The sequence below is a fragment of the Rhinolophus ferrumequinum genome, chromosome 7 (assembly GCF_004115265.2).
Source record: "Rhinolophus ferrumequinum isolate MPI-CBG mRhiFer1 chromosome 7, mRhiFer1_v1.p, whole genome shotgun sequence".
NCBI lineage: Eukaryota > Metazoa > Chordata > Mammalia > Chiroptera > Rhinolophidae > Rhinolophus > Rhinolophus ferrumequinum.
The window spans coordinates 88,105,007-88,165,954 of record NC_046290.1 but is presented as its reverse complement, the minus strand read 5'-3'; the positions used below and the strand labels follow the sequence as shown (position 1 = coordinate 88,165,954).

The 60,948-nt window shown below is 39.7% G+C and overlaps 1 protein-coding gene across 2 annotated transcripts; it reads right to left on the bottom strand.

Annotated features, from left to right (window-relative positions):
* Positions 1 to 202: 202 nt before the first annotated feature.
* Positions 203 to 10,412, bottom strand: CTXN3 (cortexin 3). 2 transcript variants are annotated; one of them, XM_033110662.1, is made up of 4 exons: positions 10,335 to 10,412; positions 8,785 to 9,141; positions 4,836 to 4,927; positions 203 to 1,373 (listed from the first exon to the last, which is right to left on the bottom strand). In XM_033110662.1, the coding sequence occupies exon 4, from the start codon at positions 1,272 to 1,274 to the stop codon at positions 1,029 to 1,031; it is 246 nt and encodes an 81-aa protein (XP_032966553.1). In that variant the 5' UTR covers positions 1,275 to 1,373; positions 4,836 to 4,927; positions 8,785 to 9,141; positions 10,335 to 10,412; the 3' UTR covers positions 203 to 1,028. The 2 variants fall into 2 exon arrangements, with proteins under 2 accessions (XP_032966553.1, XP_032966554.1); XM_033110663.1 differs by lacking the exons at positions 8,785 to 9,141; positions 10,335 to 10,412 and adding an exon at positions 7,444 to 7,578.
* Positions 10,413 to 60,948: the final 50,536 nt, after the last annotated feature.

The following is a 60,948-nucleotide window of genomic DNA, read 5'->3' as shown; positions in this document are numbered from 1 at the left end:
GAAATGGGAGAGGAATGAATTAGATGACCTTTCATGGTCTTTGCTCTTTTTCTCTCTCTCTCTGAACACTTTGAACACTAAGCACTCGATATAACACACTGCCTCCAGTGCATTTAGTCTCGGAGAAATAAGAGAGGAGATACTTCTGTTTCTTGAAAAGTTTTATTTGGTTTCTATATTAAGTCATAAACACACAGTTCCCTAAAGACTGTAAAAGTCTTCTCTAAACAATTAAATTTTTATTTAAAAAAAAAACAAACAAAAACAACTTGAAGCTGCGCTGGCAACCTGTCATTTCAATCGTTTGTGTAAAGAAAGCAAATTCAGGCTATGTATAAGTACCTCTACACATGTTATTAATATGAATACATATTATGTACTTGGGCTGGCTAAAAATTTTGAAACCTCCATAAGCCTTTGAATTCAATGTTATTGAAAAAGAAAATATCATCCTCCCCTGTATTTTCTCAGGGTGGAACTCTCTTTTCTAAGTCCTCCCATGACCTCCCAATGCTCCTTACTTTAGGTGAAAACAGGTACCTGCTTTGGGTCCACTCAGCATAGGCTTCCTCACTCTCTGCCTGGGACCCAAGTTCCCATGAAAATAAAACAAAAAGAACAGGATTAGAGCAAGGAAGCCTCTTCTTGGCCCTGTCACCAGCTTCAGATCAGATCCTTTTTAGTCTTTGTTGTCCGGTCAGGTCAGATAGCGCTTCATTTTATGGCAAAGTTTATGTTTCCTGTCAGTATTGATGCTCTCGGTTTCACCATCACACACAGTCAACGATATTCATTCACAGAGTAAACAGAGAAATTTAAACCTTCCTATTTTTGGTTAGTAATATAAATCTCCGTTTCCAATATCCTCAAGTGTTTTTAACAACAGCATGTTTACTGAATAATAGATAGTGGCCTTAGGAGAAGACATTGTTGAAACTTGATTTGTTGTGAATATTGACTAAGGAGAATCCTAGCCGACACAGGAAGCACTTCACCTCCTCAGGAGGGCATCCCGCTGGGGCTACATGCTAAGCAAGGGCATGGTCAAACTGCCCTTTCTCCAGGCCTTCGAGTCCGTCTGCCCAGGTTGAGGTTGGCATACTCCGATACGGGTCCAGAAGAATCCGGAAGCACCTGACGATGAGGATGCCCAAGAAAATAAACAACAAAATCACAAAAACGAATGTGGTTTTCTGCTCCAAAGACATGCTAGAATCTGAAAACGTGTTCCCAAGGGGCACTAGGGGTGAAGGGGCGGGCTGGCCTCCATCCATCGTCCAGGGAAGCCAGAACACGGGATCCCCCAGTATCCTTTTCTTCCATTATCAGTTTGCTGACCTCATGGTGGCTGCACCTTGGAAAGGCTGAGTTATCTGCCGAAAGAAGAAGGAAAGGAAATAACTAACAAAGAGCAACTTTATTTCTAGGTTCACAGTCATGTTTTTCAGAGAGAAGAATGAATCTCTAAACTTTTTCACCAGAGATGCCTAATTCTGTATAATTATGGGGAAGAATGTTGTACTCTTGCATGAAATTACCAGACGGTGCTCAGAGCAATCACCTGGGGCCAGGAGGGAAGGGCAGAGAAGGAAACCAGACTACAGAAAATGAGAAACGTTCAAGGTAATGTTGACCTCAGGGTGTGTTTACCAACTTGACATCCAAACCCAGCTTCCCCTGCCAAGTCTCTTCTAGATTTCTTCCAATAACCTTATTCTCACATCATTCCTATAATGATACCATTGATTGAACACCAGCTATGTGTCAGAACTGTGGCTAAACACAATATACATTAGCCACCATATTACAAGTTCCATGAAAGCAGACACCTCTATAGCCCCAGTTGGAGGAAACTGAAGCTAGAAAAGGTGCTTACTATAGAAACTTTCAGGGAGGATAGAGTTCTGGGCTCTAGCCCCTGGCCTCCATTTCACTGCTAAATGAGTATGGGACCATGAAGAAGTCGCTGAACTGTAAAAATGGAAGGAGAAATGCCTGCATATCTCACATTGCTATAACGAGAATGAATGCCTGTGAAAACTCTGAAAAGTTTACAAAGCAAAACAAAGTCTTGCTTCACTTCAGACATGACTAAGGGAGTTGTGATGCTTCTCCCTTGCTTTCTCTTGCCTGAGCCAAGAGAGAAGGAGGTGTTTCAGACCATCAAACTCCTGCTGCTTTTTCTTTTTTCTGCAGGAAATAAAGACCAGCTTCACTACTTGAAGCACCTAGATAACTAAGCTAGGGAAAAGGAATTGATTGACTGCATTTTTTACAAACCGTACAGTGGCTCCCTACTGTTTAGGACCATTTGGTGGAGAGAAAGAGAAGGAAAAAGATTACTTATTACTATTTCCATTTTACTGGTGGAAAAAATGAAGGCAAATGGACACTGTTGTTTGTCTTTGAAGGCAAACTGAAGTATATATAAAGGCATCCGAAGCTTCAGATAGTGAACTAGACCTATTTAAATGGAATTTTGTAAAGAAGAGCATCTATATTACACATTAATATATCGGAAAATCATACAACATTTATTTATGAGTCTAAAAGAAATAACATAGCAGAGTAGTCAGGTATGGAAATTAACATGGATGAAAAAAATTATGATCTATGAAAGTGAGCAACCAAATAAAAATAGAAATGATGACCTAAGGCATTAACACAATATTTCTTCCATTGACTTATAATTATTGCATTGAAGTATAGCATTAGTAATCATAAGACAGTTTGCAAGTATGGTGACACTTCAAAGTTTATAAAATCACAGTTTTAAAAACAGTTTATAAACAGAATGACAAGCAGCATCTGGGAAGACAGAGTTACCAGTTTGAGGGGAAAGAATATTTTGCAGTTTTATCCATGACTGAATGTTTTTAAAGGCCGGAATAGTTGCAATGGAGTCATTTATGATTCATTTTTATTTTGAAGTAAGATGGGCATAAAATTTGACTGTATTAAAAAAGAAAAAAAAACTAAAAAACAAGCCCCTTGGGAATATATATGTTCATGGTTTGGCTTTGGTTTCGGTTTGCTTGGGTGGTAAGTCTAGATAGGTGACTGGTGCTGAGGGGAGGAGGCAGGAAAAGGGTGACCAGAGCTCCCAATGCAGCTCTCATTATTGCTTCCTACTAGGGCCATCTGTGCCCACCCAAAATATGCAAACTGGACTTAATCATACGAAAAATGAAATTCTCCAAGGGCCGGGTCAAAAGAAAGCTGTGTGGCGATAGAGGAATGGATGCTTTAGCCATCCCTGTGGTGTTTCCTCTTGTCTCTTCATGTCCTACTGAGGATCCCCACGTCAGTCTCTGCCCTCCCGCTGGTTTACTTGAATCCCATTCTACGTCCATTTTCCCTCCAGCCCACCAGAAGCCAGAGTCCTTTTCTTTTTATGTTCTCAACGTAGCTGAAACAGGTATGCATTTTCAGAAAGTTATTTAAGAAAATGCTACAGAACCCAAAAAGGAAGTGTGGAGATGATTAACTGTGTAAATGTACAACGTAAAGATTTATGCATTTTGGAGTTCAGTGAAAACAGTGAAGAACTGGATATAGGACACTGAGGCTGTGACAATTACTCTCTAACTGCAAGCTGGCTGACTAGTATAGCAATACCTTCTTCAGTCCCGCCTTTCACAGCTATAGTCTACGCTTGGAAAGAGCCATGGGGACACCCAGAAGCAGCCCACCCCAGCTTTGTCCTCTGTACAAGGCAAATGCCAGGTCCTTTTCTCCTAGCTCATCACCTCATACTTCCTAGGCTTCTCCCATAACTCAGGTTTTAGAGCTGGAACACCACTGCTGGGGGACTTCAGTCCCCCAGGGCACCCATTCCCTGGGGCACCCATTCCAAGAAGCCCCAGCAAATAACCTAGTCATCTGGTTCAGATTACAATGATTAAAAAATCAGTTTTAATTTGCAGTTTTACCACTCTATGCTGATTAAATGGCAGGTGCAAGAATATGGATAACTTTCTTTGCAGCCTGATTACGTGTTTTGAAAACTCTACGGCTCTGTATAAGTTGTAAGCCTCTCCCCTCCCAGCATACTGTGGTACCCAAGTTCCTATTAAAATAACTTAATTTGGTCAAATCATTAAAAACTATTAAATTGCAATATTTTACCAAGGAAAGTGATACATGAACACATTAGTAGGGATTTATCTATGAAAACTATTCCTCCTTGAAGAAGGGGGAAATACGGTAGATAGAAAGGGGGTTGAAGAAAGATCTCGCTGGGAGTGGCAGAAGCTAGGGAGAACTTGAGTGGAGCAGACATGGGATGCTATGAGCAGATGACCCAGCAGGAGAGTCTTGAGAAGGGATGGGGGATGTTCAGTAGCGATGATAAGCTCAGGAGGTGGTTATAAATGGACATAGAGACACAGAGATCCAAAAGGAAACGCCAACTCTTGCACAGTTTCTTCTAGGACTGTTTTCTTGTTTTTGTTTTTAAACCTGCAATCAGCTAATCAATACTTTATAAATTTGGAAAGCTCAACAGCATGTTGAAGTTCAAGGAAACAGCAGATATAATAAGTTGCAGAAAAAGAACTAAATGTAATCACTGAACTACCACAGTACAAAAATATTCAAAAACATGTACATTTTAAAAATGTCTGTCTTAGAGTAAAATGTCCCTTTTTGGTATAAAAGAAGATTCTTAGAAAATGTTCACAATTGCAGTTAGCAGGATAATGAAATATTTCTTTTAGATGAGTAGTGAAATCTGGGCAAGGAAATTATTTTAGGTTTTGACACAACCATCATCATAAGTGTTAATAACAACAAAAGCAGTTATTTCAAGTATAAGAAGGACCACAGTTACTCACGGCAGTTTTTAATCCTGACAGGCTTTCCCCATCACGCAGCACAGCTGTGTCTTCCCCTTGCCAGGTCCGTTTGTGTGTGCTCAGGAAACAGTCTAATTTTAATACCGGACCAAGGAAACTTTAATTAAAAGATGCCATTAAAAAAAATCCTATAATACATCTCTTTTCTCGAGTCAGGCTCCCTGGACTCTGATAGTCACAAAATGTAAAACACCCTGAATTACTTATGAAGCAATATGGGAACAGTCCATTTTAGCCACAGTCATTCTCACTATTAGGCCCTCTAGAGTAATTTGCAAAGAGGCCCTCTCTTTCTTTCCCCCTACTTCCTACAGATTGCATCAACATTCATCTTTCTAAGCTCAGATTTTACCACGCCTCCCTCGGAAAACCTTTGTACTCTAATGTCCCGGACCCTAACCCACCCATTAACCCCTTTAGGGACCTGATACCCCTGTTTTCTAGACCACAAATTAGGTCATAGTCTGACCATGGACTTTTTCTTAGACGTTGATTTATTTTCATAATAAGTTTTAAAAGGGGCAAACATTAAATCATATTTGGCTTCAAGGAAAATGACCAACGTCTTGATAGGAACATGCTGACCTGCAACTGAGTCTGCGGACACCTGAGGAGGAGTCCTCACTGGGCCGGCTCGGCAGCTCCCCGCAACACCTGCTGTTCTGTGAGCACCGCCAGGTTTCCCACCTCCACGCTTAGCTCACGATGCGTCCTACTCACCCTGTTCCCACCTGTAGATTTCTCTTCTTCCCTCAGGATCCTCACCAAATACCCCCTCCTCAGTGGGACCTACATCTGTCCCTTCACCAAAGGGAATGGGTGCTTCTCACTCTGTCTCCAGGAGCATTTCACCTGTAATTCTGTGGCAGCACTGACTACAGCGTAAGTCTCCATGGGGTCCTTCTTTGTCCCCTTGTTAAATAACAAGCTCCTTGTGAAATGCCTTGGTGTTCTAGGATCATTGCCCCTTTCAGTAGAGGTTGAAACAAACCTCTAGCCCCAGGGAACTGAATTCAAACTTCAGGGTGCCAGCTAATAGAGACAGAGGCTAAAAAAAAGCACATGTCATCCAGCTGAACTGGCATGTCAGGCCATTGTATTTGAAATAAATCTTGTTTCAAAGAATCAAACATAGTCTGAGTCACAAAGATACTTTAATAGTCACAGATTTCATTATTTAAAAAGCAGTTATTTGGCTCTTTAATTTTTCCTTGGCCTCAATGCTGATGGGTAGGGTCTGAAATAGAAGTTTCCCCTCTATTTAAGGGGGTCAACCCTTTCTTACCTAATCTGCTTAATTTTTTTTTTTTTTTTGGTGGAGAAGGGCATGCATTTAAAAATACCCTAAATCCAAATGTCTTACATGGAAATTATAAATGTCAACATGTACCCTTCTCAAGCTTGTATCCTTCCTTTAGACATTGCATTTCATTAGTGTCTCATTCTACACAGTAAGAAAAAATATTTTATCTGAAGACAATATATCTTAAAGCAATGACATGTCTCTTTTCTCATTTTCTTGAGTTCGGAGCAATTGGCGCGGCACACAGCTTTTTGATTCTGCCATCTCACTTTTGTGGTCATCACCTCTAGTGCCCACCCTCCTGCCATGGTAATAGCTGCCTGCATTAGAGACAGTACACATACAAGGCCTGCGTGCTCCATAGTGAGCGGTCAACAGAGAGATGATGATGATTATTTTCTCTTACACCATGTTTATGCAAAATAAGACTTCTTTCTAATTTCTGTTAGGCAAACAAGCGCAACGAAGAAATGGTGATTACAAGTAAACTGCCCAAAATTGAAAAAAAAAAAAAAAAAAGTCAGTTACCGAAAGTGCATTCCCCTGAGGGTGCTGAGTCGCAAGTTTCTCTCTGGCATGTGGTATTGAGTAGACCACCGTCACCCCGCTGCTGCTAACAGCATGCAGGGTACACTTAAGCAATGCTGTCTGTATTTTAAGTACTCCTAAACCACATAATTGCCGGACCTCATCTTTAAAACTTCTAGGCCAGAAACCTAGTTCTGTGACTTGACATGTTTTCAAAGGTAGGTAAAAAGACAGCACACCCATTGAGCGTGAACACTCACAGGCTTGTCCAGTTTTTATTTGCATGTGACGGACAAGACACTTTGTCCTACAAAAAACATCCTGTGTACCTTATTTATATTTATCCAGCAGACTAGTGAGTCCAATCCAGAGACTGTAACAGAAAAGGAATTGGCTAGGTAAGCACGACTGGATTTGCAACAACTGGCAGAGACAAACTCACTCAAAGTGCAGCATTGCTCTGCCATAGTTCTGAAGCTGACTGTTGAAATGTTAACGTAGCTTTCATGTGTATCCCGAGACTGAAGCTAAATAGAATTATTCTCTGCTTTCTGAATGAGCTGAAGGAAGCCTCCGTGCATTGCTGTTTGTATAACTGGAGTCTCTGGAGGTCCACTCTCCCCACCCATCCCCCCAGACATGTAAACATCTCAGTCAACCCTATTATACACCTCCCGTCCCCCAACTGTGTACCCTCCACAAAAGCCATCTCATCAGCTAAGTAATCAAGTCACTCCATAAGCAAAAGTTATTTACCTAGGAATCTTGTAGAAATTCTGTGAATGAGCCCCGTGAACAGTAACTGGCATTCCAGGATGTACACACAAAGATGGAAAAGGTTTCCTATAAATTCTAAGAATCCATGACCGACTAGGTGACCAGCTAAGAACTTCAGGTAAAGATGTCCTAGTTCTTCCTCGGTACTTCATGCATTTTAACCATTGTTCTCCCCCTTTTTTTTGGCAGGGGCGGGGGAGTACACTAACATAAATACACGGCAATTTCCATAGTTTTCTTTTCCAAACACAGCCCTCCTGTTCCAACACAATAGCCCTGATGCTTTAGAATTCACAGGACTGCTAAGAGTATTATTTTATACACTCAAACGATAGACCCGAGGTTACTACAAAGCCCATAAAACAATGATTTTAAGGAGGACATGTGAACGTGGTCAACTACAAATGTCAACAGGCAGTTTCAAAACTGTTGCCAGCCCACACTGCTGCACTGGGAGGTCAGTTCCCTCTGGCCGTCTCTGCAAAGTCAGCTTGCAGACAGTCTGCTTGGTTTTAGGGGTGGACCCTGCCATTCCCGTTCTCCCATGCTTGTTAGCTCTTAGTCAGCCGGAGGCCCTTCTCTTCAGGCTGAGCCCTAACCTCAGTTTTACTTCTTTCTTATTTTCCTCTTCTTCCTAACATCTGCTTGAAGAGTTTTAAACGGACTGGCTGCAGCCTAGCTGAGAAAAATACCACCTAGTCTCAGTCAGTAACTGGGCATATCAAAGGGCACCATTAACAAACTGCAACTTTCCATTTCAAACAACAAACATTACTAGTCTACCTACTTTTGTTTCTCTCTTTTTGTGTGTGTTTCCTAGTGCAAAAGAGTGCTTGCTGATACTTCAAAAGGCTAAGGCTGCATCCTGCGCATCACCCACGGACACCAGGGATAGTCAGAGCTAGCATTATGAGTTGTTAAGTTGTGATCCTTTGTAAACAAATTAAAACATCCCTATTACATTTTGGAAGGCTGGATGTTATAGGTGAATGGAAAAAAATACTGCATGGTCAAACAGCTGTCAAGAATAATTTACTGCAGCTTAGCAAAGAAATAAAAGCCTGTTTTATACCACTCTTTCATCCAGTATCAGTAGATTATAAACTTAAGCAAGCTTTAAAAATAAAGGCATCATTACATTTCATCCCCCTCCATTAACTTTACCTAGCAACTGTTTAATTAGACTTTATCTGACAGCTACATCTAAATTCAGAACTTGGACCCAAAAGGCATCTATGCGATTACTGCTCATGCATAAATTGTAAAGTTAGAGAAAAGCATTCAATTAGCCTGTCGTAGACAACAGTTTTGGTCAAGTACCTGGATCTGGCTGAACCAACACTTCATCCACTTCCTGGTGGAACAGTTACAGGTAGTTACAAGCTTCTTTCGTTTCCATTCTTCCCGACCAGGCTGTGTTACAGCAGTACACCGTGGTGGCTAGCTGCAAGCAGCTAATGGCACACCCCAGATCTGAAGCTGTTGTTTCAGGCTCAGAAACTTCCCATTAAAACCCTCGAGTTAAAGGAGCATCGTCTTTCTGTGTGAGGCATCATTAGTGGCCAATACAGCTGCTTCTTTGAGGCAAGGCATGATTTCAGTTCTGCCTCAGCAACTCTTCAGAGGATTCTGCTTCAGTGAGTAGAGGCAGTATCCTAGCAGTGTGTCTGAAATCATCTTCAAGAAAGCATTAACATTCAAAAGGAGTACAGGGAAAAACATCACAGGGCATTCCCATACCTTTTCAAAACCAAAGCCATAAATCCACCAGTGTTCTGCTCTTGCCTATTGATTGTTGACACGGTCTATCTTTGGGCACGTCAATTAGCAGGTTGCAGCCACCAGCATCCATACTGATTATGGTTTGTGACCTTCAGGCCAACTTAGTTAACGGGAAGACTTGTAGGGAAGGGCATCAACTTAGCATTTGGGAGATGAAAAAAAAAAAAAAAAAAAACTAGACTCCTTCTCCTGAAGAAAATGAAATTGACCTTTCAGAAAAGCAGCAATTATGGGAGGCGAAGAGAAAGAAAATAATTAAAAAAGAACAAAATCATATTTTCACCACCTGTTTGGTAATTTGCTAGGCGTATGTTGCCTGTCCTGCGTCTCCTTTGGCCAGCCTGCAAAATTGTTACATTGGCAGGTGCCGCCACCCCACACACACCATTTGAGACCCCTTGATCAGTAAACATAGACCTTTGTTAAGAGAAAGTTGTTCTAATTCTATAGATAGTCATTACACAGCACAATACTTAAACTATTTTCCTAGGAGGGAGTGCCCAAGTAAATTTGGAAAATATTTTAGGATAAAATTTATCTTTTTTAAAAAAAGTGGTTCTCTGGAAAGAATTCAGCCTAATCCTTAAGATGGAACATCCTTGTTTTTTGGCAACTCACCACTCTCTTTGTTGAAGTGGAAGCATAGTTAGCAACAACACCCACCCACCAAATGATGGGGTGCATGATATTTAAAGCTAACTCTGACTGTTCCTGTCAGCTATGCTGTCTCTTCAGCTCTTGTGAGAACCCGGCCGTTACCCAGTAGCTCTAGGGAACCAGAACACAGCTCATTTTCTAAGAGGAAAACCTCCTGTGCTAGCAGCAGAAAACAATCCTGGATAGGCCTCAGACCCAAGAAAATTCAAATGCAAAATGTTAGGCTTCCATGTCGGGATCAAATGCTTGACATCAGACCCTAACCCAGCAAAAACAGGAAGGTTTTCTCTCCATATGTTTTCTGGATTTTTAACCAAATTTCCTTTCCAATTCATTTTACTTACTGTATTTTCACACAGACACACACACACTCACTCACAAAACAATGGGACAAATAAAATCCAACAGAGCAGTCTCGGTTCAATACTAACTGGTATCCTTGATGCTTTTCAGCCGACGGTGCTAGTAGACAGAGTGCCCTGTCTCCGAAATGCCAAGAGTGTGGTTCAGGGAGAATTCTGACCCCCCGCCCTCCCTCATATCCTTATCATGCCATGTGGTAAGAAAGTACTCTAGTGAGAAACAACTGACCCCGCCCAGGAGGCCTCCTCAGATATTGTTTTAGCCTATAGCCTCTGAGAGGTGGAAGGGAACATGAGAGGCCATGGTTGTCGCTAGTTGCACGGCTGGCTGAAACCAGCGCAGAGATGAGTGCCTGGCCTATTTTTAAAACTCTCCAGAGAAGTAGGTTCCACAGCCCCCTCTGACAATCTCTGTTTAAACTAACTCCTCCCTTGCTTACTTAGTCTAAATAAGCATTTTTTTTTCTTTTCCTTCTACCTTCACTGCAAAAAGTCAATCATTAACCACCACAAAATCTTGTTAGAATGCCCTTCCCTCAAGGAAGCTGAACTAAGTAAACCAAATCACATTGGATGGAGATCTGCTGCTACCGAGATCTTGCAGCCAAGTTTGGATATTTCTTTTTATAAGATAATTATAACTGGAATTATTGGAGTCAGCCCTTCCCCCAGGCGGCTCCATTATGTAAATCATTGTGAATTCTAAAACAATGAGTAAGGATTTACCCAAGTATAGTTCTTTGACTATTTCAGAGTAGGCCCTATTTCTTTCGTATGTAATAAATCTTTAGAGCTCTTCTCTGAATTCTTCCCCAAATTTCTACTTTCTGGTCCAGCTTTAAGTAGGGAGCCGAGAATGCCACACAGAGCTATATGAAACTCAGATAAATGTGGAATTGTGATGAAATAAGATGATTTCACAGGTATATCTGCTCTGCTTCCTTTATCCATTCTGATCCCAGGGTTATTGCTGGGTGTTAATTCAGCCTTTCTTTTTAACCACACAACATCATGATTTAATATTGTTAGGAATCTATTTTAGGACCTTTCCTACATTCTAATTGCAAGTCTCCCCTTTTATGTTCTTTATGTTACAATTCTTTCCTAAATGTCCTATGCTGCACTGTTTCGTAAAGAAATAGACAATGAGTATGAAAAAGGCTTCATGAGTCATCAAGATTTACACCCGTCCAAAGCTGTGTTCTTATTATCATCGTGTTCGTTTCCGATTCTGCCTAATTCGCAAGATATAATTGAATCGATTCTTGGTATAATCTTCAAACTATAAACATAATTTTCTTTTCCTTTGCATCCCTAGATTCTTTGTAAAAATCTTTCCTCCCTTACTTTGTGTAGTCTTTTTCTTTCATGTACTCAAGAAACATGTATTAAGTTCATTCGTCAAGAGTCAGATATCTTCTGTATTAGGTGTTGCAAAGAATAAAAAATGTGAGTCCTAGCTCCCTGCTAAGTTGTTCAGGTTGTGTACTGCACCACTCTAGGAGGCTCCCCGGTAAAGGCCCAGAGGAGCTCAACTTCTAGCAATGGCTGCTAGACTTCTTGACTAGCCCACATCTGCTATTTCCTACATCCTTACGTCCCCTTTACTGCTCACCCAGTAGACATCAGAATTATGTCTCCAGCTCTCTAGACGACCTGACTTCACAAGGTCATCTGTGGCTTCTACTTGTCCCAAGCTAGAAAAGAAAAATCCCTTCAGCATTTGTCTTTCTGGCTCTTTGTGGCAACATTGGACATGTCTGACCACACTCTTCAAGGAAAGTCCAGATAAAAGAACACACAGGGTAAGGTGGAATGGCAGGAACTGATATCTCAGCCCTTAGACCCCTCTCCCTTGCTGCCCTCTTGGTGCTTTCTCCCTTTATAATCTCTCGTTTGCCATCCGAGGCTAAAGCCACGTGTAACTCATGTAATTACCAACAAATGTGAAATTAAGAGTGGCAAAACAGGCAGGCTAGAATATACCTTAACGACTCCACCACTTTTAATTCATAAAAAAGAAGTGGAAGTCAGTTTTTGTGTGTGTTTTTTTTCTGTCTACTTAATTTAAAAAATATCACGTAATATAAAGTGTTTTGTGTTTTTTTTAAATCAAGATTAGCTTGATTTCCAATATCCTTGATTTGCCAGGGCTAAGTATGTTTATCCACCCAGCTATCTTCACAGGTCAGTGAACCTGTAGGGAAAAAAACGTGTAAGGGTACAGTGGGGAAGGTTTAATAATATTCACACCAGACCTGTAAATTAGGATCTATATTGGAGCATTATTAAAAGCAAGCTGGTTAAAGTCCAGCTGAAAATTAGCAGCCTCCTGGTTTAATTCTTTTTCTTGAATGCATTTCTGTACACAACACATCTGTGATATGTTGAATGCTCAATTAGTAGCTGATAAATCTGGAACAGAGACATATTTGAAATGAAAATGAGGAACAAACAATGTTGCAACTCAGTAAAAATGTATTTGAAAAAAAGAAAACACTGATAGAATGTTATACTTGTGAGGATTACAAATCGCCCTTCAAAATTAACAAGTTTGTTCTTTCCTTCCTTTGTTAAGTCAGAAATAATAAAGCCTGTGGGAAGGAAATGCATCATGCTCATGAAAAAGCTGATGTCCCATCCTAAGAAGGAGCAACTTCACAAATTGTCCTGCAATAGTCCTATTTAGAAACAATATTTACAAAATTTTAGTTATTACTTCTAATTATGGTTTGAAATTTTTTAATAAGAACATCACTATGGATTAGTTACTGTTCAAAGGAAATTCATACTGAGGAGTTAACATCCTGGTAAGTTAATTCTTTTAAAATGATTTGTACAACAACAACAACAACAATTTTTAATGACTTTGAAATACTTAATGCCTTTAAAATACCATATTAAGTACCAGTTAGTTTTATACAAATCATCCCTCCAATTTTTTATGCTATCATTTTGGCACTATTCTTTTTTTTTTTAATAATTAAAAAAAATTTTTTATTAGGGAATATTGGGGAACAGTGTGTTTCCAGGGCCCATCAGCTCCAAGTCAAGTCATTGTCCTTCAATGTAGTTGTGGAGGGCACAGCTCAGCTCCAACTCCAGTTCCAGTTTTCAATCATAGTTGCAGGGGGCACAGCCCACCATCCCATGTGGGAATTGAACCGGCAACCCTGTTGTTCAGAGCTGGCACTCTAACTGAGCTATTCGGCCACCTAGTACTATTCTTACTTGCTGTTCAACAGCTGCATTTTAGAAGGGAAACTGTCCTGCATGGACAGTTAGAAGATTAAGCAGCTTAGAACATTAAGATGATTTAGAAAATAACACAGAATGTACCCGAGAATTACTGACCTATTAGCCCGACGTTTATATCTGACAAAATTCTAAAACTTAAAATCTTGCCACTGAAAAATCAGTTTGGAAACACCAAGAGGAGAAAAATAATCATATGAAGTAGTTTTAAAATCCTTTTTTAAAAATAATTATGAAAACCAACCTCAATTTCTGATATTTAAACTGATGGAAATGGTGGAAAGGAGGCTGAGGCAATGGTAATAAACGGAAGTTACAATAATACATGGTCATTGAATGTAAGTTCCGGCTGACTCGATGCTACATCTCATAGATGATACTATCAAGTTGCTGCTTTAAAGAGTATTTAACTTTACAAATATCTCAGTGTTTCAAAGGGACCAACCGAAAGTTCCAGGTACATAGCATATTGAAAAGGCAGATAGATATTAAGGGTACATCGTTCTCTTCCAATTCTACGTTCCAAACTGGTAAGAAGCCAACCATCTATAATTTTGCCTGTACATAATATATGTTACATATTTATATGTAGTAAGTGTGAGAATATTATAAAATCATCTGTATTTCTGTTACATATAATATTAAATTACCTCAGGAGCCTGTTAAGCATGCAGGTTTGAGGGGCCCAGGCCCAACTCATTTAATTCAATAAGGCCAAGAACCGGGACTTTGAATAAGAAACCTACATGATTAGTGATACAGGGCATGTCAGGTCTCCACTTTGAAAATGATATAGGTAAATGTTTTTTTTTCTCCTTGACTGTTTGGCCATATCAGGTATTTTAACGCTGTGAGGGAAGAAACTTAAGCTTAAAATTTGGGGTATCACAGACCTCTTGGAAGAACTGATTAAATCCGTGGACCCCTCATTAGAAAAGCCATGTACTCTGCTTTAAAAACCTCTGTCTGAAATTCCCATTCAAAATACGTGCATCTCCTCTTCCTCTCTTTCTTTTCCCCCTTCTTACCACCCATTAAAGTGATAGTAAATAATGACCAGAATAAACACCCGGAATGATAAAGACAACAGGATTGAACAAGAGGCAGACAGAAGCGTGTTCTAATTCTGGGAGAGGAAAGAGGATGGAGGCATGCTGAACGGTGAAGCAGAGCTTAGAAAACCTGCAGAGGGGGCGGCAGCTACGAAGGGGTGACAGCTAGCAAGGGGGTGCCTGCTCGGCAGGGAAGACTAAGGTCAGGATAAGAAGTGGGCTGGAAATAGGAGAACAGTGGAAGGCCTGGGGACAAATGAGTGAGCCCAGTGCCTCCCACGATTGTAGAAGTAATTCAGTCACCTGGAACCCTGATGTAACTCTTGGGAGGGGTGGCGGTGAAGATTGGGCGAATTTATCACTTATGATAGCAGGAACAGAATAGAGAATGTCAGCATTAATGAAATAGGCAAGTGTGAGATCAACTTGTTATTAGATTGGTGCAAAAGTAATTGCAGTTGAAAAGGTTAAAAATAATTGCAAAAACCACAATTACTTTTGCACCAACCTGATAATAAGAAAATAAGAAGAAAACTCAAAAGAGCAACTGTTAAAATTTCATTCTTCCTGGGGGTTAGACTGAAAGATGAGGGCAGTGCACAGGCACTACTTTTCATCATAAACCCTTCTAAGCAATTTGATTGTTTAACCATGTGCATATTGTTTCACTCTGTGCAATTTCACTTCGCAAAAACTGTCAGTGTAGTACAAGCAAACCATTAAAAAATAAACAAAAACCTTGCCTGAAATCCACGCAATGAATCTCTTACAATGGCATCCTTGGTACTAGCAGCAAATGAGTTGGAGGACAGGGGCTTCCTAAAACACCCAGAATCTCCCCTCAAGGGCTGCGGTTTATTCTGCATGTGAGTAAGGCTAATCCTTCTCGGTCTTTCTCAAACATCTTGTATGCAATTAAAATGTGATTTCTTGTAATCACATGCAATACAATAAAATCTAAACCATTGCTCTGGTTTTCCCATATTATGCAAATGTCATCTGTTTTTACGTGTTTTTCTATTTATTCATTTATGGAGCTAACTTCTATTTAATCATTTGTTCATTTATTTCTGTGTATGTATTTATACCCCATTAAATTTCAGAAATGTTTGAAGAAAGCTATGAAGTAGATTACATGTCGCTAGTAGTAGCAGCCTCTCACTTTTATTATGTATTCAATGAATTTTCCAATTGTTGATCTACAAAAGGCTGGATGTACTTGCTTTAAATATTTGAAGAATAAAATCTTTTTAGGATGGTTGTTTAGCTAAAGCCCTAGATACCATATTTAATTTAAAACAGCCTATGTCTTTTATAGACTTTATTTTGCAGCAATTATACATAAACAAATATAACAACATATGCTTCAATATGTTCAGTGTATAGTATTACTAACACAAAGGTGGAAACGCTGCCGGGTAAATTAGTAGGAACTGAATACAATTCAGGAAATTTTTTCAAAGAGCTTGTGAAAAAGGCAACTCTTCATCTAAAATGCTCAAGAGTAGCACCTTGAAAATAGCCCAAGCCAAAACAGATATTAGCCAGGTCTCATTTTCATTTGCTTCCATCTTCAGGAGAATGCCCTTCAGCATTACTTTCAGAAAGGGTCCTTGCTTTTGTTCTTGACGTTTTTTCTTAATTCGAAAGTGAATGTGGGATCAATTGAGAAAAATGAACATTTAGTGTTTCCAATAGCCCTGCAATTGGTGTTGCATAGTATGAATATGGTTAAGGGCTTGGGTCAAATGCCAATACAATATTCAGTGGACTATGGATTACTGATGTGTAAGCCAAGAAAAGCTATGTTTACAAATGGGAAAAGGATGAAGAAAAATCTCTCTTTCGTTCGCTGCACATGCCCGCGTTCCTAGGCCAAGTCAGGATGGCAGAATGGATCATTCATCACTGACAGTCACCACCTAGCTCGTCTTGGCTTCGAGAATTAGCCTCTAGGATCTGAGATCAGCTCTTCCTAGCTCCTGAGGCTCCGTCTCGATTTTCCTGTAGGAATGGGCTCCATACCTTGTCTGTATAGTCCATACCTGTCTATAGTCCTTTGCAGATGTTTGTTTTTCAAAATCTTTCTCATTCTATAGTCCTGTACCCCCCCCAAAAAAATACCACTTTTCTTAAGCCATCTTTTAAAATAATAAATTTTTCCCTTCATGTATTGTCCAGTCAAAAGGCTACCTGGCTCAGGAAACTAAATATGACAAAGAAGAACAACAAAACTTATTTTTGCAACTCCAATTAACAACCACTCTTTTTGTATCTTCTTAATATCTCACACCACAAAAACAACAGTAAAACGATGATGCTGACAAGTGAGAATTAGAATCACAACACAATCACAATAACAAAACTCAGCAACCTTGTACCTTCGGTCTCATTAGACTTAGAACTCTTAAAATGGCAAGAATTGGACCCTTTACATGTTTTTATCCAGTGAAAGTGTGTGTGTGTGTGTGTGTGTGTGTGTGTGTTCTGACTTTGTGATTGGACTATAATATAGTCGAGAATAAAGGAGGCTAGGTCTCCTATTAATTAATTTTTCACTTGACTGGCTATGATATTAGCAGAGATAACAAATTTACCCACAGATTTCATTCTCTGTTACAAATCATCCTAAATAAACATGATAGTCATATTTTTTTCATAATTGTCTTCCTTTGCCTGTCATATTAAAATAAGTCTAACCAGGCATAACCATTAATTAATAGCTTCCAACCCGTTATCTTCATTTGTATCATCAGTCAAGGTAGGCTAGATACTACTGTTAGAGTACAAGAGAAATTCAGAGGCAGAAAATAACAAACATTTATTTCTTGCTATTATTCATGAAGGGCCATTTGGGAGTCCTAATGCAATGTCATTATTATCCTCATCCCAAGACCCAGACATAGGGGCCAGTCTCTACCAGATACGGTGGTTGAGGGAAAAGAGAGCATGGAAACGCATGTGCTAGCTCTTAAGCTCTACTAGATGGCTTAAAATGCATTTGGAAAAAAGCAAATCTCATGGCCACATCTGAATTTACTAGGCTGAGAAGTATAATTCTTCCTAGGAAGGAACATGGAATACTGCTGAACAGTGACATAGTCTACCACTACATTTAACTAGAGTTTCACCTTTTACATAGTGACTCCCCATGGATGATGCCCCCATCGGACCCTTCCTTTGGCACACACTGTCCCTCATCTCAGCACCTTGGAGCTGTCTCCTGCACCAGGACTGCCTTCCACCCAGTCCTTGCTCCAGTTCCACTGACTTTGGTTGAATCTCCTGCTTAAACCTCCTTGTCTCCCTTTGCTTCTAGTCTCAGCTTAGATTTTGATGCCTGGGTTCATTTTGTTTCTTTAGCCTCTGATCTACTGGGTCCCTTGTGAATCATATCTTGTCTCCTTCCTAGCTTGGCACAAGACAGTCTCTTTAGCATGTTACCCTTCCAACACAATCCCAGTACTCCTCAGATCTTTCATAATGGGCGGTCACGGTCCAACACGTCCACATCCTGGCTCCAACCAGGTATCACATCCAGGACCTCACAGGGGCCATACCGTCCCAGGATACATAATATTATGCTCCCAATTTTATAGCTACATAGACAAGGTTTGGGAAGGTGAAGCGATTTGCTCAGGAACACAGAGACCACAGTTAATATATTTTTGCCCACCTCTCACTCTTCTGCAGGGCCGAAGATAAATAGACACGCAGTGTTTCAAAATAACTCGAAATTTGATAGGAGCCTCTGGAAAAACAATGACATTAATTTCTCAGGGAGCAGGGAAGGTGGATGTGGGCGGACACTGCAAGAGACTGCATCAAATCTGGAGTTTGAGTTTTATCCCTCTGGTCCAGCAGAAACGTCTTGTTCCAGCAGATGGAGGGAAGAGAATGGCTTGGGTGGGTCTGAGAGGTGGGTGGAAGGCAGTGAGCTGGATCTCCGCAGTGAGGCAGCCAACCACTTCTTGGGTTTGAAATCCTTAGAGAAAAGTTATTTCAGTGCCCGCTTTTCATAATTCTGACCTCTAGCAACATTTCAAAAATAATTCTTTGGTTCATCACAGATTATTTTTGTTTTTCTTATTCTCCTGTGCCATCTTTAATTGTTATACTGTTTTGTTTTTGTTTTTGTTTTTTTCTAACGTGACAGTGTCTCTGAAATTGTTTTGGTAATTACCCTGACCTCGACCAACAACCCCTTTCTTAGATGCATATAGAATCGGATTTTTCAAAGAGCAGCAACATTTCTAATCAGGTAGAAGTATTCATTTAGACTACGGCATAAACATCGTTGAATGGTTTTGCTTCTTTTCTGTCCTCTGAGGAGACCATAAGTTTGATGCCTTCCTGAGTGCGTAGGCGAAAAGCTCCTCAGAGCAACCAAAAAGCAAATAAACACAACACATTAAAGGAAAAAACACAGCCTCGCACCTGAAGTCATTGTTCTTGAGAGGGATTGGCTCATTCACCTTCCCACGTGGACATAAGGATTTTGAGGTTAACCCGGGTCTTGAAGTGGCCACTGTGTGGCAGGACCACTACTGAGCAGCGAGTTCCCTTGGTCCTTTACAACTTGCCCTCACCTCTTGTATTTAGTTGAATTTGCTCTTGAGTTAAAATATTGCATTACAAGTGGCTCCAAACCGAGTGTAGCACTCGGGCCAAGGGTTGGCGGGGGAATAGACTCTCTAACTTATAAGTCCACAAAAAATATTGCAACTTGATTTAAAGAAGAAATTTCCATCAATATTTTTCATGGTCATGTTTTATCTTATAAAATCATTTCTCAAAACTGTGCTCTAAATAGCTTGGAACCAAAAACGAGCTCCATGCTTCATCTTAGTGATGTTTTACTGTAGGAGTGTAGGAGGGATCAATAAAGAAGACACCAATGTTTTGCTACTTTAAGAATATTTACTTCCTTTATTTCAGGGAGAATATTTTTATGTCTCAGGCTATAGCTTACAAGCAGAATTCAAACAAGCTTCAGTTTGGAGGAAATCTTATATAATTTTGGACATGATAATTCATTCAGAACAATGTAATTACTACTGAGAAAAGAGGCTTGAGAAAAGAGACCTGAAGATTCCTGGGCCCTCCCCTTAGGGTCATGACCTGTGGGAAGCAAATTAGTGCAAAGACCCTAAAGATCTGCATTCTTAAACAGTGGCTGTGGGACAAAGTTATCCTAAGCAAGCTATCTCTTGGGTCCCACTTTCCCCTGCTATTAAATTAAGGAGTTTATAACTAGACCTAAAATTCTGTAATTCTACTTCTATCATATACCCACAAGAAAAAAACCACCACTGTCTTCCCATGCTTGGATGAACACTCACCATCTCCATCAGGATAACTGGAGGGAGGCAAGTCCTTCAAGAATTCCACTTTTCCAGGGTAAAATGGTTCCACCAGCATGTGAGGAGAAAAATTAGAAGGAAATCTTTATGTGAAGGACAAGAGAGATTTCTTGAGTTTTCTTGTATGTTTTTCAGAAAAGTATTTTGCAGTATAGCCTTATAAACTGCTTCTCTCAAAAACAGAAGGAATGGATAGCTCTACATTACTATTTGCCTGCAGAGTCAGAAGGCTCTGAAGCATAGTGAGACGTGGTGAGGCATCTTTGCCTTTGTGGGAACGCCTACCCACTTCTAACGTGTATGCTTGCCACTCTCTGGAGGCAAGAGAGCATCAGGTCTGTTGTGGAGGAGGCACAATAACAACTTCCATACACAATCCTACTTTTAAAATTGAAAACATCCAGAAGTATTTTCCACAGTCCATTTGAGTACCAAAATAGTTCAATGTTGCCTGTAAACCAATCATAGGGAATTCTACTATTATTTTAAAATACTTGAGCTTTCCTCTTACTGATAAATGATGGGGAAAGAAAATACAATTCTACAAGCCTGTTTTCATAAATACAAAAAAAACTAATTCAAATCCATCATGATTTGAGTAATTGGTTTAATTCAAGCTTGGTGGCTGGTAATAGCACTGGCTATGTTCCTTTCAAAGGTTGCTGTTTACAAAATGAAAATAAATTCAACAGATTTCAAGCAGAAGCATATTCTGTAAAGACCTACAGAGTCATTTCAGAGAGTAATTAGAAATCATGACGTCACCATCAGTACCTTCCATGAAAAGTTTCTTGTGATACTTTCTTTGCTAGATGAGTTTTCACCATTAGGATCCCCCCATGAAACAATTGACTAAGTACCTATATTCAAGCATCTTAATCTGGTCACATTAAATAATGTAATATTATTTCAAACTTATTTCTACTGTGAGCAATTGTCGTGTGTGTTGGCTTTGCCAGTTCTCTAGCCCATCTCTTACAGATGCCCAGAAACCACTTAACCACTATGGTCCGTTCCTCCATCACGGCCCTACCTCCAAAATGACCCTCCATGGAAGACACAATCAGCAAAATCTTACTATAAATAACATAGATGAAACTTTGCTTAAAAATTAAACTAATAGATTATAAACATATAAAAAATGAGATGCAATGGAAGGCCAGGGGTTCATAGTTACCATCAACACAGACAAAAAGCAATTCAAACAGCATAGTTGTTCTTCTCTCTCAGTTTCTCTGTGCCTGCATTCTTGCATATGTAACATGGGGATAATAGTGCTTACCTATCTCCTAGGGTTTTTGTATGGATTAAGTAAATGACATTTATATAAAATAGCTTAGCGTAGTTCCTGGCACATAGAAGTATATAAGTATAAACGCTGTGTAATCATAAATACTACTTTTATCTTTTTTTCTGATTACACCAATGATCATAGCACATCTTGCCATGATAACGTACATTATAATTTTTCATTTCAGCATAAATCTAGCAAATACAAGTGCAAGTATAATAGTAAACCCATTGGATCCCTAAAGAAACGTTGAGCTCTGTTCCGGTTCATTAATGTATATGTCATAGTTATTTTTTATGAAATTTCCACTATGTACCAAACACCCTAAATGTGCCTTATAAGTAATAATTTATTTAACCCCCACAAATTAGGTATTGTTAGGTATTTTGCTGCTGAGTCACAGACTGGTTACACGAATTGCCCAATATCACACAGGTGGAAAGTGATGAATAAGGAATTCAAACAGAGTCAGCTGACCCCTTGATTAACCTCCATGCTGCTTTTTGACATGGATGGAAAATGCCTCATTTCAATTCCTGAGCTCACAGCTACTATTGTGTAATAAACTATTGCCATCTGTAACTCAACAGAATTGCCCAAGTTTAGAATCTTTACAAGGGGCACCATTTTGTTTAATGAGTGAACCGTTACGTAATATACAATATGCCCTGTCTCCCTAATTATACTTGAATCTCCAAGAGGAGCCTCAGATCCTCCAGAAAGAGGGCTTGTAGAAGGCCCTCCATAAATACTGGGGTTGCCAAAAAAATGTATTACAAGTGAACACTTTGGTCAATGTTGCTCAAGCAGTAGTTCACCGTAATCAGAAGTGTCTGGACGCTGATGGGAACCACTTTGAGCACCTCTTGTAACTACAGAAGTCTAACATGACTTGTATTCATCTTTAATTATTGGTATATATTGAGTATTATAATTGTAATAGTTTTCCTTTCTTAAAATGTGTGTAAAGCTTTTTGGCATCCTCTGTATTTGGACTTATGTCACACCTTCCCACCTGATTGTGAGCATTACCAAATTCAGTTTAAGTGAGGTGATTTTTCTACTTCTGATTTAGGACTGGTTTCCCATGCCAGTATCTCCTCCCTGTGTCACACAGCTGGTCAAGTCTGCACTGAGTTAGCTGGAGGGCCACACCTAGGAAGGCTTTGTCTTCATTCTTCTGAGGGTCATCTACTCTATCTTGCTTTAAAAGAAAGTTATCACTCGACCTTTGAGGTAACTATGAGTCTCTCCAGACAATGTTAGCTTAAGAGCGGAAGTTGTCAGATGTAGGGCTTCAGGACCTTCCAAAGAGCCCTGGGTTGGGTAACACAGGGCATAGCATGGGCCGTGGCAATTTCCTTGCAGAGATAAAGTGTGCTGTTAACATATTTAAATTATATCTAACAGAGACAGCTACATCTAGACTTGCAGCTTATATTTTACAACAGTGCGGTGGCTGTGATATAGTATAAGGTGCCCCAAATTTCAATCCAATGGTAGAAATTCCAATTTTGCCATTTCCCAAACTCTATAAACTTGGGTAATTCATTAACCTTTCTGAGACTTGGTTTTGTGAGATGTAAAACGAGAATAGGTATGCATATGCTATACATGAGTGAGTTCTTGCTTTTTATTTAATTCTAGGGAATAATTTAATAGTTGAGTATGGTTTTTAAAGGCATAATTTGAAAGGAGATAATGAAGAATCCAGATCATCCTAGTCCTTTCTTCCCTCTCTCACCCATTTGTTCCTCTTTGAGACATTAACCAGTAGACAGGACACTCAGAAATTTTCCAAACAAGTGGAACATGGATAATGTCATCAAAAGCAAGCACCCAGCTAAAGGATGATCAGAACCTGTTAAACAAACAACACGCAATAGAATTAAGCACTGTAAGTCTCCTCAAACTCAAAGATAAGGCACAATTGAACCCAAAATGGCTAGGTAGGCAGAGGAGAAGAGACTGAGAATTTAGAAGTCAGCTATGTGGGACAGTCTTGCAGAACTATTTCCTCCCTGCTCATCCTTTCATATGTGAAACTCTAGGCTAAGACACTTCTTCAGCCACAAAACTTTCAAGGCTCTGCTAGGGAGAGTGGAAAATTCTTCTTGAATTCTATTAGCAATGCATATTAATTTACTGAAATTTAGGAGAAGATTTTAGATATAAGGCAATTTTTTCCCTCTCCTGTGGATTCAGTTTTTTTTTAATTAAGCTTCATTCACTGTGGGAAGAGCTATTTCCTTCTGACTCATTGTAATTGTGGGATCACCTTAACTTGCGTTAGTTGTGATGGTTAAATACTATTGATGAGGGAAAAAAAAAACCTCCAAAAATATGAGACATTTTCAAATTTTAAGCACTAATAATTGATTGTGGAAATGTAATGGCCCCAGGCAATTACTCACGTCCCCTTCAGAGTGGCACTTACGTCATGTCTGTGTTCTAGAACTTCCTATTTTATATTGTAATTCAAGGGTCAGCAAACTTCCCGTAAAGGGCCAGATAGAAAATATTTTCAGTTTTGCAGGCCAGGTGACCTTGGTATTTACTACTTAACTCTATTGTGGTATAAAAGCAGCCATAGATGATGCATGAACAAATGTGTGTGTCTGCGTTCCAATAAAACTTTATTTATGGACACTGAAATTGAATTTCATATAATTTTTCACATGTCACGAAATAATACTTTTCATTTGAAATGTAAAATCATCCAGAGCTCACAGACTCTGGATTTTAAATGTAAAATCATCCAGAGCTCACAGGCCACACAAAAACAGGTGGTGGTCCAAAATATGACTCATAGGCTGTTGGTCCCTAACGCCTGTTTTAATTCATTTATAAGCCCCTTGAGGAAAAGAAACATATTTTCCTCATCTAAATGAATAATAATTCGATGCTTTTACTATCAGCAATGATTATAAGTGTTCAGGATCACAGGAATTTACAAACCAGTACAAGGAAGAAGAAAGGAAGGAAGAATAGGAAAATAAATAACTGAAATGCCACATCCTTAAGAGTTGCTGAAATTGGACTGTCCTACCTGTGAAAACACTTTTCGGTAAGGTATTTGGAAACGTCGCCTTTATTTTTCACTTTTAGAATTCGGGTCACAGTTGAACGTGGATTGCTCAGCAGTGTTTCAAGAGGCTGCTGTGATTTGCATCGGAATTGATAAGATGGGTGTAATGAGGAGTGGGGAAAAGAAGGAAAAGGGACACACACTAGAGTAGAGCTAATTCATTTATTTAGCAATATCTAATCAATTTAATTAGCAATGTGTAATAGCAAAAGACAAAGGCAGTTAATAGAATATGTTAATGACAGAAAGTAAAGGTGGTTAAGACTAAACTATATACATTGATAACAATGTCATGTCAAAGGAGTACACATACACATAAGTTTAAGAGATGCCAACACATGTTTACTATTGATCAAAAATCACTTGGTTAAATACACAAATAACATCAGTAAGGAGTATCCAAAAGCAGTAATAAGCTCTATAGGATAGTAAATGTTACAGTAGATGCCAAAAGCTCACCAAACCGGGGTGGGGAACAGCACTGGAAAAGTCATAAATTAAAACCTTGCCAGGTCTGTGGCTGAGAGAAACAGGCGTCTCCCACACTGCTGCTGGCTGGTTCCCAAGAATGCTGCTGCTGTTGGCGTTGTTGTTGTTGTTATTGTTGTTAGAAGTCAAGGTGTCTACTGATGCTATAAGCTGCAAGTGGCATATAAATTTTCAAGAATGTTTTTGCTATTGTCGTTGTTGTTGTTATTAGAAGTTAAGACGTCTTCTGATCTGATGCTGTAAGCTGCAAGCTGCACACAAGTTTAGTTTTCTAGATGTTAACAAGTTCTCAAGAAGGCTAACCATGGAGAGTCCGGGAAGCAGCCAGACCTCACCAGGTTCGCTGCTGGAAGTCAGGACATTCTCTGGTGTTGCAAGCTGCATGTTGCTGGAAGTCTTCAAAATGTTAGAATGATGAGAAATCACCAATGACAAATGACCAAATGACGAAATAATAATAAAAATTACACTGCCAACTGAGGTCTGTCTTATACATTTTCTCAGACGTACCTTAGAGCCAAGTTTCTTGTTCCTGCCTCCCTCTCCGGGAATGGCCAGTTCCGGGATAGTCCGACAGTCAATGATTAAAATATATATATATATATATATATATAAATTATTTATCCGGCTGAAGGGTTAGATCATCCGGACAAGTAATATCTACTGTTCTTGTTTGGGACCATCAGTCCAAGGTCTTCCAAAGCCTGGCAACGTGCCTGTCACGTCGTCCTGATATAACTTAGCTACTTCTTTATCTGCTGAGGTGGGTGAACCAGACAGAACAAAGAGGAAATTCTCTCAACCCCTGATCAAGAATTTCTTTAACCCTAAGCGAACCATCACCTCAAAACACAGACAGAACAACAAACATCATCTCATATCTCCCCTACTCGAGAAAACGAGACCACACAGAAAAACAGCCACATCCCATATCTCCCCTGCTCCAGAAAATGAGACCAAAGGGGGAACAGAAAAGCAGCATCAGCTCATATCTCTCCTGCTCCAGAGAATGAGACCAAAGGGGGGATTTACTCAACGCCTGATCACAGCACAGAAATCACCTCACATGCAGGAACCGATAAAAGCTAATAGACAAAAGCTCACATCAACAAGTGAAGGCAAAATTTCCTCAACATCTACACTACAATGGGGCACGAGCCGAGATTGTTAATTGGAAGCAACGCTTAGTCCCATTATCATTCTGTATGACAGACAGACAGAAGACAAATCCAAGTGGAAAGAAAGAGGTCTCAAGTTTGTTTATGTTTTAGTGCTAACCTTAGTGTTGAAGAGCATGTTCAGAGTAATTCAAATAGGTTTACATCTGTCTGACTCTAGGAAAAGCCTTGAGATGAAGAGATGTCTTCAAAGTTGCATGGTGCCCCTAGGTTCCAGTTGGGCATCTTCAACCACACTGAACCCTGCTGATAACTTATGGTGTGAGTGTATCTGGCACCCAGGGGAGAAATGGGCTCAGTGCCAGTTCAGAAACTTTCCTACTTGTTACTGTCCTGATTGTCACGGACACATTCTTTCCAAATGAATAGTAAGATTCCTAGGAGAGCTAATGCAAGGCACAAGACCAAATCATTTTATTTTCAGATCTACATACTTTAAAAATAAACCATGTTACTACAGCTAAAAATTACTAATACAAATGAGTGCCTATCTCCAAGTCTCAGAGCCTCCAAAACTTGGGCAACACCAAAGAAATAGAAACTCTAGACTACTTTCATTCCAGTAGGAAAAAATCTCAGAATTACCAGGTTGGGATAAACTTTGGATATCGTGAAGCACTCCTCAACATTTGTCAGAACAATGCTTAGGTCATTTCAGATGAAAGAAAACCCCAAGTACCTCCATATACACTAGATCCCCTGTCCCAATATTATCCTTGTGCCTAATTTACATCCTGGGAGTTAGTTTATCTGCTAGACCCATTTTCCGAGAAATTTACTGATGATTATGCCAGTTCACAATACCAATGGCCGACGAAAGAACTTTGAAAATTTTGATGAGTTTGTAAAAATTGTGTGAGGTTTTGTTCTCCCTCTGCATTGGTGATTAACAAAAGCATGGCAATGTGTATATAGGAAAGGCAAGCTATGAAGCTGATTCATAAAAGGCCAATCAAAAAGCTTGGTCCTGGAACATTCTTCTAGTCTAGAAATTGAATTTCAGTGAAAAATGAATGTAGTGTGCGTCATATCATTCAGGCGCAATCAATTTTGTACCTGTGCTTTTTTGTTTGGCACAATATAAGCTCATTTTCTAACATCTCAAAAGGCAAGTTCTTCTTTCAGCTTCTCTAAGCCAAGAGTTTCTCTCTTCTCTCCTCAGACAAACAGCTTCGTCAACAGCACACATTACCAAAAACCTTGTCTGTTACCTCTGAAAAAATGTGAGGGTCTCTCCCCAAATCTGCTTGCTCTAAATGTTTTCCCATGATTCTTAATTTACTTACTAGAATAAGTAAATGTTTACTAGAGTAGATAGAATATATTACTCTATTGATGATATAATGTAAATGTTTATTCAGTTGAACTGTTAAATGCTTAATATGTCTATCTGTATACAAACTTTGTCCTAGATTGAAATTTAAGGTCACGCAGGGACTGTCTTTCACTTCTTTTGTGTCCCAGAGTTGTCCCTAGACACTCTGGGACTGTCTTCAGGGCTGACCCTTTGTATTGTCAGTTTATTTATTGACTTCTAGAACAGCCTTCTCTATTTCCCGGCATCAAAACTTACCAATCCATATGCTCTTTGTCAGGACCCTGCTCCTGACATTAGGAAGAAGTTGTGAATGTATATTAATGTCGTAATATATCACTTTCTCTGGAACACTGTACTTTAATCATGATTATATTGAAGAGAATCAGAATGTCAGGAATGAATGTATATCACAGCTGGAATTGCAGGCCAAAAAGGGAAATAACTTTCAGCTTAAGAGCTTTCTCGTGGCTCTCATATATACGGAGATAGAAACCTTACCATCCGCACCACAGCTAGCCTAAATAGCCCAACCCAGAGAAGTATTAAGCACACAGCCTTGATAGTAATGACTATACACACAGATGGTAAATGAAATATATTCATGGCAAATAGTATGCATGGCAAAATTTTTAAGCCTCTTAACATAATAATTATAAATAATGAGAAATCTCTATATGGGATTTATTTAAATAATCCTATAATAATCTGATCTTCATAAAGGCCCTATGGTTGGGCTATAAATGGCCTCTGAGCATAGTCAATCCATGAATTTTAACTCACTATACTTCTACCATCAACACTTAATTAAAAAAAAAGTGTTCTCGTATAAGTGGCTCAGCCCTTAACTAGGTCTTTAGTTGCTATGAGAAAGGAGAAAAAGTATCTGCATTTCAAGTAGCTCATATTTCAACCAGGCTTAGTTAAAATGTGGTTTCTAATAAGGTCTCTAATAAGCAAATGTTTCTTAAATGAGTGTGGCAGCTAAAGACAAAACAGTGGACAATATCAGGAAAAAGTAGTTAGGCAGTTCATAAATCTGTTCAACATTGTATTCCTGTGACTAAACGGGCAAACAATTTTCAGGTTGGGCAAAAACATTTCCTTTTATTACAGACATAAATATCTGAGAGTATTACCTGAACTTGAATCATTGCTATTAAATTTCTTTGAGCATTCAAAATTTTAATGAAGGCAGAATATTTTTGTATTAAATAAATAAATAATTAGCAATAAGAATGGATATTTAAATGGATCCTAAGTCATTAATGTGTTTAGTTTCTCCTTAGATGCAAGTAATAACAAGAATTCCACTTTAGGTTTTTTTTTTTGTTTTTTTTTTTAATTTGTTGTTTTTTTTTGTTGTTTGCCACGGCATAAAGATATATTTATGTAGATCTAAGCTTTCAGGAAGAATTTAAAAAAACGTCTTTAGAAAAAGTGACATCATTACCATAAATACATTTCTTAAGTATATATCCAAAGTATTTAAAGGGGATGATTTCTCACATTTTTAATTATATTCCCTGACTTTTCTGACTAGAGAAACTTTCTGCTAGAATTCACTACTTATTGCTTACAATGTCTCATTTATTTTCACAGATTCCTACAGAAGGCAGTTCTTTTAGTAATCACTTTATAGCTGAATGTGCTAAAATTGGAAGTGCATGTAAGTCTGTGGCTGTCTGTGGCTGTCTCTCTGGTAAGGAGGCAACATGATTTGCAGAGCAAAAAAGAAAATCTGAGCTTTCTACATAAGGATGTAATGTTAAACATTTGCCAGGAAACGCTACTTTGTGCCTAATTCTGAAGACACCTGTGTCCATGCAGGCTTGTTTACTCTGAGTGGATGCCCGAGGGGTCAACAAATAGGCTCATGGATATCTGAAAGAAAAAAGAACACAAGCTTTAGTACGGCCATCTTTATTTCTAGATACCTTACTAGGCCGTGGGTCAGGGAGCCTGGTGATGGGGCCAGAAACGAACTGACAACTGGGTATGGCTCCAGATCCTTTCACGGGCCCTACGACTTGGGTAACAACAGAATAGGGGCATACTTTATCCAGGCTTAGTTCATGTCTTCCTGGAGTAACGGGACCCAGACTTCTTCCCAGATATTATATCAAGTAATTCTTACAGAAGCTCTGCCAGCTGGTTTACTCTACCATTCTAAATGTCCTAATGAGGTTGGAGTGATTAGGTACAACCATTAAACTCCAAAATCCACAGTCATTCAATAATAAGTAAACCTTTAGACTTTCGATGGTGGGGCATAGAAAAAATTCCCTTTGCATAGAGTACTAGTGATTTATATTTTCATGCCAGGAAGGCAAAATTAGCATTTTGAAAAAGACATGTTATTGTTGAAGGGTTTAGATTTCAACAGGAAAAGGAAATTCTGTCACCCCAAGGCACCCATGGAAGCCCAGCTCTCTCTGTGATTTTGATCCTTAAAAGGTCCATTAAGGTAAGGCAGTGTTGATAGTATACCTTGCCTCTTCCCTTATGTAAAATCCGGCAGGGAAATCTCAAAGCTTGAGGTGTTGGGGTGTAGGGGAGAGTGTGTCATCTCTTGACACCAGGTGTGCTGAGCTTAGTTTAGAAGACGGGGCTACAGCTCAGTGGAATTTTCCACTGCAGCTGACGGGCTGCCGTCTTGCAATGTGGTGTTATTCAGGGTCTCGATGCACTTTTCTCTCTCTCTTCATTGGCACACACATAAAGGAAAGTGCAGAAAACCACAAGACGCACTTGTGTTTGAGCCAGGCCATAGATCCTCAGAGGACACGGAAGGCCTGAGGGGAGGTGGTGCCTGAAGGGGCAGTGGAGGGGCCAGACAGGCAGTGTCATGTTCATCACAGCTTCCATCAGAAATGCTTCTGGGGTGAGTGGGTGCACTTGTTCAAGTGTGAATGAGAAGTGGGAAGACGATAACACTTCGTTTATGGATTTCACAGCACTGCAATGAGGAAGTGAAAGGATTATTCAGTCTCACAAAAGTTTTCTTCTACACTCATTGTATTCCAAGAACGTATTTCACCTAAATGCCTTGAATAATGGTGAAAATGTTAGAATGGATAGCATTAATTGCTTTGTATGAGTACATGATACAGACATACACACATGTATAATCTTAGATAATTTGAAACATATATAGAGATACAAATAAAAGTTTCATAAGTTCAAATAATAGAACTATAGGTATCAATATGTGAATTCATATATAGACAAGTGTACATACATATATATACATATTGCCTGATAATTCACATCATCTTATCTTAAAATCGATGGGAACATTCAACTTCCCTCATCAGTCCCTTTCCCTCCATGACTAACCTGGAACTTCCAACTAAAGGGCCACCAGGGACTTGAAATCTCAACCACATTATACACTCCGAGATTTTTAAATTAGAGTCACAATTTGCATTCCAAAATATAACATTGCATCCAATCATCCTTTACAATTCAGTCCAAAGTGATACTGCTATCCACAGGAGCCATACATTAAGCAGGGATACTCTGCTCCCTGAGTATAACACACACGGAAACTCACACACACACACACACACACACACACACACGCAACTTAGTCACGACTTTCCACATTGGGAGTGAGAACACCTGCCTTTCTCAATCCCACCACTGAACATTGCTCAACCTTGGGGGAAGAGGGAGAAGGAGGAGATGGACCCATGACAAACAATATTTCCTTGGATTTGACTGAGTACCCAAAAGACTGAGGATGAATCTCCAGGTAATACATATTACCTAGAAGGAAGGAGATGAAAAGTTTCTGCTATTAGGCAGAATGAGAAACCATTCTACTCTGAATTCAGGATTTAACAATAAATAAAGTTGCATTTATTTTGCACACATCAGATTAATGACAATATGTTACATAACCAACCTATGACTTTTAATTTCATTCACAATGTAAGATTCAAAACCAATAGTCAGAAACTCTGGGAATACCAAATGCTACTCGATATACTTTTTTTTTTTTTAATTGGGGAAGGGGAACAGGACTTTTTATTGGGGAACAGTGTGTACTTCCAGGACTTTTTTTTTCCCCCCTAGTCAAGTTGTTGTCCTTTCAATCCTACTTGTGGAGGGCGCAGCTCAGCTCCAGTCCAGTTGTTGTTAGTTGCAGGGTGTGCAGCCCACCATCCCTTGCCGGGAGTCGAACCAGCAACCTTGTGGTTGAGAGGACGCTCCAACCAACTGAGCCCTCCGGGAGCTCAGTGGCAGCTCATCTCAAGGTGCTGTGTTCAATCTTAGTTGCAGGGGGCAGAGCCCACCATCCCTTGCGGGACTCGAGGAGTTGAACTGGCAACCTTGTGGTTGAGAGCCCACTGACCCATGTGGGAATCGAACCGGCAGCCTTCGGAGTTAGGAGCATGGAGCTCTAACTGCCTGAGCCACTGGGCAGGCCCTCAATATACTTTTTTGAGTTATACATAAGGTAGGAGTTTGCATGAATGCAAAGCAGACTGAACAATAAACTCTTATGTCTTTAAAACCAAAGTTCAATATATATCTTAATTCATGTTCTTATAAAAGTTACTGTCTGATACTATCATAGTTGTCCTCATTATTTATTTTCAAGTAAATAAAAGGATTAGAGGATATGTTTTCTAGACAAACCAAAGAAACTATGCAGAATCACCCATGACAAAAAATATTTCCTTGAGGATAAACTACAAAACATATCAGCTAAGAAATACATCTTTTAAATCTGATGTTAGGGTTTGGGACATAAAATATAAACAGGAATTACTTTGTCATAGAGGAAAATGCAAGTTCTCTACAGATGCAATTAATTCAGGTAGAATGCAACAACAATATTTCTCCTTTTTTTTTTTTTGCAACTGGAATATTTCTGCTCTTTCCCAGGCATGTGGAAATAAAATGATTTTTCCTCTAATAAAACAAAAATTGACTTTGAACTTCATTAGCAATTTTTATAAATAAAAGTAAAGAAAAACATTTTCATTTCAGTAATTCCCATTAGTTAAGATTTTATTTATCAAATCCCAATACGAAAATTAAGGAGGGGAGGCTTTAATAATTGAATTGATTAACTTTGACATCAATGTTCACACTGTCTGAGGGAGAGCATGGATCAAAATCAACAAGAAGAGAATACACCCACTGGCGTAGGTGTTCAGGCATGTTCTACTTATCGTGAGTCATTGTCATTGATGGGGACATGACATATCCTCCTGACGTGCTGAGACAGAAAGAAAAAAACAATATTTCATCTATGAAATCCTCAGTATTCTTTCCATAATACTGGTGTCATTCTAAATACTTACACATTCTAAACAACTGACTATAAACTGAGTAGCATTAATTTACACAAAACAAAATATACCCAAACAATCTAATTACTGCATATTTCTTTTATAAAAAAATCACTAAAATTATATGTCTTAAGATTAATAAATGTAGGGGGTATGCTTTTTAGCCCATGGCTAAAGGAATGGCTCAATCCGATAATCTCCAAGTATATTGAACTGAGAATCACAGATTTATATAGAAAGCCTCAGTTACCACAGTGTGAAAACAAAGGATCTCTGTTCTTCAACATAGTGTAAATAAAGAGCAGGGGATTCCTTAAAGGAAAACTGAGCTACAGACCTGTCCTATATTATAAAAACCCTGCTCTTGCCCACTGCTCAATCTGGGTAGAGCTTCCCGACCTTCCAGGTTTCCTGCTAAGAGTACTTCTGATGTGGTGCCAGCTTCCATGATGCATAATTATTGTGACCACTTAAAAAGGTGGCAACCAACACATTACCAGAAGGGTATCCAACCCTCATTAACCGAAAATAGAATAGAGTCTACATGATTGAATATAAAGGAGATTCAATCTTACTCAGGCAGAACTGTGTTTTCTTCTTTATTCTTTTCTATGGGAACCACAGGCTCTCACCAAGATTTTAATTAAAAGAGAGACACCAATATTCAGTTTAAATCATAATTTTTTATTATCTCATTATTTATTCTTAGTCATATACCATCATGGAACTCATCAGTAAATGCAGCGGTTTCACTGACTTTGACTACACATATCTCTTTCCTCTGAGGAGGAAGGCTGGCAAGAGAGAAAAGGACCCTGCACTGTCCTTGACCACAAATTTTCCATCTAACGTGGACTATTTGTCCTGCATGATGGGCACAGAGCAACCTTCTTGAAAACCCTCCTCACTATTTTCCTAGGGATTCCTTATACATCTCTTCTGTGTTGGATTTCCTGTTTCTTGTGTCCCATGTTTTTCTCCATCTTGATTTGCTCCCTCAGTTTGGTCAATCATATCTTCCACTAGTTTTCTGGAATAGAATGTCTCTCCTGTTTGATAATATCTGTATTCTATCCTCGCTTTTGATTGATATTTTGGCTCTGTATTAAATTCTACATAGGAAATAATATTCTTTCTGATGTTAAAAGGAACTTTCCATTTTTCTAATTTACAGAGTTTATATGACTTTTAACACTTTGTATGTGACTTGTTTTTTCATCTGGAAGCTTGAGAAACTTCCCTGGGTCCAGTTCTGAAATAATATTCTTTCTGATGTTAAAAGGAGCTCTCCATTTTTCTAACTTACAGAGGTTATATAATTTTAACATTTTGTATGTGACTTGTTTTTCCATCTGGAAGCTTGAGAATCTTCCCTGTGCCCAGTTATGAAATTTCACGAAGATATGCCTTATGTAGGTCTGTTTTTATTGACTGTTTAGGCCCCCTCTGAACCATTTTAATCTGGAAATTCATGACCTTCAGTCCTGGGGAAATGTCTTGAAGTTTGTTTGTGTGTTTTGTTTTTTTTTTGATGACTTCTTATCTTTTATTTTCTCTGTTCTTGCTTTTTTTGAACTTCTATTATTTTATATTAGATTTTCTGGACTATTTTCTAAATTTCTTATCACCTATTTTCTGTATTTCTGTTATTTTTTCTGAGCTATTTCTCTAACTTTATTTTCACCTCTTCCACTGAGTTTTTCACTGTAGCCCTCAGCTTTTTAAAACTGAAAAAAATCTTTTGTTTGCTGAATGCTTTTTTCCTAGCATTTTGTTCTCAGTCTACACTATCTTCTCTTAACTCTGAAATATTCATAATAGGCTTTGGAAGATTTCTTCTTCCTCACTGGTTTCTTTTTCTGCCAAGTTGTTTCTTATTTGTGTATTCTGCTTTTTGTCTTTCATCGTGGAGGTCTTTCCTGGTTGGAAGTTCTGAACACGTGTGTGAAGCTTGTTGACTTTGAGCTTCATTATCATATGATCTGTGTGGGCTATTTATCAGAAAACTAAGACGTCAGTGACTTTAGATATTTTCTCTTAGGCTGCTCAGACTCCACAAAGGAAAATCTTCCTGTGTCCTCCTTAGCAATGACAGTCTAGTCAGGCATTGAAGTGCTCAGCATCCGATATGTGTGAATTCACCTAAGCCTATTGTTTTCAGGACGATTAGCATATAATTTATGCGGCCTGGTGGTCTAAAATCTCATCTCTGCCCCCTCCATGGCCTCCTCTTTTTGTTGTAAAATCCATTTGAAATTCTCTTATTTAAAGTATTAAATATGAGGAGTGTGTTACCATCTCATTAACCAGATCTAGTCATTGACTCATTTATTGTTCAGATATGATGGAAGGACTCTTAATATAATTTCTATATTTTTCAAAGGAAAAACTTTGACTCAGTGACAGCACAGGGTCTTCTAAGCAGCAAGCTCCCCTATGCACCTGGGAACCCTAACAATCAACTTATTTCTCAATATGTAACTTTTTTTTAAAGTTCCAATGCCAAGAATGTGGAGCCAGCAGACAGAAAGTAAGCCAGGGCTTGTAAACAGTAAGCACAAACATGATAAATGTTTAAAGTAACTACAAGCTAAACTTTTACTTCCTTTTTGGGGTATTAATTAACAATAACCTTTTTCTTAAAGAAATTAGCTCAGGGAAACAAGATGAAATCTAAGCACTGGTAGCAGTCATAAGAAATTCCTGTATAGTGTTTACCCTTAAGTCACTTATTTTTCCACACTATGATTTCCCCAGTATCAATATTTTCATTTATTATGATTTTTCTCTTCTATTTGGCATTTTCTGTTAGTGTTTTTTTATTTTTATTTTTTCCCGCAACTTCTTCAACTCCTCTTCTACAAAATTCTCTCCCCTGCTTACAGAGTAAACTCATGATTAGTGGTATCTTCTAGCTGAGCTTCATGATTACCAATAAATAAACCAATAAATGATTTTCTGGGTAAATTAAGAGAGTGTGTGTGTGTATGTGTGTGTGATGAAAGAATGGATAAACCCAGGAAATAAAGCCTGAGCGGTGTAAGAAACCACCTTCATGAATATTCTATGGTTACAAGATTTTTTTCATGCATTCCAGTTATGTTAAATGTACATAAAAAGTAAGATAAAAATGTGGTCGATGTACCCCTGATTAATCCCTCCAGCTGGCACTTGGCCCTGACATTGACTCTACTAGGGATGATTAGCATTTGATAACATCCAAGTTCACAGTGTCAGTGGCTTGTTTGTGAACATGCCTAGAAAGTTGTTCTGATCCTGTTAATATCATTAACAAAAACTAACATGCTGGCATGACTTAGGTTTGAATTTCTGTCATTTATCTGCCAAACTTCCATTTTAAATGTAATCAGAACAGACTTACTTTTAATATTGAAAGCAGCTTGGTAATAGCCAACAGTTATTGAGTATTCACTACAAGCCATGCAGTATGAACATGCATTATTATAGTCCATCCTTTCAAATCTCCATGAGGTATTTGTAATTACTCTGCATATTTGACAAGTGGAAAAACTCGGTCTTAGATTAATAATGTGCCCCAGGCCACATAGCTAGAAAAATATAGAATCTAATTTTCATGGCTTCAGTGTCCATGCTCTTAACTGTGATGCTTTATTGTCTACAGTATTGGAAAGAATATACTTAAAACAATTAATCCATTAGATTCAGTTTCAGGCATGAAATTTAATCTGAGTTGCAGTTTTGTCATCGGTAAAATGGGGATCCTCATACTTACATCGCAGGCTTGGGATGAAATGAAATAGAATTTATAAAAACATTTAGCATATGGCTGGGACCCAGTAAATACAGGCTTGCCTTTTTCTTATCATAGAAGGAAGAGTTGAGACTCCAAGACTGAGGGAAGGAATGTTACTTGCTCTCAAACTCTTTAAAAGACAAATACCATATGATCTCACTTATATGTGGGATCAGATATAATAAATGAGCAAACAAAACAGAAATAGACTCAGAGATATAGAGAAAAATCTGATGGTTGCTAGATGGGAGGAGGCGTGGGGATGGAGAAGCAGGTGAAAGGATTAGTAAGCACAAGCTGGTAGTTACAATATAATTATAGGGATATGAAATACAGTCTGGGGAATATAATCAATAATGTAAAGATTATATGGAGTGCCAGATGGGTACTGGACTTATCAGGGGGATCACTTCATGGCCTGACCGCTGTGCTGTACACTTGAAGTTGAAGTAGAATAATATTTAATGTCAACTATAATTTATATATATATAATATATAATAATATATATGTTATATATATGTATATATATAGTATAGCATAGGGAATATAGCGGAATATAGTCAACAGTATTATAACAGCTATATAAAATGTCAGAGGGGTAGTAGTTATCACTTTGTGAGGAGTGTAAATGTCTCATTATTTCGTTGTTTTGTACACCTGAAACTAATAAAAAATAAAATAAAAAAATATATAAATAAATAAATACATGGTGGGAAAAAAATTAGAAAAAAAATTTCTAAATTGCAGAAATGGGAAGAGGCGTCTTGTCTGAAAAAGCTATGCCTGGGCTAATCCATGTCTATCTATATAAAAAGACAAAATTCCTCTGAACTTCCAGAAAGTTTATAGCCAATGCTGTTTAAATTAGCAGACCCTTCTACTATTGTCTAAGGGTCTTCATGGGAGGGTGTTTTCTTCCTAAGATGTTTGTTAACGTTTGATGGAATATTCCTCAGGTTCTTATGTGTCCACTACTGTTTATAGTCGTTGACAGTTACCATATCTTTGGAATAAACACTGGGACACAAAGCCTGACAAACAAATGACTTTTTATAATTTTTTAATTTACATATGGAGCCTGCTAACATTACACAAACTTAATTTCATTAGTTATACTTTTAATTGATTGCCTCTATGGAAAAGAAAAAAAATCTGTGAAAACTAGACTGTCCCGTAAGATGATAGTGCATAGCTATGGCAGTCAGCCCCTGGTGTAGTCCTGGGCTCTCTACACCTCTTGCTTTCATCTGAAATCACAGTGTTTTGGAATCAAGGGAGGATTTCTAGACTTGACAGCTACAATATAGATTTCTAGAATGGTGGAAAACGGACCATTTCATTGAATGCTTGAAATCTCAACTCAAAGAGCAATGTAATCGCAATTAGATAGGCACTATGTTTCCTATCCCAACATTTTCCATCTAAGGATAGTACAAAGAACCCATAGTAAAAAGTACTTAGGACTGGAGAGCCTGACCTAAAAAACCAATACATAATAGTAAGAGCATAAAAAGAAGGATATTCCCAAGACAAAAAGCCCACCACACTTGACAGTTTCCTAATGAATGGTCTTAAATCTAAAACGAAATAAATAAATGGGCAATGGACTGTGTGGAAACAGAAATACTACTGGGGGGGGAAGTAAGAGGGGTTGCCCAAGTGCTATATTGACTCAGCACAGTCCTAGGAAGAGCGCTGCTGCTTCTCAGAGACAGAAGGACTTTGTCTCAGATGTTTTCTTTTGAGGAGACTATGAGGCCCCTTTGTGTTCAGGTAAAAAAATTCAAGTCTAGTCACTTTCCACTGTGAATTTCAATTATCTCCACTTATGGATTTGCCTTACAATACTGGGAAAGAGGAATCCAAGATATTAGGTATGACATCCATGAAGACATGATAATAGTCATGAATATTTACACAATTAATCTCATTGCTTTAACAAAAACCAAAAGCTGTTAGATATTCAAGGGGGAAATTGACAAATCCAAAGTCATACAGAGAATTTAAGACAACTAACTTAGAAACTGTTTAAGGCAGTAAGGGCATAGAGAATTTGAAGCTTATCATAACAAGATTGAATGAATATATATATATATATATATATATATATATATATATATATATATATATATGTAATAGCCAACAGTTATTGAGTATTCACTACAAGCCATGCAGTATGAACATGCATTATTATAGTCCATCCTTTCAAATCTCTATGAAGTATTTGTAATTACTCTGCATATTTGACAAGTGGAAAAACTCGGTCTTAGATTAATAATATGTCCCAGGCCACATAGCTAGAAAAATATAGAATATATATATATATATATATATATATATATATATATATATATATCTCCAAGAAATAGGGAATACACATTATTTTCAAAGACCTTTAAGAACTTTACAAAAATTGACCTAGTTTAGGCCAAAATAATCCTCTATAATCAAAAAGCAGAAATCATACAGACCACATTCTTGTACTATGATGCAATCACTGTAAAAAATAGTGAAAGAAAAAAAGCCTATGGTTATTGAAATTTGCTCAAAGACTCAAATTAAAGAAATAAATTGAAGTTGAAATGAGGAGAAGATTGCCATCAAAGTAAACTGTGATGTTTTAGTAATTAAAGCAGAAAAATAGATCCAAAGAGCAAAGTCCAGAAGCAAACACAGGTGTATATCAGAATTTACTATTTATTAAAGATGGGTTTTTTATCCAATGAGGGAGGAATGTTTAATTCCAAATGGCTACCCATTTGAAAAAGGAAATAAAGCTGTAATATCTTTTCACACTCTATGTAAAAATAAAGTTTATCTGGATTAGAAGCTATTTTTAAACTATAATAACATTAAAAGGAAGTTTAGGAGGCATATGTTGTAATATTAGAAAGGGGGTGGTCTGTTTAGGAAAGCAACAAATTCCCAAAATCATAAAGAAAAAGATTTGATTATATGAAAATGTGAAACTCCCACATGAAAAACACCAGTCTGGAACAAACTATTGTGTGCAATATACAACAGACAATAGGATCCTATTCAGGATATATAAAGAGTGCCTATAAATAAATAATTACCTATGGTGAGAGACTCAATATACAGACTAAAAGGCCAGACCATACATAAAAGTAGAACTCTGACCCAGAATCTGCAGCAACCAACCCAGGAAGTCAAACAATTACCTCTGTAGCAATTGGTCCAAAACAGCCAAGACTTGATTAACTGACAGCTTCCCTACTTTTCCCCTGCTCCCATCTCTGGACCAACAGGAGAAAGCCCAATGTGCACCCTCACCAATTTTATGGGATGCCCTGCTCTGCTTAGCCTGCCTACAGCTTCCCCCTGCTGCCCTCTGATGCTTTCCCCTGAAAGACCTTCCCCTTTTCCACTGCAAAGCTTTCCCACTCCTTTGCTTGCCTTCAAATCTCTGCCAAACACAAGTACTGGTGGCTGACTCCTTGCTATAGCAAACTCTGAATAAATAGACTTTGCTTGTTCTCGTTTGGGTGGTCTTCATTTATTCCCACAATGGGAACTCTAATTAATTTTTTAGGCATGTGAATTTATAGAAAAAAAAACATACTAAAGGCATATCCCTGATTGCATGTAGATTGGAGATGGGGGGAGGTGGTCTCGGAGATCAAGAGGTGTCCACTTTGTTTCCTAAACAAATCTGCACGATTTGAAAAAAGCCCAGGCCCTTCTACTGTGTTTCACGCTTCCAATTCCCTCTCAGACATAAACGCTATGGTTCTAGTGCCACTCCAGTGAATCCTATCAAGGTGTAATAAAAGTAAAGTAACCTAAAATTATGGGTTAGGCCATAAGGTGACATCTAGGAGTTTCTCTCTCTCTGTAATCTAGTAGTCTAGTAAGTCCTCTGCCCAGCACCAAAACAGCTCAGTGCACTCTCTTCTTTTCTCATTTTACACTCTCTAAGACAGTCAAGGTGCTGAGATAATCAGTCAGGGCCTGTCTTCAAAACATGAAACTCAGGAAGAGCTAATCACAACAGAGCCAGGACGAGCTGTATTTAACCTATTTGGGCTTTTTGTTTTGTTTGGGGTTGGGTTGGGTTTAGTATGTTTTCAAAATGTTCCAGATTATAATGCTCACTGAATGGGAGCAGCCATAATCAAGTGAACTACGAAGACTAACAATTAGGTTCGAGAATTCATCCTAGAAAAAGTGCTACACACCTCATTGCTGAATATCACTATGGTCACCTTCGAAGTACTCCGGTACTTGGGAAGCTATGCACGGATACCAGCACCTAGTCAAAGCAATTGTGGAACTCTTTTCCTGGAATGGCCATCAGAGCTGTCATCATATTACCCTTGATGTCCTGAATGTCATCCAAATGTCTTCCTTTCAATATTTCCTTTCTCTTTGGGTAAAGCAAGAAGGCACTGGGGGCTAGATCAGGTGAGTAGGGAGGGTGTCCCAATACAGTTATTTATTTACTGGTGAAGAACTCTCTCACAGACAGTGCCGTGTGAGCTGGTGCATTGAATTGTTGGCGAAAAGTTTAGGTAGTCTAACATTTTCACGCAGCCTTTTCAGCAATTCCAAATAGTAAACTTGGTGAACTATTTGTCCAGTTGGTACAAATTCATAATGAATAATCCCTCTGATATCCAAAAAGGTTAGCAACAGCATTGCAACAAGTTCGCGAACTTAATTGTCAGAACTCGTAAAAACAACTGGAGACTGATGTTCCAAATGACTTTCCCTCAAAATGCAGTGACAGAGGACAGGAAGCAGAGTCAGGCCACAGGAGAGAGGGATGCAGGCCTGGGAAGCCTGTCGCCTCTCAAAACCATTTCATTTGGGAAATGCAGCGTATAAACAGGACACTGTGGCTGATGTTTTGTTGGTGGTGTTTTTAAGTAATCAGTATCCACTAGGATTCTCAGCAGCCTAAAGAGGCCCAGGCCACTGTTGATTACTGAAAAAAGAAGAAATGCAAAAACAGGATGCAGTGTGGTGTCAACATTTTAAATTTAAATGATTGAGTACCTATGTGACTGCCTAAATAACCCAAATTGGAGGTAATGTTTGTGAACGAAGCCTGGGCCCAAGGAGGCAAAAAGGGCCAAAAGCTCTTAAAGATGGGGGTCCATCCAATTAAGATGGAGTAGTGCATGTAATTATATTTAGAAAGTATCTGTTTTCCATATTTTGCTCTAATTAGTGTAGATTTTTAAGGATGAATTACCTTAATTAACTGGTGTACTGGTAAAATCAACATTTATATTTTTGTACGATATTTGTTGCATTTTGCCATATCTATGCTTTCTTTAGTCTATTACCAATGGAAGCTTCTAGGTTGCCTTTATCCAAACACCCCAGTGTCACTTTCCTGAGCAACCCAAGACAACTGAAATGTTCTGTCTGACTAGCCCTCCAATCTTATACTTTAAAAGAGTCAGTTACAATAGCGTAGCTAACATCCAAGTTGCTTCAACCTCTATTCCAGTGTAATGTCTTCAAGCAAATTTTACTCAGTTCAGATCCTTTATTCTGAGAAGTAGAAATGCTAGATAACATATTCTAATTCCAAAGGAAGGAATATTATCACAGATGTCAGTGACAAAGTTACTAGGAAGACTATAAATTCTTGGAAGGCAAACTCAAAGTAATTTGTGCCCCATAGAATCGCAACGAATTTCATTTAATAATTTATAAAGATGTTTTCCTACAGCAGGACATTGTAGTCCAGTGAATAATAACCAAGTAGCAAAAATATTGAAAAACCGGTTTCAAAATAGTACAGAAAAGAACTGTTAGGACCTTTCCAAGTAAAGGTGACTTGGAGAAGTCGTGGAAACAATCCATGAATCCCAGAGAGTTTTATTCTTATTTTTTAATGTATTTACAAATATTTAATGAATTAATGACAATATTTGTAAATCTTGACTCTTGATTTCCATCTATAACTAAAGACTATTCCTAAAAGGAGAAATGTCTTTGGAGTTACTCCTAACTGAAAGTATATTGTTGGAGTTTGGGATTGTTTTTTACCTGACATATTTCTAGTTTACACTAATCCACAGTTGTTAGTGGTCAAAGAACAACTTCTCTGAGATACACACTGACACTAGTTGTAAAATATGTTCACCCTACTTTTCCTCCAGCCCAGATAAGATCCAAATTTACTGCTGGAACTTCTGTATCAGGGACTTTTTCAAATCTCAAGTTTCCCAGAGAGAACAAAGCCTTTCCCCTGGGAACAGATCTAAGGACTGTGGCTCATATTAAATATCATTCAGGTTTACAACACCCACATATGTATCCTTCAAATAAAGGAGAACTATTAACTCCCAAGCATCAAAGTAGTCATCATTTCAATTCCGTTATGAAACAGTATGGTCTTTGAGACTCTAAATCCCTGTTTCTTCTCAAACACATAGCAAGTTGGTATCATGGAAAGAGGAGTGTTACGGGCTGAATTGCGTACCCCAACATTTTATACGTTGAAGGTCTAACCCCCAGTACATCAGAATGTGACTATATTTGGAAATCAGGTCCTTAAAGAGGTAATTGAGTTAAAATGAGGTCAGTAGGGTGGGCCCTAATCCAATATGACTGGTGTCCTTTTGAGAAGAAGAGATTGGGACAAAGACATGTTACAGAGGAAAGACCGTGTGAATCACAAGCAGGAGAAGAGGGCTGTCTGCAAGTCAAGGAAAGAGGCCTCAGAAGAAAGCCACCCTGCCTACATCTCGATCTTGAATTTCTAACCTTAAGAATTAGGAGAACATAAATTTCTGTAGCTTAAGCTACCCAGTCTCTGGTATTTTGTTGTGGCAGCTCTAGCAGACCTAGATTTGTGACCCAGCTCTGCACTTTGCTTGGACAAGTGACTTAAATCCTCAAAATATCAGGATGTATATCACCAGAATGGACATAATGTTTTCATCAAAACCTCCTAAGTTTAATTGTTTTAAATTCTGTCTCTGCATGGCTGACTCTAAATGTCTATTTCCTGCCTTTTTCCTAAATATACACTCAAAGCCATCACATCTCCAACAGGAGGTCTAACAGGCATGTCAGATTTAATGTGGACAAAACAGAACTCCTGGCATTCTTCACAAAAACTGAATTCTCCTCAGTAAATGGAAACTCAAACATTTTAGTTGCTCAGGTCAAATTTTGCAGCAATGCCTGACTCATTTTTTTCTGATGCTCCACTTCAAATTCATCACCAAACCCTATCAGCTCTACCTTCAAAACATATCCACACCCACGAATTTAGAGAAAAATCAATGAAATTATATGTAAAGTACAGAAATTAATCTACTTTAAAACAAAAAAACATTGTGAACATAATCAAAGGACAAATGACAAACTGTGAGACAGCATTTGCAATATATATCACAGAGAAAGGGCTAATAGCCTTAATACTCAATGAATTTTTTTGAGAGAAAAACATTTCCTTTAGGTAGAAAAATAGACAAGAGACACGAACATCTGATTCACAAAAAGGATCTAAAAATGTTACTTAAACATATGAAAGGATATTGCCTTTTGGAATAAGTAGAGTGCAAATTAAAACTACACTGAGATACCATTTTTCACTCAACAGATTGGCAAAAATTCTAAAGCTTGACAATGTAATCTCTTGGTGAGGCTGTGGGGAAACAAGCACTCTTGTATATTGCTGTTCTAAACGGTAAATGATATCACCTCTATTTGGCATTAACAAAATTACATATGAATTTACTTTTGATCCAACCATATCACTTCTGGCATTTATCCTGAAGATACATATTCATCAATACAAAAATACATATTCACAATTCACTTGCACATTATGTGTAAGTGTAAAACTTACAGGAACATTACAGGAACAGGAACATTTAGGAATTTTCCAATTCCTAAATGTTCAAGCATAGGAGATTAGTTGGATAAATTATTTTACTACACACAGTGGATACTATCCAGCTGTAAAAAATAAGAAAAGTTTCTTCTATAAACTGACACAGAGTAATTTCCAGGAGATGTTAAGTGGAAAAAGAAAAACACAAAAGACCATATTTATATGCCAAAATTTTCATAATAAAGGAGAGAAAATAAGAAAATATGTAGATGGTTTTTGTCATTACAAAAAACAACAACAAAAACACTAGAACAATAAACCCAGAAAATAATGAAGTTGGTTGCCAACAAGCGTAGTGGTGATAGAAACGATAGAGGAAGGGGTGACATTTCTCTAAGAATATCATTTTGTATGATTTTGATTTTTGAAAGCATGTTAATATCCCACATTTAACAAAATAAAATTAAATCAATAAGGACAGAAAAATAAAATTGACACTGAAACAAATGAAACCTAACTATAGGTCAGATGAATACCACAACCACACAGAAAGGAAGGAAGGAAAGAAGGAAGGAAAAGGGTTGCCAGATATAGGAAGAAAAAAAACACCACCACCCACTTAAATTTGAATTTCAGATAAATTACAAATAATGTTTTAGTGTAAGTATGTCCCATGCATATGTGCCAACCCACCATCCTGTATTACTCACTTACTCAGCTCCTGACACAGGGACCTTCCTGCCGTTCCTTAGACGTGCCAGGCAGCTCCCACTTCCGCCCTTTGCACATGCTTACGGGGCTCTTTCCCCTCGCTTACTTCAGGATTCTGGTCAGAAGTCACCAATATTGAGTGGTCTTGCCTGCTTACCACACTCCCTTTTCCTCTTATTTTGATATATTGTTGTTTTCTCTAGCACTTACTAGAAGATACATACTCGCATATACCTATATAAAAAATAGGGTGTGTGTGTGTGTGTGTGTGTGTGTGTGTGAACATGGCACATAGGAAGTGCTCAGTGACCATTTAAAGAATGAAGGCACGGTATTTATTGTTGGGCTAGTTGAATGAGTACAGATGTGAAGGCCCTGACACTCAGCAAATGTTATTTCTCATCCCTCACCCACTCCTTTGCGTATAGGGATTTCCTTTCTAAAGCCTAGAACCTTAAAACCAGTCAAGCAATTCAGCAAAAACAGTGCGATGAGAGGTGTTCTGCCCTCAAGCTCTTTGTGACTAATCAACTCTGCTTTAAGGGCCTTGAGGAGCTATTTTTTTCCAACTATAGCTCTTCCATTTAAAATGGTAATCCCAGGTCTCATTTTGTACTTTCTCCTGTACAAGGATGTGAAGGTCACCCACTTAGTAAACTCTTCAGTTGATGTGAAACGCATTTGGAAGCAGCAACTAAGGCGATATAAAAGTGAAGATGAATTGAAGTTATTTATATGCAGTAAAAATGTGTTAGAGGAGTAAGGTAAGAAAAACGCATCTCTCCAGCAGAAATGCTTTAAACATAAGAAATACCCATGGGCCATCAACCACCAACTCAGATTGCAGCCGCACTTCTTCCCAGAAGCAGCTGGGCCAGGCAACAGGCAGGATAATGAGGATGTGCCTAGGGCACTTCCAAAACAGAGGCACCCAGGGTCAGAGGAACGACTTGAAACAATTCTATATTATATACACGCAATAAACAAGTATATATAAAATTAATCATAGCATTAAGGTGATAACCAATAGGAAAATAAATATTTGATTGGTTTGTCGTTCTTGTTTTACACTTTAGTCCTCCTTAAGTTTGAATTATGGAGCAGAGAAGCGTCTTAATCTTTTCTGGGCTTCAACTTCTCAAGGTGGTCATTTGGCGCTTCGCTAGACGACCATTCAGCTCATCTGCAAATGTAAACTTCATCCTCCGTTGGTCAAAAACCTGACGTTTCCCAGAATATCATCTCCTCTGACCCAATAGAGCACCTTTAGAGCATCTGGAAGCTTCTGCCAGCTGCTGGTAATCTTGAAATTGTTCCAAAATAAAAATACTCAGCCCTTGTAACTTCTATTTTTTTTTTTTTTTGGAGGTGGGGAGAGAAGAAGGTGTCACAAATGATAAAAAAAAAAAAAGTATTAACATTTTATTCCCTTAGATACATGCTTTTAGTGTTGACACCCTCGATGGAATTCTCTATATGCTGACATGTAACCATGGGTGTGTATAAGCCGTACAACAGACTCCAGTGGAACTGTAGCAACACTGTGGGACTGAACCACCTCTGCCGTTTTGGGGGCTTTTTAAATCTTATTTTTATTGATAATCTGGGTTACTCAATATCATTGTTCTGAAAGTCATTATAAATCTAGCAAGATTAAGTTTAACAAAAATTTGAACCATAACCTTCATGATTCAAGGATTGAAGTCATTTTTACAATATATTATGTTCAGGCAATTCATTTGGATTGCCCACGATCATCTTTTCTCTTTCCAACTCAAATGAGTTTAATGAAATCAATTTAGTGACTCATAACAAGGAGTTTCCTTCTTTCTTTCTTTTTAAGTAAAACATTTTGTTTAAAAAATACATTTACCTCGGGATGACCCAAGAGAAAAGGGCAGGAGGACACACAGGTGCTGATTCCAAAGCTGCCACCTCATGCAGGGGCTGCTGGGCCAGGCACCCTGCTCCTCAGGGTTCCCCTTCTGCTGGGAGGGACCCCCTGCTGTACAGTTAGTTCCCTGCAGCTGTGTGGCTGCCAGGGGAGAAGGGGCTGCTGCCTGTCAACAGGCTCATGCTCGTGGCCCTCAAGCCAACACCTTCACCCCTGAGCAGATCTGGGAGTGCCTGAGCATTCCCGGCGGAGCCACACCTCTGGGAGCCCCTGGTCCTCACACATCCTCTGAGCGCCCCCTTTCCCCACACTCTCGATGCACGCTCCTGGCGCGCCCGTTGTTCACTAGCATGTTGCAAGTGCACCCACGCAACAGGCCCAAGGTGGGTACTTTGCTTTCGGCCGTGTTGACAGCTGAAGGAGCTAGCTTGGAGCCTGATCTCTCTCTCCAAGGATAGACCTTACCCAAGCACCCCATGGGCGTTTAGCTGGGCAGGATCTGCCTCCCACCCCCACTCCGTTACCAGAGAGCCAGCACCCCTGCACTCGCCATGCCCGCCACCTTCCTTTGGGCCACCAGCGTCACCCAGCGGTCCATGCCCTTCCGTCCTCTCCTCTCGCAGGCCAAACTGCACGTATGTGGTGAGTTTGCCTTTGTGCTTTCTCACAGATCTCGGAGGCGAATCCAGGATCCTGCAGATGCTGCGCTTTTTTCTGGGGTTCCTTGCCTCAATCAGGCATGACCATCATAGGAAAGCGGTGCTGTCTGATCGTCACTCAAAGATGGCCTGAAGCTCAGCGTCTCCAGTGGGCAAAGTCACGCACTGTGTGGCACAGGAGCAGGTAGTCACCCACATGCCCCTCACAACACCCAGGTGTGCCCACGACACCTGCACAGAGCAGGTCCTGTTGAGGGCCAAAGGGGCAGCCAAGCAGGAGGAAGACCCCACACTCAGAGAGAAGCAGGCCAATCAGGGAAAGAACCCAAAAGGCACTGGGGGTGCACTGTCTGCATTTAGGCTCCTGGGGGTCCAGGGAGGCCTCTCTTTCTTCATGCCCAGGCCTGGGCCTCTGCAGAGAATCCTCCGTGCATAGACCTCAGAAGACACAGGCGACAAGAAATCCTAGACCTCCATGCTAATCTCCTGCCCCAGAAGAAATGCCATCACAAGCTAATACAGCTCCATCCGAGGTTTCCCTGCAGTGCAGAGGGCGAGGGGTCCAGCCATATCCCAGGCTCGGCTGTTTCAGAAATGCTCAATAAAAGTGAGCCAGCAGTGTCCTTCTCCTCAGCTTCCGTGCTTTCCTAGAGGTGCCAGCATGAAAAGGAGGCAGCTGGAACAAAGGGGCAGAAGCGAACCTGGACAGACTGCTCACCCACATGTGACAGTTCCAGGTCTTGAAAACGAAAGGTTTCTCTTCTGCTATGCAGGCGAGGGGACCCTCTGAGTCTGCCAACACTTCCTGAGCTGGGTTTCCGAGTCACAGCAGAAGACCTAGACTCGGAGAAGCAAGCTATATTCCAGCACATCAACAGAGCATTTTGGGGTGAGATGGAGGCCATCCCAGACTTCGATACCATGCCTGCTTCAGGGAGCGGTCCTGCACCAGCTGTCCCTTCAGCCCCCAACACGAATCCATAACTGGAGAAATACAGGAGGAAGTGATATGGGCGAGCCCCCTGATTATAGAAATTTTAAGCTTCCTTTCCCCTAGTTTCTTAGCTCCTTAACCCCTGGCTTTGATTCCTCTTCTAATCAGTTTCTGAAATCCTAAAGATGGCTCCTAGCCTGAATCACAGAATGTCTCTCACTCCTGCTTCAGATAACTAATTAAAAGCCTGTGACTTCCCAACATTCCCCGAGCATTCCGGACCTAACTCTTGGATAATTCCATCCCACAGACCAAATAGATTTTAACATTCCCCCAGGCCAGTATACTTGTTGATTATAATCACTGAAGCCTAATGTTCTTTCCACCCCATTCTGGGCCCAGCTCCTGGATAACTGACATCACCTGAATGACTGGTTGAATGGCTACAGGCTCTATAGAGCTAACAGATTAATTAATTAAAATCTATTCTTCCTTATTTAGGGGTTGTGGGGATATAGAGGATACCCCCACGATTGCCAGTCACAACCAGATAAGCCAACACGGTCTTCCAGGCGGGTCCTGAGACCCCTTCCTCTCATCTGAGATCAGATAGGGCGAGAGTTCCGTGAATCCCCCAATAGGTAGGGACAGCTCTACACCCCTGCCCAGCGGGAAGCAGATACCTCCTGTCTCTCAACTTCCCATAGAGATTTTACAGAGATCACGTCTCTCAAGGGGAAAACAAGGCAGGCAGTTAGAGATAGACATCAGATCTCTGCATTACCACCCCAAAGACCTCCGCTCTCCGGCCAAAACTACCCTTTCTCACTGTAATTATCTACCCTATGAGGAGATAAATGGGTACAAAAAGATACGCAACTAGATCAAACCAGTCACACACCTGTGCAATAAAGGCCACAACGACCTTCATTTCACCTGGGCCACATTATTCCTCATTATAATATCATACATATGCCTGGAAGTTCATTAATTCATTATAATAGACTGAGTTCTGGGAAAGAACATGCGCAGTCTAAAAAGATGAGGTAATAGCCTCTTGTCAATCACAGGTGTCAATCAAGTGGTCCCACGCCTGGAAAAGAACAGCCCATTCTAGAGGAAAAAGAATAAAAACTCCACGTCCTCACCAGTCAGCCCTTTGTTTGAGTCTCTTGAGCCTTGCCTTTGCTCGGGGCCCACTCTAAACCCTTTGGAGTGTACTTTTTCTCCTAATAATGCCACCTTGGGCCCTTGAGCCATTCTCTACTGTTCGGGTCACTTCTATTTCTTTGAAGTGTACTGTCTCTTCTAATAAACTACTGTTTCACCACTTTATTTTTGTATCTCGTTCAATACTTTGCTCGAGACTCCAAGAACCTGGACATCACGCTGAGAAGGGCCCACTCTCCGATAACAGAAGCAGGCCTCCTCAGGCCCAGTGGCTGTCCTGGATGCTGCTGGAGGGGCTAACCCTATGCATCCTTTGTCACCCAGGAAGCACAGTTCACCAGGCCCCCTCTTCTCCCAGTCAGAGGTACCTCTTCATCCTCATGCCCCCAACCCATTTACCTTGCTGACCGGAGCTTCCTCCCAGGTGTCAGGCAGGGCTGACCTGTCTGCTGGGCCCACAAAACCCTTCAGCCCTGCACTAGGCATGGATTGTGATGTCCAAAGCCTAGCTCCTCACTGGCCTGCTCCTCTAGCTGCTGCAGCACCTCCTCCCCACTTCATATGGGAGCTCCTCTGGGGGCTCCCTCTGAATGTGGGGGGAAGAGGCCCTTTGCAACCCAACGCCTGGGTTTCAGCTGCCACAGATGCCACCTTGGCCTTCCCTGCTCACAAGGAGTTTCTTAATGAAATAGAATAAAATAGAAAATATCTGAGTATAGCTACAAGAAGGGAAATTATTTTTCATAAAACTTCGTTTCATAAAACTTTGTAAATATGTATCTTATAGACTGTATAGGTGGTAGGCTGCACTATAAAATGCCTTTTGTATTGGGGATTGCAATTCAAAAGGGTGTGAAAGCCATAGATTTAATATTTGCACTTTCCCAAGCAATTAGCAGACATTCATGATAACAAATAAAATCTAATTCTTAGATTAAATGAAAGAGAAACACCCAGGGAGGAGCTCTGGCGGAATAGACGGGCTCTGTGCCAGCTGCCTCCCAGGATCTCACCAAAATTACCAACAATTTATACAACATTCAACCTCGGAATCCATCTGGACACTTGCTGAACAGAACCTCTAAACTAAGGATTTAAAGAAGTAGTCACCACGTTGAGACTGGTAGGTAGAAGGGGCGGAGACGTGAGGCAGGCTAACTCCAGGCCCACGGATCGGGGCCGAACCCCGCGAGGGGCACCTCAGTGGTGGAGGCTTCCTTTGTTGGGGGAGACACCCCTGGCCCCACACCAGGCTCCCCAGCCCAGAGTCCCTTTGCCCATAAGGGGAGTTCCACGATAGCTGGCAATAGAAATCCGTGAGGACTCTCTTTGTTCAACTTGGTGGGGCGAAGGGTGACTAGAGACCCAGTCACCCTCCTGTGGAGCCGGCGCCCGAACTTGTTCACTGGCCAGCACCCTGGCAGAGGGAGTGACTCCACGTGTGGGGGCCCAGGAGCCCACGGGGAAGGACTGAACTGAGATCCTGTGGTGTGGGAGCTGGAGGTTTGGGGACCATTGTTCCCCCCGTGTGGCGCTTACACACTGTACAGGAGGGCGCCGTTTTTTCAGGGCTAAGCCCTCCCACAAAAGGGTCAGGATCGGGACCGCATTGGCCTGGTGGACTCGGCGCAGGCGTGCACGTGTGTGCGCACACGCTGCCTTGGGTCCTGTCTCTGCACACGGCTTGTGCTGTGGTGCCGGGGTGGTGCCGGGCTATCAGGCTGCTCGGCCTGACCCAAGGGCTGCTGATTGAGACAGGCAGAGACTGAGAGTTTTCCTCAAAGGGTTGGGCCAGGAGCTGTGCTGCGGTGCAATCGGGCCAAGGCATTCATGACGCATTTGTGCAGGCTGGTTGCCGGTGCAGGAGCGCACGCTGCTGGGACTTGGTGGGGGCCGCTGACCACCCCCCGTGGTGCCCTGGGGGCCTGCCCTGCCCACCTAGAGCTGCATTGCTGGGGGCACCTTGGGCACCTGACCCCCACCTCCACAAGCCATAGAGGGGTTTTGCAGCAGCAGCCAGCCCACACCGAGCTGTGGGGATTATTGGTAGTAAGCAGGCCCCCAGAGCCCACCGCAGCCAATTGCGGGCAGCTCACTGCGAGCCTGAGAGGGAGGCCAGCACATGAGGTGCTGGACCCTTCCCCTCAACACAGCTGGTGCAGAATCGCCCAGAGACTCTCTATTGCTGAGCAAGTGGCCTACAGATTAAAGTAGGCAGAGAGCGTTGTTTTTTTTCTTATTTCTTTTCTTTTTCAGTTATTTTTTATTTATTTTGTTGTTGTTGTTTGATTTTTTTCTTTAGTCCTTATCTTTTTTCTTCCTCCCTCCCCCCTTTTTATTATTTTTATTATTACCTTCCCCCCTTCCTCTTTTTATTCTTTTTTTTCTTTTCTTTCATCTTTTTTGTTCCTATTTTTTTTCTTTTGTCTGTTTTTTTGTTATTGTTGTTTCCCAGGTTTATTTGTCTTGTTATTGCTTTGGTTACTGTTTTTCCCTGTTGTTCTGCTGTTTCTGTCTCTTATATATACTTTTGTTTCTCCTGTCTGATCATTGTTTATCAAGTTTTTGTGGGGGTGTATTTGTTTTTTGGTGGTGTTGGTTTGCCCTGCTTTATTTTTGTTTTGCAAAGTGGACAAAGGCCTAGCACTGGTCCAGGAGCTGAGACTACACCGAATTTGTAGAAACCACTGACCACAGCTTTTACTCACCTGTAACACCACCTCACCCACCTACAGCTGCATTGCCAGGGGCACTCTGGGTGACTGACCCCACCCCCACAAACTGTGGAAAAGGTTTTTTACAACAGCAGATGGTCCACAGAGCCCTGGGGTCATCTTCGTGGTGTTCAGTGACCCCAATCCTGCACCATAGCCACTCGGGAGCAGCTCTTGGGAATTTGTGAGATTGAGGTGGAGGCTGGCTGTAGTGCCCTTGGGATGCTGTACAAAGGAGTCTCAGGCCAGACATTGGCATAAGACCTGGATCTGCATTAACGTCTTAAAAACCACCAATCACATCTCATAACTCACGTGAACGCCATCCTGCCCAGCTAGTGTCACATCGCCGAGGGAACCGTCAACACGGGGTCAAATAGCCAGACACATGCTCCTAAAGAGCCTCTTTCAATACTCGGGCCTTACGGGCTACTGTAAGGAGGCTCTGGGCCCTTTGCTAAACTGCCTCAAGACCAATATTGATGGCAGCCAGCCTCAATTCACAGAGGCCACCCCCACACCCCCATATGACTCCAGGTCCAGCACGGGCAGCAGCCAATGGCATACAACTTTGAGACATCTACCAGGTAGCCATGGCCCAGTAAGAGACAGGGCTGAAATAGCCCTGAGTGGAGCCCCACCCAAGAGACACCAGAACCAATCCACCCAGAGGCCACTGACAGACCAAACCAGAGCACTACCTGGTTGAATCTACAAGCGGCACTCTCAAAGGAAATTTTCCACAGGCACAAGAGCCCACAGGGACCAAGCCTCCTCTGAGGAGGTCAACCTTCGTACAGCAGCTCATACACTGTGAGCAGAGCTAATTCTCCCAGCTAATCAGCCTGAGGGTAAATTCCACCCCTAGACAAGCAATTGAAGATCAACTGCAACAGTGACACCTCTGGAACACACAGGACAGGAGAATAGGTAGAATGTGCAATCCAAATATAAAGGATACGTACTACGTAAGACCACCCAGCAATGACTGAGAGATAGGTGATCTACCTAACACGTGGAAGCAATCACAGAGTGACCGCCAGAATGAGGGAACAAAGAAATATGTCCCAAATTAAAGATCAGTGGAAACCTCTAGAAGTGGAACTAAATGAAACAGCGGTATCCAACCTATCAGAGACAGAGTTTAGAACACTGATAATAAGAATGTTTACGGAACTTAGTGAGGACATAAAGAAGGATAGAGAAATCATAAAAAATAACCAGTTAGAAGAACTAAAGGAAACAATAACTGAAAGGAAGAACACACTAGAAGGAATCATCAGTAGATTAAATCAAGCAGAGGATTGGATCAGCAATTTAGAAGACAAGATAGTAGAAATCACCCAATCAGAACAACAAAAAGAAAAAAGAATAAAAAACAATGAAAACAGTTTAAGAGACCTGTGGGACAGCAAGCGCAACAACATTCACATCATAGGAATACCAGGAGAAAAGAAGGAACAAGGGATTGAGAACATATTTGAAGAAATAATGACCAAAACTTCCCCACCCTGGTGAAGGAAATTGACACACAAACCCAGGAAGTGCAGAGAGTTCCAACCAAGATTACCCCAAACAGGCCCACACCAAGATACATATAGTTAAAATGGCAAATGTTAAAAAGAAGAGAATTCTAAAAGCAGCAAGAGAAAGACAGTGGGTTACATACAAGGGAACTCCGATAAGACTATCAAATGACTTGTCTACAGAAACTCTGCAGGCCAGAAGGGAGTGGCAGGAAATATTTAAAGTGATGAAAAAGGCCTACAACAAAGATTGCTCTACCCAGCAAGGCTATCACTTAAAATTAAAGGAGAGATAAAGAGCTTCTCAGAAAAGAATATGCTAAAGGAATTCATTACCACCCAACCAGCATTGCAGGAAATGTTAAAGGGGCTTTTCTAAATAGAAGAAAGGGGAAAACAAACTAACAAAGGAAGACCAGAAATACAAAAAACAAAACGGCAATAAATATATACCTACCAATAATCACTTTAAATGTGAATGGGCTAAATGCTCCAATCAAAAGACAGAGTGGCTGAGTGGATAAGAAAACAGGACCCATGCATATGCTGTTTACAAAAGACTCATCTCAGATCAAAAGACACACACAGACTGAAAGTAAAGGGATGGAATAAGATATTTCACGCAAATGGAAATGAGCAAAAAGCTGGGGTAGCAATAGTTACTTCAGACAAAATAGACTTTACAATGAAGACTACAATAAAAGACGAAGGGCGCTACATAATTATAAAGGGATCAATCCAACAAGAGGACATAACCCTAGTAAACATCTATGCACCCAAAATAGGAGCTCCTAAATATGTAAAACAGTTTATGACTGACATAAAGTCAGAGATCAACAGTAGCACTATCATAGTAGGGGACTTCAACACCCCATTGTCACCAATGGATAGATCCTCTAGACAGAAAACACAGAAACAGTAGCCTTAATTGACACTTTAGGCCAGTTGGATTTAACCGATATTTTTAGAACATTTCACCCCACAGCAGCAGAATATACATTCTTCTCAAGTGCACATGGAACATTTTCCAAGATAGACCATGTGCTAGGCCACAAAACAAGTCTCAATAAATTTAAGAAGATTGAAATCATATCAAGTGTCTTCTCTAACCGCAATGCTATGAAACTACAAATCAATTGTAAGAAGAAATCCGGAAAACCTACAAATACATAGAGGCTGAATAACATGTTACTAAATAGCGAGTGGGTCAATAATGAGACCAAGGAAAAAATCAAAAGATAAGACAAATGAAAATGAAAACACCACTACCCAAAATCTATGTGATGCAGTGAAAGCAGTCCTAAGAGGGAAATTCATAGCAATGCAGGCCCATCCCAAGAAACAAGAAAAATCTCAAATCAACAGGCTATCTTTACACCTAAGGGAACTGGAAAAAAAAAAACAGCAAAACGAGTCCAAAGTGAGTACAAGGAAAGAAATAATAAAGATCAGAGCAAATATAAATGAAATAGACACCAAAAAATAAAAAATACAAAAATACAAAATATCAATGAAACCAAGAGCTGGTTTTTTGAAAACATAAACAACATTGACAAACCCTTAGCCAGACTCACTAAGAAAAAGAGAGAGGACCCAAATTAATAAAATCAGAAATGAAAGAGAAGTGACAGATACTGAGACAGAAAAATCATAGGCAGTCAGGGACATGGCCATGGTGGAAGGAATTAAGACCGAGATCATAACAAAGCAAGAGGAAATAACTTTATTCAAGCTGCAGGACCAGCCAGAGTAAGTGGCTCAGGTATAGGGGGGAGGGCCACTCAGCTTGTAACAAAGACTTTCAAGCTGAGGAGCCCATCAAAACTCAGGTGTAGAGGAGGCCATTTTGTTTGTAACAAAGACGTTCAAATTGAAAAGCCCGTCAAAACTCTCAGCCCAAGTACAGGGAAGGGCAGCCAATCAGCTTGCCAGGCCTGCCAATATTGACTGCCCAGGTATAGAAGACCAATCAGCTTTGACTCAGAGCTATTATAGTTCCCAGCACAGCTCCACCCAGGGGGCATTTTGTTGGAGTCCCCCCTCTCCGTGGATCTCCACAGAGAGCTGTTTTTTCATGTGCTTTTTGTCTTATGTTTTTGCAATAAAAACTGCTTCCTCTTAAACCTTGCTTGCCTCTCTGGATTCTCTGTTACCATTCTTCAGTAATGGTGGGATCCCATTCCCAGAAAAATACATCAGGATCCTAATTCAATACCACAGAAATACAAAAAAATTTAAGAAAATACAATCAGCAACAGTTTAGACGATCTGGAAGAAATGGATACATATCTAGAAGCATACAATCTTCCAAAACTGAATCAAGAAGAAACAGAAACACTGAACGATTATTACCAAAGAAATTGAATCAGTAACCAACAAGCTCCCAACAAGCAAAAGTCCTGGGCCAGATGTCTTCACAGGTAAATTTTATAAAACATTCAAAAAAGAATTTACTTATTCTCCTCAAACTATTCCAAAAAATCCAGAAAGAGGGAAGGCTCCCAAGCACATTTTATGTGGCCATTCTTACTCTGATCCCAAAACCAGACAAAGACATTACAAAAAAAGAGAACTACAGGCTGATATCCCTAATGAACATAGACGTAAAAATCCTCAACAAAATATTAGCACACCGGATTCAGCAACACATTAAAAAGATCATACACCACAATCAAGTGGAATTCATTCCTGGTATGGAAGGTCGGTTCAATATCTGCAAATCAATTAACATGATACACCACCACATTAGCAAAATGAAAAATAAAAATCATTCGATCATATCAATAGATACAGAAAAGGCATTTGACAAAATCCAGCAGCCATTTATGATAAAAAACTCTTAGCAAAGTGGGAATAGAAGGATCGTATCTCAACATAATAAAGGCCATATATGATAAACCCACAGCTAACATCTTACTCAATGGGGAAAGGCTAAAACCTTTCCCCTTAAGATCAGGAACAAGACAAGGCTGCCCACTTTCACCACTTTTATTCAGTATAGTCTGGAAGTTTTAGCTACAGCAATCAGAAAAGAAAAAGAAATAAAAGGTATCCAAATTGGAAAGGAGGAAATAAAATTATCTTTATTTGCAGATGACATGATACTATATAGAGAGAACCCCAAAGACTCCACCAAAAAACTATTAGAGCTGGTAAACGAAATTAGTAAAGTAGAAGGATACAAAATTAATATTCAGAAATCAGTTGGTATTTGTATACACCAATAATAAACTATCAGAAGGAGAAATCAAGAAATCAGTCCCATTTACAATTGCTTCAGAAACAATAAAATCAAGAAATCAGTCCCATTTACAATTGCTTCAGAAACAATAAAATACCTAGGAATAAATTTAACCAAAGAAGTAAAAGACCTGTATTCAGAAAATTATAAGACACTGAAGAGAGTAGTCAAAGAAGATACAAATAAATGGAAACACATACCATGTTCATGGATAGGAAGAATTAATATAGTTAAAATGTCAATACTACGTAAGGCAATATATAGACTCAGTGCTATTCCTGTCAAACTACCAACGACATTTTTCTCAGAAATAGAACATATAATCCTAAAACTTATATGGAACCATAAAAGACCCAGAATAGCCATGGCAATCTTGAGAAATAAGAAAAAAGTGGGAGGTATCACAGTACCTTACATCAAATCATACTACAAGGCTATAGTAATCAAAACAGTGTGGTACTGGCATAAAAACAGACACATAGATCAATGGAACAGAATAGAGAGTCCAGAAATAAATCCATTAATATATGGTCATTTAATCTATGAAAAGGGAAGCAAGAATTTACATTGGAGTAAAGACAGTCTATTTAATAAATGGTGCTGGGAAAACTGGACTGACACTGCAAAAAAATGAAACTGGACCACCTCCTTATGCCATATACGAGAACAAACTTCAAAATGGATTAAAGACGTAAATGTAAGACCCAAAATCATAAAACTCCTAGAAGAAAATATAAGGAGTAAATTTGCAGACATTACTCTGAGTATTATTTTTACTGGTAGGTATATCCCCTCAGGCAAGGGAAGTAAAAGAAAAAACTAAACATATGGGATTACATCAAATTTAAAAGTTTTTTTGGGCTACCGGATGGTTCAGTTGGTTAGAGCGCAAACTCTCAACAACAAGGTTGCCAGTTCAATTCCCACATGGGATGGTGGGCTGCATCCCCTGCAACTAAAGATTGAAAAACGGTGACTGGACTTGGAGCTGAGCTGTGCCCTCCACAACTAGATTGAAGGACAACGACTTTGAGCTGATGGGCCCTGGAAAAACACACTGTTCCCCAAAAAGTTAAAAGTTTTTTCACAGCAAAGGAAACCATCAATAAAACAAAAAGGCAGCTACTGAATGGAAGAAGATAATTGTTAATGATACATCTGATAAGGGGTTAATATCCAAAATTTATAAAACACTCATTCAGCTCAACACCAAAAAAACAAGCAACCCAAATAAAAAATGGGCAGAGGACATGAAGAGACATTTCTCTAAAGAGGATATTCAGATAGCCAACAGACATAAGAAAAAATGCTCCGCCTCACTAATCATTAGAGAAATGCAAATAAAATTCACAATGAGATACCACCTCATTCCAGTCAGAATGGCTATCATCAATAAATCAACAAACAACAAGTGCTCACGAGGTTGTGGAGAAAAGGGAACCCTGGTGCACTGTTGGTGGGATTGCAGATTGGTGCAGCCACTATGGAAATCAGTATGGAAGTATCCCAAAAAACTGGAAATGAAACTACCTTATGACCCAGCAATTCCACTCTTAGGTCTCTATCCAGAGAAATCCAAGATGCTAATTCGAAAAAATATGTGCACCCCTATCTTTATTGCAGCGTTATTTACAATAGCCAAAACTTGGAAACCACTGAAATGCCCATCGGTAGACAACTGGATTAAGAAACTGTGGTACATTTATACAACGGAGTATTACTCGGCTGTAAAGAAGAATGAAATCTAACCACTTGCAACAATATGGATGGACCTAGAGAACATTATGCTAAGTGAAATAAGTCAGTTGGAGAAAGGCAAATACCATATGATCTTACTTGTATGTGTAATCTAAAGAGCTGAATAAATGAGCAAAGTAAACAGAAATAGTCTCAGAGATACAGAGGAAAAACTGATGGTTGCTAGAAGGGAAGGGGGTGGGGATGAGGAAGAAGGGGAAGGATTAGACAGCATAAATTGGTAACTACAATATAGCCACAGGGATATGAAAGACAGTTTGGAGAATATAATCAATAATGTAAAGATTTTGTAGGGTGTCAGATGGGAACATGTCTTATTAAGGAGACCACTTCATGGATGGTGTAGATGCTTGACCACTGCACTGTACACCTGAAGCTGAAGTTGAATAAATTGTATGTCAGCTATAATTTAATATATATGGTCATGGAATATGGAGTACAGCATAGGGAATAGAGTCAAAGGAATTGTAATAGATATATACGATGTCAGAGGGGCAATAGATTGGGGGAGGGGTTATCACTTTGTGAGGGGTGAAATGTCTAACTATTGCATTGTTTTGTACACCTGAAACTAATCATAAAGAAAAGAAACACCACTATCTACCTACGCGAACTGATTTATAAATAGACATTCAAAAATATTAATGGTTCTCAAGAAAAACAGGTACTTTACTACAAAGAAATAATGACTTCTTTTCTGACTTCTTGAAAATCAAATCCCTAACTCACTTTATAAGTTTAAGGGTAAAAATAAAAATCTTACCTTAAGTGAACTTTTAAACTAGGATTTATGATGACTGGGCTTTGTTGGCATTTGATGAGTAATTTGAAAATTTTTTTTATTGAAATAAAATGCAGACAGATTTATTGGGATTTAAAAAATCTTAGAAGAGGCCTTTCCAGTTCTCATTTCATTATGACAAAAACCTAAGTGAGGGAAAGGACATCTTTGACATCTTAATGTGGGTACTTGATAGATACTGCCCTGGTCTTAGCCCTGCTCCGTAACCTTCAGTGACTGCCTGTGTTAGGATTCCACAGAGAATCAGCCTGTGGAGGGAAAGCAGCTTTGATATCCTGCAGAAGTCCACACCAGTAGAATAAGATTCCAGCCTGAGGGCTGCTGTAGGACAAAATGAAAAACGTAGGAAGTTGCACATGCAGATTTACCCTAGGGATATTCCAAGGACTGAGGGTGTTTCTGAAGAACCACTGAGATGACTCCCTGACTTCTGAAACAACCTTGTGTATCAGGGGTCATCATCTGTGCCAGTCTAGGATATAGTACTCTGACTAGGACCATTCAGCCTCTTTTGCCCTCTGGTAACCAGTCTATCAATTGCTGTTTGCCTGCATTTGGGGAACTCATTCCCTATCTCGCTCCAAGGAACCCTTTTATTGAATGTCACCCTTTCTTTGAATAGAAAATTGGTGTAGAATGTGGTACCTGAGTAAGAACTGAATAGTTGACAGAAGTATCTACATCTTTGTTTGATGCTTTTGGAAAAAGTGTTGGTGTAAAAATTAATCTAGTCCATCAATAAGAATATGTGAAACTCATTGGCCAGCCTCTAGAAACCTTGACAAGTCATTTCGAAGTGGCGCAGACTATAAATGGAAAATGTTGTTTTTTTCTGGGAAGAAGTCCAAAAAAGTAAAGCACTCCTAAAATTTATTTCACAGCATCTAGGTATTCCTGCTGTCACTCTCTCTTACAAACAGTGGTGTAAGTTTAAAAGCTAAGTTCCTAAGCCCGAACTCTATAAATAAACCTTCACCAGAGAGACCACTGGGAGACAAGATGCTGTAAATATTAAAATTACAACAGTGGTTGCAGCTTAAACTTTTACACTATCCTTTCATACGTGTCTCCTCGGGTATCAGAATAGGGTCTGCTAACTAACTGTAGGGCATCCTGGTGTTCAAAGAGAACCCGGCAATAAAAGTTTTGAGGGCTATGGAGCATTTGTTTACCATGGTGTACAGAATAATGCCCCTTCAAAGATGTCCACATCCTAATCTCCAGAACCTGTGAATATGTAACCTTACACAGCAAACTGGACTTTGCAGGTGTGATGAAGTTAAGGGCTTTGACATGAGAAATTTATCCTGATTGTCTGGGTGGGCCAGATAAAAGGGAC

What these genes read in the sequence shown, in the direction of transcription:
- CTXN3 (XM_033110662.1), bottom strand. Translation starts at nt 1,274, where the DNA reads ATGGATGGAGGCCAGCCCGCCCCTTCACCCCTAGTGCCCCTTGGGAAC.